The 68,802-nt window shown below is 50.1% G+C and overlaps 4 protein-coding genes and 1 long non-coding RNA gene across 5 annotated transcripts; 3 read left to right on the top strand and 2 right to left on the bottom strand.

The window, feature by feature from the left end:
• Positions 1-362: 362 nt before the first annotated feature.
• Positions 363-1,863, bottom strand: LOC107542676 (uncharacterized). The gene is made up of 3 exons (XR_001603741.2): positions 1,745-1,863; positions 1,189-1,310; positions 363-609 (listed from the first exon to the last, which is right to left on the bottom strand). It is a non-coding gene; the product is annotated as an uncharacterized LOC107542676 (long non-coding RNA).
• A 24,368-nt stretch (positions 1,864-26,231) lies between these two features.
• Positions 26,232-31,028, bottom strand: PSMB9 (proteasome 20S subunit beta 9). Its single transcript, XM_016220101.2, has 6 exons — positions 30,969-31,028; positions 29,164-29,231; positions 28,313-28,444; positions 27,568-27,697; positions 27,182-27,323; positions 26,232-26,619 (listed from the first exon to the last, which is right to left on the bottom strand). Exons 1-6 carry the CDS (start codon positions 31,026-31,028, stop codon positions 26,492-26,494), a joined length of 660 nt encoding a protein of 219 aa, XP_016075587.2. The 3' UTR covers positions 26,232-26,491.
• Positions 31,029-31,582: 554 nt separating this feature from the next.
• On the top strand, positions 31,583-39,108 carry TAP1 (transporter 1, ATP binding cassette subfamily B member). The gene is made up of 11 exons (XM_016220098.2): positions 31,583-32,190; positions 32,747-32,861; positions 32,996-33,126; positions 34,048-34,253; positions 34,656-34,853; positions 35,661-35,789; positions 35,956-36,144; positions 36,735-36,908; positions 37,157-37,319; positions 37,644-37,780; positions 38,517-39,108. The coding sequence occupies exons 1-11, from the start codon at positions 31,599-31,601 to the stop codon at positions 38,727-38,729; spliced, it is 2,247 nt and encodes a 748-aa protein (XP_016075584.2). The 5' UTR covers positions 31,583-31,598; the 3' UTR covers positions 38,730-39,108.
• A 1,146-nt stretch (positions 39,109-40,254) lies between these two features.
• PSMB8 (proteasome 20S subunit beta 8) lies at positions 40,255-43,101 on the top strand. The gene is made up of 6 exons (XM_016220105.2): positions 40,255-40,401; positions 41,064-41,211; positions 41,370-41,481; positions 41,921-42,050; positions 42,574-42,778; positions 43,006-43,101. The coding sequence occupies exons 1-6, from the start codon at positions 40,255-40,257 to the stop codon at positions 43,092-43,094; spliced, it is 831 nt and encodes a 276-aa protein (XP_016075591.2). The 3' UTR covers positions 43,095-43,101.
• Positions 43,102-45,737: 2,636 nt separating this feature from the next.
• Positions 45,738-58,648, top strand: TAP2 (transporter 2, ATP binding cassette subfamily B member). Its single transcript, XM_087817086.1, has 12 exons — positions 45,738-45,804; positions 46,133-46,632; positions 46,706-46,820; positions 48,630-48,760; positions 48,934-49,139; positions 55,560-55,757; positions 55,881-56,009; positions 57,060-57,248; positions 57,383-57,556; positions 57,705-57,864; positions 58,111-58,247; positions 58,472-58,648. The coding sequence occupies exons 2-12, from the start codon at positions 46,140-46,142 to the stop codon at positions 58,646-58,648; spliced, it is 2,109 nt and encodes a 702-aa protein (XP_087673212.1). The 5' UTR covers positions 45,738-45,804; positions 46,133-46,139.
• The last annotated feature ends 10,154 nt before the right edge of the window (positions 58,649-68,802 follow it).

The raw sequence follows: 68,802 nt of genomic DNA, 5'->3' as shown, positions 1-68,802 counted from the left end.
TGAATCAAGATTTCTGGGTACAAAAATATTGTATTAGGATGTACCCAGGGTTGAGGACTTAAAATTCCAGCCTAAGGAAGAAGTTGTTTGTGGATTTTAAAATTTAATTATGGGCCCTGGCTGGCTCAGTGGTTAGAGCATCGGCCTACGGGCTGGCTCAGTGGTTAGAGCATCGGCCCACGCGGAAGGGTAGAGAGTTCAAGGCCTGGTCAAGGGCACGTACCTGGTTGCAGGCTGGATCCCCGGCCCTGTTCGGGGAGGGTTCAAGAAGCACCCATTGGTGCGTCTCTCTCACATAGGTATTTCTCCCTCTCCTCCCACCCCCTCCCTCCCTTCCACTCCATTTAAAATCAATGGAAAAAATATCCTCAGGTGAGGATTAACAGAACAACAACAAAATTTAATTATGGGTGTCAAAAAATATGGTATTTAGATTCCAGTGATTACAAGTTTTCTTCACACATGTTAGCTGTTAATGTGTACAATGTGCTGGGAATCAGTCCTTGCAAATACTGGAATCCATGCTGAGGATTTCCGGTGAAGCTTTCACAATTCTCTTACGAGAGACAGGAAGGGAGGCCCCTGAAACAGTCTTCCCTGCACACACACCTGGAGAAGAGACACCGGTGTCAGCAGAGACACGAGGAAGGACACACTAAGGGACAGACGCATTCTGGAGGGACTACCCCACACCCCAAGTCACCAAACCCAAAAGCTCCCTTCAGCTCAGTTCTTTAATTTTCAGCAGTTCTTCCCATAGCAAAGAACCAATGTTTCCTGTCCCTCATGTTTGAACCTCTCCCCTTATTTACTTGAAGATGAGGTTATTACCCTCTTCTGCTGCCTGTGAAGAGAAACTGACCCTTCGAGGCCAGGGTAGAAGGGGGGGGTTGTGAGGTCCTTGAGTAAATCATTAGTCTTATACTGAAAGTGGTAGAAACATTTTGAAGCTAGACCCAGGCAGAATCTGGAGACGGGGAAAGAGGCATAAGGGCCTGGCATTAGATGCCTGCACTCCTAGGAGCCTGTCCTGGAGCAGTGGCTTTGTGCCAATGAACCCAGCATCTGGGGAGGACCCCAAGTTCCTCTGACTCCAGATTTGCTCCTCAAATAGGCCTGGGGTAGATATCCCCTTGCTAACCAGTCACACTGTTGCGTAGCACCATCTCCACACACATGCACACCCACCTGGAGCTTTTCTGCTTGTTTGTTCTTAATCAAGGCTGCGACCTGGTTTCCTCCCATGGAATCACTGCTGAAAAATTTGGGAAATGCAGGAAGGGAGTTCTTGGAGTGGATCTCTCGGAGTTCTTGGAGATAAGGGAACCATTTCTCAAGTACCTGGGTGACCTGGCCACTCTCCAGGCTCCTGGCTCAGGTTCCTGGCCCCCATGAGTAAGCAGGGGACATCCCAATGCACACCAGGCACAGGGAGCTCAGCCCACAGGGCAGGCCGTCCCGGCAGAAGCCTGACCTTGGGCACTAGGACTCCTGAAAACCTGAACCGCTGATTCTGCAGTTCTCCATCTTCACTGCTTCTCAGACTGACCGCCAGGCTCTTGCCTCAAGCCCTCTGACCCAAGCAAGAGCTCACTGGACTGTGCGGGCCCCTGGGCTGTGGCTCTTGGCCACCCTTGGCTGAGACTGGCCTGCCTGACGGTCACCCCCTCCGTCCTCTGTGGCTCGCCTGTGAGTCACCATCCTGCCCCTAGCGCAGAGGTGGGCTGCTGTGCACCTCACCTACCTGGAGTGGGAAACCCACAAGTCGAGCTGGAAGGCTGGTTTCCTCACTCCCGTCCTAACCGGGGTTTCACCTGTACCAGCCGGAGCAGCAAGAAGGGCGGGCCCGGCTTGTCCGTGATGACTGCAAGCAGGCAGGACGGTGGCTGCGGGGAGGGCAGGAGGCGGCCTACGATTCTCTCTAGGCTGGCACCCCGGTCCCCCTTCAGGCGCCCTGGATGGCTCCCGACTTCCCTGGTCCGAGGAGATCCCCTCCCCCGTGCCACGCTCCACGCCAACCCCGTCTCAGGCTGCGGGATGCGCTGCGAGGCCGCCCAGGGGGTGGCGTCTGAGACAGAAACGCGCTGCTGCACAAACCGAGGCCGCCTCAGGTTAAAGGGAACCAGTTACACACGCGGACACACGCGGCGAGAGCTGAAGGGATAAACGCACTGCCCGAAGTAACCTGGGGCCCTCCCGCAAGGACCCGGATTCCTTGAAAGGTTCCGCCAGAGCGAGGGCACCGCGTACGCCTCCCAGTGCAGGCACCGTCCCTCCCTCGTGGGGCTGAGGCCGTGTCGCACTCTGCCCCACCTCGCCGGGCCCCGCGGGGAGCGGGGGAGTCTGCAGGCCCGCAGCGCTGCCTCACTGCCCGCGCCGGGGGCCCCGGGGGGCACGATGACCGTCCCAGATGTCGCCCTGCAGCGGCGCCTCCTGCGCGTCCCTCGGGAACTTGCAGAGCGTCGGATGCCTCCTCCTCCAGGCAGGCGCTCCGGCACTGCGCAGCAGGCGTCTCCCCCTGAGCCTGGGGGTTAGAGCCGCAGTGTCCACTTCTGTCCCGGTCTCCAGGCCCGGGTGCGGGCACTTCGGCGAGGACCGTGGGAGAGGCAAGACTCACCGTGCACGGTCCCCCGCGGGGTTGCAGCGCGGAAAGCGGGGTTCGGGGAATCGGTCCCCCAGGGCGCACCCCTGGCGCCCGGGCCCCGCCCAGCTCAGGCCCCGAGGCTATGATTGGCCCGGCTGCACGCCAATCAGGGCTCGGCGCGGTGGGGGCGGGGAAACGCCGCCCGCCCTCCGGCGTGAACCCGCGTCCGGTTGCCCTCCGCGCTCCCGGGCAGGAGCCGGCTCCCCAAGTCCCTCGGGCGGCGCCGCGGGGACCTGCGACTTCAGTCCTCGGGCGCCGCCCAGGTTTCCCAGGCCTGGCCCGCGGTCCCCGCGCCCGGGGCTGTGGCCCTGCCCCCGCCTCTCCCCCTCGGGACTCAGCCCCCGGCCGCGACCCAGAAACACCCGGACTGAGCGTTCCCGCGGCTCCACCGCACCCTGGGCGACGCGGGCCCGGCTTCTGGACCGCCCGCCCCGCCGCCCCCGCCCCCGCCGCCGCCGCGGGAGGGCTGTCAGCTGGCAGGGAGCTCGGGAGGGACGGGCGGGCGTCAGGGGGCGGGCAGAGCGGGGAGGGGGCGGGCTGGGTGCCGGGGCGGCGGGGCGGGTGGGCGCCCGGTGTCCCCTCCCGGGCAGCCCCCCTCCGGGCAGCCCCGGCGGCCACTCCCCTCCCCGGCGGCCGCGGGAGGAGCCGGAGGGGTTTCCAGCGGCGCGGGCGGGTTCCCGTGGCCGCGGCGCGGATCGGGGACTTAGCATCACGCCCCCTGCAGCCGGCGCGGTGAATGCGAGCCTCGATAACCCTGGAATCTTCCCCGCCGGCAGGGGGCAGGGACTCACCTGCCCCCAACAGAACAACCGGAAGGTGCGGGCGGCGTGGGTGTGGACTGTGGGGTCGTGGGGCGCCCCAGCACCGACGAGCTTGCCAGTCCGCTTCCAAACCCCATCCTGGAAGATTTTATACATATTAGTGGACTGGACATATATACACTGTTTATGGCTAAAGTAGATTTTATCTACCACTGCATCATATACGGTATAGCAACATATAAAAGGTACGTAGCACTATTTTATATGCACATAGTGGAATGGAATAGAAAAGAATAGAATGGAAAATACCATTTTTTATAAATATACATATTTTTAACTTTTAACTTTGAAAAACGGAGTCCTCTCCCGGAACTGAACTCCGAGCAGCCCGGGGCCGCCTCGAGCCCCGCCCCCCCCAGCCCCTGGCGGGGGGGGGGGCTAGGCCCGTCTGATAGGCGCCCCGAGTCCGCGACCGTCCCCGGGAAGCGGGAGGCCATGGAAACGGCTTTGCTCTTCCCGAAACCGCTGCGGGTCGGGGCCCCGCACGGCGGTGAACGCGCTCGCCAGTCGGTGGAATCCATTTCGGTCATCATCCGGGGGAAGGACCGAGCTGGCGCTGAACGTCTGGCCGCCGAGGAAACGCGCGCCTGGCTGCTGCTCCCGCGCCGCCCGGACGCGGGGGAAAGCAACTCCAGCCCCGGGAGCTCTGCAGGGAGATAGGGCCCCTCGCATGATGAGCCTCGTGTAGCCTTTACACGGAAAACGTGACAAAGACACTACCACACGGGAAAAAAGTGCCAGCCACACTCACGACAGATGTGAAAGGCCTGGCGCGGTTCACACGCGCTTTCAGGGAAATAAGTGCCCACTGGGAGGCGCCCTGACTGCCTGGGGAAGCTGAAGACGGCCCGGGGCGGCTCCTTCCCAGAAACGGCGGGGAGAAAACACAGGCGGGGTGGGCAGACTGGGCTTACAGCTGTGCGATGGGAAACGGGTTTATTCTTGTATTATTTATTAATCGCTGTATTAGTGTATTACAGCTGTGAACCTACTTTTGCCCCTCCCTCTATAACTGGAAGAGAGGAAAATATACACAGCTTCCTTATTTTTTCTTAATATGTTTTTATTGATTTCAGAGACAGGAAGGGAGAGGAAGAGGGAGAGAGAAACACCAGTGACGAGTCATTGATAGGCTGCCTCCTGCTGGCCCCCTGCTGGGGACCGAGCCCCAGCCCCGGCCTGCGCCCTGGGGAATCCAGCGGCAATCTCCTGGATCCTGGGTCAGGCTCCACCTGTCCCTGTGGCGCGCCAGGCGAGCACAAAGAATCATTTCAAATCAGACGAAATTATTACTCGATCAACTCAGAAAAGTAAATGATAGAACATATGCTGGAATAACAACTCTTACATGCCGGTGGTTCTCAAAACATGGTCTCTAGACCAGCACCTCTAACCCCTGGGAACGTATTAAAAATGCAAATTCTCAGGTCTGACCCTAGACCGGCTGAATCAGAAACTGGATGTGGGGCCCAGGGGGCTGCATTTTAACAACCCTGCAGGGGATTCTGATCCACTCAAGTTCCTCTGTTCTGATTCAACTGCTGCCCCCAAATCAACAACAAAGTGAAATCCTGTAATTGTCTTACTTTCTAACAGCTCTGGATTTCCAGTACAAATAATTCTAGAACAAAGTTTTGGTCTAGCTAAGGAAAGATCACAGAAGCAGGCAGGCTCGGAGGCTCATCTTACTTGACTTTTTAAAGTTAAAAAAATTATTTTACTGTGGGCTCATTTTTAGGCTCAGCTGCTCTCTTCTTGGCTCACTCATCCAACAGTCTCTCACACTTTGTTTAATAAAAATTTGGTAGAGCCATTTTATTCTATGTGTGAGAAAAGAGAAGTGCAAATGATTATTTTCTGGTAAAATTTACAAGTAATTTTACCTCCCTGTAGATGGAGATGTTAACATTGTCACCAGAACATTAAATTACTAAGGAAAATGAGTGATCAAAATTACAGATGTTGCCCTGGCTGGCGTGGCTCAGTGGTTAGAGTGTTGGCCTGCACACCTGAGGGTCTCTGGTTCGATTCCAGTCAAGGGCATGTACCTGAGTTGCAGGTGTGATCACTGCCCCCTGTTTGGGGTGAGTGGGGGAGGCAACCAATTGGTGTGTCGCAGTCACATGGATGTTCCCCCCCCTCCTTCCCTCCCCTCCCACTCTCTCTGAAAATCAATGGGAGAAATATCCTCCCTCCTCAGTGAGGATCAAAAAAAAAAAAAAAATTACAGATGTTTTACAGGTTAAGCATCATTTCAAAAGGTCTTGTCTAAGGACTTGGAAGTCTAGGGGTTTGACAGATTCCCCTTGTTAGTAATTTTTGCAAAGACAGATTTATGTTAAAAAATACGTTATTGCTCTCCCCGGCTTTGGGGGCAAAAAAGAACATTTTTTTCTCTTATCTGGCTGAGAATTTTGTCACCAGCATTACAAGGCTAAGAATTAAAATTCCATTACTGGCATTGAATTAAAAAGAGACCCTTTTAGAAAGTCAAATTTTATAATGTGAAATGGAAAATGGCGTAGCACGATTTGTTAGGCAGGGAATGGGAGACTTAACAATAGCCAAAAAAGAAAAAGAAAAAAAAAAAGCAAGAATGGAAAGGAGAAAGAAAAAAGTCAGAAGGCTAAGGAAGGAAGAAAGCAAGCTTTCACTGCTCAAGGGCGATATGATTGCAGAGAAAACACAAAAGACTGAGGCAAGAATAAGGGTTTAGCAAGGTGGCTGGATAAATAGCAAAACCCCAATTGCATCGCTCTATCAAAATAAGTAGGAAATGTGATAGGATAATCCCATTTAACAGCAAATTTACAGTAATCGGTAGTAAGACCAAATAAAAGACATGCAAGATCTTTCTAAATTGACTTTATTGGGGTTACATTGGTTAATAAGATTACATAGGTTTCAAGTGTACAATTCTATATACCTCACCTGTATATTATATTGTGTGTTCACCATCGAAAGTCTAGTCTCCTCTGTCACCACTTATCCCCCGTTTACCCCCTTCTATCTGTCCCCACCCCTCTTTCCCTCTGGTAATCACCAGTCTGTTCTCTGTATCTATGAGTCTGTTTCTATTTTGTTTGTTTATTTTGTTCATTATTCCACATATGAGTGAAATAATTTGGTACTTGTCTTTCTCTGACTGGCTTACTTCACTTAGCATATTCACTAGGTCCATTCATGCTGTCGATAAAGGTAAGATTTCCTTCTTTTTTACAGCCAAGTAGTAATCCCTTGTATAAGTGTCCCACAGCTGTTTTATCCATTCCTCTCCTGATGGGCATTTGGGTGGCTATTGTAAATAACGCTGAAGTGAACAGAAGGGTGCATATATTCTTTCAGGCTTCTTCGGACGTATTCCCAGAAGTGGAATCACTGGGTCATAAGGCAGCTCCATTTTTAATTTTTTGAGGACCCTCCATACTGTTTTCCACAGTGGCTACACCAGTCTGCATTCCCACCAGCAGTGCATGAGGGTTCCCTTTTCTCCACACCCTCAATAACTTGTCATTTGTTGATTTGTTGATGGAGCCATTCTGACTATCAGGTGTGAGGTGATATCTCATTGTGGTTTTAATTTGCATCTCTCTGATGATTAGTGATGTTGAGCAACTTTTCATATGTCTATTGGGCATCTGTGTGTCCTCTTTGGAGAAATGTCTATCCAAGTCCTTTGCCCAGTTTTTATTTGGATAGTTTGTTTTTTGGGCGTTGAGTTTTATAAGTTCTTTATAAATTTTGGATATTAAGCCCTTATCAGATGGATCAATGTCCTCCCATTCAGTGGGTTGTCTTCATTTTGTTGATGGTTTCCTTTGCTATGCAAAACTTTTTTAGTTTGATGTAGTCCCATTTGTTTACTTTTTCTTTTGTTTCCCTTGCCCAAGGCAATATATCAGAAAAAAAATACTGCTATGAGAAATGTACGAGATTTTACTGCCTATGTTTTCTTCTAGGAATTTTATGGTTTTGAGTCTAACAATTAAGTCTTTAATCCATTTTTAGTTTATTCTTGTGTATAGTTTAAGAAGGTGGTTTAGTTTCATTTTTAGCATGTTATTTGTTCAGTTTTCCCAGCACAGTTTATCGATGAGACTGTCTTTAATTCATCGTTTGTTCTCAGCTCCTTTGTCTAATACTTATTGACCATAAAGGCATGGGTTTTTTCCCTGGGCTCTCTATTCTGTTCCATTGATCTGTGTGTCTGTTTTTATGCCATTACCAGGCTGTTTTTATTACTATAGCCTTGTCTTATAGTTTGATATCAGGTAGCATGATACATCCAACTTTGTTCTTCTTTCTCAAGATTGTTGTGGCTACTCGAGGTCTTTTGTGGTTCCATATAAATTTTTGGAATATTTGTTCTAGTTCTATGAAATATGCCATTGGTATTTTGATAGGAATTGTGTTGAATCTATAGATTGCTTTGGGTACTAGGGATATTTTAATGATGTTAGTTCTTCCTATCCATGAGCATGGTATATGCTTCCACTTATTTGTATCTTCCTCAGTTTCTTTCTTTAGTATTTTATAATTTTCCAAGGACAGGTCTTTTTCCTCTTTGGTTAAATTTATTCAGTAAATTTAACCGGTTAAATAAATACAGTAGGTCCCATATTTATTTTTTGACATGGAAGATCTTAATGGGGAAAATTAAAAACTTTGAAAGGCATTGCCAGAGTCCTGTATAAAAATGGGGAGATATATGATAATCATGGTTAGGAAACATCAATGTTACGAAAGTGTCAGTCTTCCGCAATATGATCTATAGGTTCAATACAATTCCTAGAAAACTCTCTACAGGGTGTTTATGGAATTTAGACAAACTGATTCTAAAATGAAGTGAAGTGATACAAGGTTAAGGAGAGGCAAGATTCAACTGAAGATGAAGAGGAAGTTGGAGGGCTTCCCAAAAATATAAGAAGAGAGTATAGTGCCACTGTAGTTAAGACCGTTCACTTTGGATGGTGGTAGGATGTGTGGAAAGCTGGACCAGTAGAATAGGATGGTAAGACATCAGCAGGCCCCCTTGCATGTGAAGAGTGGATATTAAAGACCAGTGGGCAAAAGGTGTCCTAGTCAATAAATGACACTGGAATAATTGTATATACATTCATCATACATGAAAATAAATTCCAAATGAACTAAGGACTAAAATGTTGAAGATAAAACTTTCAAATGAAAATGTAAAAGAAATAACTATGACTTCAAGAAAGGAAATAATGATTAAACAAGACACAAATTTAAAAAGAAATCTGGCCACATCAGAAGCTTTTATGGAAGTACACTCTGAAGAAAGCAAGCCAAGAAGCCACAGACCAGACTTATTTGCATCACACATAATTTACATAGGATATATCCAGAGTATTTCAGAATAATCTAGGAGAAAAATGGTCAAAAGATGTGAATAGGCATTTCACAAAAAAGGAAATATAAATGGCCAGTAAGTATATAAAAATTATGCACACCTACAGTAGTTACCAGAGAATTGTGAGTTAGAACTGCCTTTAAAATCTCACATTAAAAATTTTTTTAAAAAAATATATCTTTATTGATTTCAGAGAGAGGAAAGGAGAGGGAGAGAGAGAGAGAAACATCAGTGATGAGAGAGTCATTGATTGGCTGCCTCCTGCACGCCCCCAACTGGGGATCGAGCCCGCAACCTGGGCATGTGCCCTGACCGGGAATCGAACCCTGATCGCCTGGATCCTAGGTCAGCGCTCAACTGCTGAGCCACGCCCGGCCGGGCTGAAATCTCACATTTTAAAATCACTGGACAGCCACGAAACAAAATGTCTAGCATTCTCAAGTTTACTTGGCCAGGGGCTCCGGGTGCTAAAGTGGGAGAAAGAGCAGAGAAACAAGTTATCAAATTTGAAAATAAACAGTAAGTAAGAGAAAAGCTGTGGGGATTGAAAGGAAATGACTAAACAATTAAAAGTGACCTGAAGAGAGAGACTTTTGGACTTAGAAAAGGCCTGGTTTGCCCTTGAGTCACGGGGGAGTGGTGACTGCATTGTTCAAATGCCAGGATTTCCAGCACAATTCCGGTGAGGCAGGAGCCTGCTTGTGCCTCGCTGGGAATTGGCACTAGTTAGAATCAAAGAATTAAATAAGGCCCAGCTTGGGGGGGGGGGGGGGGTGAGCAGCAAGGATCATGACCCAGGGTCTAACAGAACCCACTGAAGGGTTAAACTGTGGTCTAGTCCTGGCAGATTTTAGATCCCAAGGGAAATAAATAGGAGTCATCAGGGAAGCCCCAGGCATAGGGAGGTGAACCTGGCACCCACTTCAAAGGGTGGCTGCAAGATGATACAGGTGGTTATTAGAAACCAGATCTGACTTCTAGGGAAAAGAAAGCCTATCACGGGCGAGAGTGCCCCGGTCTTAGGCGCACTGGCCAGATCAGCGCTGGGCCAACCTGGGGACGGGACAGAGGAAAAGGAATGGGCAAGGCCACTGGGCAGAGACCACGGTCATTGAGCAGACTGGTCAGACATGGGGGAGGTTAGGTGAGGATGCCGCAGTCCCCTTGGGGCTGCTCCTCCCTCAGAATATGGATGCCTCCTTTTACCCCCGGAGACAGGGAGGGGACTGCGTGCTGATCGGAGTATATTGCTACATTTCACGTTGCCTAAGGAAAAGGTATATATTTTTTTGTCAATGTGTGTACCTGTAGCCCTCGGACCATGGAGGACACCGACTGCTCCGTTTCAGGGAGTGGCACATCTCAGGCCACTGTGCAGGATGTGGGAGAACTGAACCAGAAAAGCCTTGCTCGAAAGAGCATACAGCATGTCATCTGGCACTTATGAAAAATTAAACCTTGGTAAATAATAAATTAAATTTAAAAAATAAATTAAACCTAGGTAATAAATATTTGTCACTGAAGGGGCTATAGCATTTGCCCTGGGCTTAACGACTATTTCCTCTGCCCTTCAGGTTCAGGCTGATACTGTGATTCTCTACCACCACCTAGTGGAGATTCATTCATTGTTTTCAAAAGTCCTACGTCTTATTTAAAAAACCCCACATAAACACCTGCATTCATTCTTGTTATGAAAGGTTCGAGCTGCGCGGAACAGGGTAGGGTGCAGGTCCCCGCCTCCCCGCCGCGCCCCGCTCCGCGCGCTTCCCAGAGGCAGCTCGCAGGTCCGCTAGGACGCTTCCTGCGCGCTCAGCTGCGCAGGTTTCTGGCAGCGGCAGTTCTGAGTTTTCCGCGGACGATTTGTCCTTCTAATACCGAAGCAGACAAGGCATCTTCCCCTCGTGCCATGGGAGATCACAGCAAACCAGCGCTGATCCAAAGAGTAAGCTCTTGAATTTAAAATTTACCTTGGAGCCCACGGTAGACGCAGGACGGAAGAAGGGCCCACATTGGCAAACACCCGAGGCCGGCGCTTATGCCACAAGCGGCAGGTTTGGGAAGGACTCGTGATGAAGCCAGTTTGGGAGTGGACGCGGAACCACGCGCGGAGGAGAGTGTCGGGAGTGGGGGGCCGCACGGAGTCGTGTTCACGTCGAGGTGGTCAGCGCTCCCCCAGCTCAGGACCAGAGGAGGCGTATAGTCTCTCTTGTTACAAATTTGAACAGAGCAAAACGATTCCTGACGGTTTCTAAACTGCCTTTGCCTGATAGTCAGTGGCACGGACCGTGGTCCACGCGGGAGCGCGGAAGCCGTGGGCGCGGAGCGCGGAGCGGGCGCAGGGCGGGCGCGCGGGGCCACGCGGGGAAGCGCCCAGAAGCCCGCCGGGCGCCTTCGCGTGCTTCCTCCAGAAGCGGCTCTGAGACGAGGGCGAGGGAAGGCGGCTTATTTCCCAGGTGCGGGCCCTTCAGCAGCGGGTGGGGCAGTTCGCGGAGGAGGGCTGCTGGCACGGGGCGCAGGCCCACGGAAACGCCGGGAGGGCTGGGCACCCGGCCTGTTACCCCGCCAGGAGCGCGGAGCTGCGTCCCGGCCTGTGGGTGCCCTGTCCTTCCAGCTGCGGCCAGGGCCCCGCGGCCTGCGTGGCTCTTGGGACAGCCTTCAGGAAAGAGCTGCGAGTGCTGCTGTGGGGGCCTGGCCAGGGTGCCTCAGGGAAGGCCCAGGGTGCCTCAGGGAAGGCCAGGGGCCAGGGGCATGGCCACCGCTGGTCTGTCCCCGGCTGGAAAACCCCTAGACGGGCTTGGGCCCCTGATCTCTAAGATCCGTAATATTTGCCCTCCAAGTGGAAGGGTTTTCTATTGCCGTTTTCTTTCCTTGTGCCCAGGCCTTCGGCAGACTTACTGAACGTTAGTCTTGCCCAGCAGCCCTCAGGTATGAAGGACCAGGCCCGGGTGCAAATCCGGGAGGCAGTGCTGGTTTGCCAGGGCCGCCTTGACAGGCTCCACAGGAGGGGCCTCAACAGCAGGAACTGGTTTCCGCACAGTTCTGGAGGCTGGAAGTCAGAAAGCCAGGTGTCATCAGGGTTGGTGTCTTCTGAGCCTCTCTCCTTGGCTTGTGTCTTCACATGGCTTCCCCTTGTGTTTGCCTGTGTCCTGATCTCTCCTTATAATGACCCGTCTCATCGGATTAGGGCCCATCCTCGTTTTAACTGAATTACCTTTTTAAAGACACGACCTCCCAATACAGTCACATGCTGGGATATGAGGGGTTAGGACATGTGAATTTTGGAGGGGTAAGGGGTACAGTTCAGCTCAAAACTAAGGACAATAGGGCAAAGGGAAAATCCTCCATCTCCCTTTTCCCTCCTGAAGGCCCGGGTGAGTGAGAGCAAATTGGATCCCGGGGTTTTGGCAGTAACTTAGGAGCTCTCCCCCTCCACAGGAACAGTGAGCAACAGCAGAACTGAGAACTGGTCTAGAACTGGGTCATGCAAGAGCTGGGCTGAACTTTCCCAGGTTTATTTCCAAACAGAATTTGAGATATAATTTTGGTTCACTTTCTGCTCATGCATTTCCTAAAAATATTTTGAAAAAACTATAAACATTGAAAGGTTAACGCGAGTGGTGCACAGGCAGGCTAAATAGCCATCTCAGATGGTGAATAAAGGAAAATTTAATTTATTTAAGGAGACAGGGATGGGGCTGTCCAAAGGGAAGGCTACACAGCACTGAGTCACAGGCTATTGGGCCCATGACGGCAGCAAAAGCCTATTGGGGACAGTGAAACAAGGAAGGTGCGCAGAAGAAGTAACAGGAGAGCCCAGGCTGGGCTGTATGGGGGACCCTGGAGACAGGTTGGGGGGGGTAAGCCCGGGATGAGCTGCCACTGCCTATTGCTCCCCTGGTGGCAAGTCTCATGGGGTCCCCTCTAGAGGGATGGAGATGGTGCTGGGTCCTTTGTCCTGAGTGTATTTCTCTCTTTCTTGCGGGTGGGAATCTTGGGGGAGGTCTCAGGGAGGGTCTCAATAGAATATTCATCAGCTTCCCAGGTGTGTATTTCAGAGTCTCAGTCTCCACGGATTGCTCGGTGCCAGGGCAGGGGGTCGTTAGTCAATGTAGCTGGTCCTGAGGGGGCCAAGCTGCCACTTGTCTGGTTTTGCTGCTTTTCTGGGCCTGGAGCTGAAATACAGCTGAGACCTAGATGTTATCTTTAGGAAGGAGATGCTCAGGGGGTCTAAGCTGCATGACCAGCGATATGCTGGGGGAGGAGAGGTTCCCCTGGGGACGAGGTTCTTGTTTTCCCAGTTTTGCCCTTGGGAGGCACCGGGGCTTTCTGCCCTGGTGAGTCTCTGTACCTGGGTTTTTCTTCCTGGGTTTCTGTACCTAGCCCATCTAACAAACATCTTTATACATATTTTTAAAAATTAACCCTTTTATCTCGAGACGGTTGTAAATTCACGTGCAGTTGTAAGAAATACTGTGGACAGAAGCCCTTACTCTGCTCGGTTTCCCCCAGTGTTAGTGCCCTGTGGGACTGAGCGCAGTGAAGCCACAGCGGGGCGGCGACACTGAGGCAGCCCAGATACACACCATTTTCTTCATGGCCAGTAGCCTTCATCTGCCCTTTATGGTTTCCTCACCTTCCTCCCCCTCCCACCACCTGCCTAACTGCAGGCAGCCGCTGATCTTTCCTGCATTTCTACGCCTTTATCATTTCATGCTGTAATATGAATGGACTCATACAGTGTATCGCTCCTCCAGGCACCACTCCGACAGGGGCAGGAGGCGAGTGTCCTTACTTCCAGACTCCAGGTTCCCCATCAGCCTTCACTGACACCCCCGAGGGGTCCTTGTGCCCGGAGTGGGAATTCTGCCCCCCCCCCCCCGCCAGACAACCAATCGATGTGTCTCTCTCACATGGCCTCTCTCTCTCCCCCTCCCTCCCCTCCACTCTTTCTAAAATATCCTTGGTGAAGATTAACAACAACAAAACAAAACAAAACAGAAAAAAGAAGAAGAAGAAAAGAAATAATAATCCTTAGAGACAAAGAGAAAAATTACAGCGTCACTAAGTGGCTTTTACAGTCTTGTCTATATTTACTTTCTTTTGGAGAGACAGGAAGGGAGAGGGAGAGAGAGAAACATCAATAGGTTGCCTCCTGTGCCCTGCTTGGGAACCAAACCTGCAACCTTTGGGTGCATGGGGTGACAACCGACTAAGCCGCACTGGCCGGGGCTATATTTACTTTTTGCAAAACTCAAATTGAGGTGATAAATTCAATGTGTCATATACATTAATGTATTGTATTAATATGGTTAGTTACATTTTAAAACTGACGTTGAAAGCTTTAAATAACACTGTCTACTAACTATATGCACATTTCTGTATATTTAAAACACACACAGAATGATGAATTAAAATTAAGTAAAAAGAGGGCTTATAGTTCATGATTGGTCTTGGAATAGTCATTGTACTCTTAAAAAGAGGTAGAAAAAGTTTCCTCCCTTTAGTGTAATCGGCCCAGCTGGCAGAAATTTCCATTCTCATCAGACCTCTTTCACTCACTGTCCTGATAACTTTGAGTGCTTTGTGCTGATATTATCATGCTCTTAAACCAGTTTTAAAACAGGAAACAAAAACCCTTTGCTTCTAAGAGACCAAAAACTTCCTTTAATCATTATGTTACCTTCTTTATATTTATTTTAAAATGTTTTGTCACTCTGGTTATTGGGGTAGCAATTGTCCACTCTCAGGTACCTGTGCACTTACGTTAATTAAGTGACCAGTTTCCTCTGAAAGTTCTTTTTTATTATTGCCTTCCTGAAATCCGGACCCTGAATTCGGAATATTAAACTATCATGCTATTGTTTACTCCGAAAAACCTTTAATTTTTTCCACTAGGTAGTCACTACTCACTTGACCACTAGATAGCACCAAAGGCTTAGCCTTTCACCTTGTAAAAATTATAAATGGAGCCGCCTTTAAAATGGAGCCAGAGCCGCCATCGCCCTGCATGTCTTGTGCCTCAAACCTTTGGGTGTTAAAACAGGGCAAAGCAACCTTTGCACTGCACCTAAGCAACCTTGTTTCCCAAAGAAATGTTTGCAGAGGTAATAAGAAATAGATATTATGACCAGACTGAGTGGGACTGAACTTAAAAACATTATTTAGAATTAATGTCACTATGTAGCTTAATTGCACCAATAGGAATGCCTTCCTTCTATGGATGTAATCTTCTATGAATGTAATCATTCCCCGTGACTTTCTCATAAATACCATTCCCTTTGTCTCCTAATCGGAACACTGCTTGGGCTTCTGCCTGAATCACTGCTTCCCGAATAGCTGTTCTTACTGATCTCAGCTAACATGCTTGCTGCCTCTCACTTTGAAAGGCCTTTAGTTTTAGGTTAACCTTATAAAATGAAGGGGGCTAGAAATAATTAGGTGCATTTAGCATGCTTGATATATTTTAAATTAATTCTGTACTATCAAAAGAGCTACTCTGTGTATCAGACCTACAATGTGGAAAAAGCTGACAAATAGAAAAAAACTTCCCTTTATTAATTTTGTTCAGGTAAAAATATGTTTCAGGAAAGGTAAGAGCATGCTCTTGCTCATATTCCAAGTTGGGCACTAGTACCCTCGTTTTCAAGTAGATTTTGTTTCTGGGTTCAGGACACCCAGCTGGCAGGAACTGGCCGGGACGCTGACCCCGCCGCAGGGGCGGTGAGAGGACTGCGCGCAGCTGCGGGCGCCCCCCGCCTGGAGCCCGCGCTTGCCTTCGGCATCGCCTGTGGCAGCCCGGGGTGTGGAAGACCCCACTCTGTGCTCATATTGCTGGTTGCCGGGATTGATTAAACTGTGCCATCCGGTTTTGTTCCAAGCAGGCGCTTTCTGCTTTTCTCTCCCGCCTGCCTGAAGGCCTCTGCCATAAGCTATCATCAAAAATTGGGTCTCCTGAGAGAAGCAACAGAAAAGGACAGTCTCAGAAGCCCAGTGGAAGTGGCTGCCCGGTGATTGCGGAGGCCGGACTGAGACCAAACTCCGCGGTGAGCGCTGGGACTCACCGGACTTTCAGGAAGGAGCAGAGGATTTCTGTTAGGCCAAGCTCAGTGGGGCAAGAAACAAGACTAGATCCAACTGTCACCCAATATTTCATCATGACTGTTTGTTTTAGAATATTGTTTTAAATGTTTTATTTTCTGCTGAGCATATGAGAGAGCTAATTTTCTTCTTGACTTGTCTACTTGTAACCCTCAACTTTAGCCTATGCTTGTGGAAATTGAAACCAAATGTTCTTTGAATGGTGTCTTTTTTCCAATGGAACTTCAGAGTTCAGGAAAAAATGTCCCATAGTAAATCTTAATATAGATTACAGAGTATAAATATCAGGAAAAGTTACAGATGCTGATGACCCTATTCGTTGGGATTCTGAGAAATGCTTCTACAGTTTAAAAATAAAGTTTTTATTGATTTCAGAAAGACGAAGGGAGAGAAAGACAGAAACATCAGTGATGAGAGAGAGTCATTGATCGGCTGCCTCTTGCACACCTCCACCTGGGGATCGAGCCTGAAACCCGGGCGTGTGCCCTGACGGAATTGAACCGTGACCTCCTGGTTCATGGGTTGATGCTCAACCACTGAGCTACACCAGCCAGGCTACAGTGTTTTAAGCTAAGAAAATCTCAGTTATCCTTTGTTAAAGGCCATTAAGTGAAGTTTTGCTTTTTATAACTGCCACACATCTACAAACAACAAACATTTTTGTAGACAGCGTCACTGGTAGAATGTATGATGATTCTATAGAAAATTGGATATATAGTTCTTTCCCTCAAATACTCTGCAAGGTGCTTTTAGGGTTGCCTTAGGTTTCATGGTGATGTGCTGATGGGCAAGGGTTCAGCAGTCCCATTTCCAAGTTGGGACCATGATCATGCCGGAAACGTCACAGAGGAAAATGTCATTCATTTGGGGACGGCACACCAGTATTTAAGAGAAAAGACCGCAGCTCATCCATGGAAATGAGGCCGCAGGGTCCTAGCACCCTGGTTCACGGTTGAGTCCCCACCTGACAGCTGGGAAAGGATGCCTCTTGCGGGCATCTCAGAGCAAACGGGGTTTCACCCACGGGTATAGGCACTGCAAGCAAAGCTCTGTGGAGGTGTCAGGGGAGGGTTCTCAGAGTAAATGAGCTGATGAGTGGCAATAAAAATATTTCTGGTTATGATAGAAGTGATTAAAAATATGACCTTATGGGCTAACTCCTTCCAGACAGATGTGAACGCTCTCGCCTTAATATCATAAGACCTTGTTTTGATAACTACACAGCAAGGAGGCCTTTATGTCTTTATCCTGAAACAGGCCAAATAAAAGAGGCTGCAATTAATGATACTGAAATAGAACATTTCTGAAATAATCTTCTTTGGTCAATTCTGTACCTTAGGGGCAGGAACTGTGTAGGAAAAACGTTTCTAAAATTATAAACAAGGCAGAACGTGCTTGATTATTAATACCACACTTGGCCATTTCCTCACAATCCTGCCAGATCAAAACCTGGGTGTGCAGGGATCATCAAGGGACTAAAGAGCACCCGGGCCTGCATTGCTGCCTTTTTCCTGCTCAGGAAGATAGGCCAAGGTTAGCTTTCATTGCCCTGCAGCACAGTAAGCGGTTTGAACCCCTAAGGCAGCAGTTTTTCCTGGCTACAGACATTGTTTTGCAAATACTCTTTGAATCAAGTCTCTTGTATTCATCCTTAATTGGTTTGATAAAACTTTGAAAAGTCTAACAAGTAAATTTCTCTCCAAATTAGACTTTTAGAGTGGAAATGCTGGACAACAGATGGGTGGCTCATTAGGACAGATGAAGGTCTGATAAAGGGGTCGCTGCCCCCCACCCCCCTCCAGCCTTCCACAGGCTGCCGTTGGCGCCACTGGTAGCTGGCAGGACGGGACTTGACTGCAACCAGGACCCGGTGCACCTCCTAAGCCACTTCTGCTCCACAAACTTCACTTTTTTGACCACTGCTTCCCCAAAAGCCAGTTGCTTCTTGGTCAGCGTTCTCAGGGAGATGAATGTGGATGAATCCCCGTTTCCTCCTGTTGCTCAGTTTTGGATTGAATCTCAGGTGGATGAATTTGATGGGACTTAGGGCTGGTATCTGTGTCTTCGCTTCCAAGAAGCCTAGGGGAAGTGAGCTTTCTGAACTCTGCCGTGGGGAGGCAAGACTCGTAATGTAGGGGACTTTCTACAGTATTTTAAAGTTCAAATCTGATGGGCCGCCAGGACACAGCAGTGTGCGCACAGGGAAGGGGAGGCGCTGTGCGGGGTGGCTGCTGCGAGCACGTGGTGGCTCGGGCTGTGTCAGTGCTGGTAAAGCCCTGTTAACCCAAGCCCACAAGAAATAAGGGAATGACTGCTTTTGTTTTAAGCCACGAAGTTTAGGGGTGGTTTGCTACACAGCAATGTGTATTTTTATGTGTGTCTGGCATCTTTGCTCAATATTATTTCTATAAGATTTATCCATGTTGTTGCATTATCAGCAGTTGGTTAAAATGAATTGCTTATGTCGTGTCCTATGGTATGAATGCACATCTTATTTATCCCTTTACCATTGAGGAACTATTTTGTTAAACCATTTCACAGTGACCTATGAAATTACACCTGAAATAGTTTGCCACCTGTGTTAAGAACAGGGACGTTTCTCCTATATAAGCACAATGCCATCATCACACCAAGACACTTACAATTGATTCAATATTATAAAATATTCATAATTGGGCATTATTGGGACAATTGGGGAAATATGAATCCCAGTTATCCCAATATTGTCCAATTATAAATATTTGTTATTTTAAGCTGCTAAATTTCGGTATCATTTGTTACATGGCAGTAGCTAACTGACGCACTGGGTCTGCTTCTTCCACAAAGGTGTTCAGGGGATTTGGTGGTTCACAGTGCTCAGACTTCTCTGTCTCTCTTCATATGTCCCCATTTTATATCTCAGGGTTCAAACCACCCCAACTGGTGGCCTTACCTTCGCACAAGAGATTACCACTTCTACAACTTTGCAACCTTCATCATCTACCCTTACCCTGGGCGTGGCCCTCATCCCTATCTGTGCTGGGTTACAGGGGAAAGGTATCCTTTAAAACTCTATAGTGGCTTTTCAAAATTTTTCATTCTTGTCTTGAGTTTGGATGAAAAGCTTTTGCATTAGTCTTTTTCTCTGTATGCTCCCTAGGGTTGTCTAAAGCAGCTAGCCTATGGAGGTAGTGACAGAAACCTCAACTGACTCACCCAGCATTTGTCTGGTCCCTGTCCTAAGCTAAAAAACCTTGTTGCATGTGACCTTGGATGTGAGGTCAGTCAGACTCCAGTGATTGTTCATCTGCCCTAACTGGTTCGTGCTGAGTCTACTTCCTTCCTCAACACTCCTGCCACATTTAATCTGGTTTCACCTTGAGCCATGGGATGGCTGATTTTGTGTCGGCTTGGCTAGGCTATGGTACCACATATTTGGGTACTAGTCTAGATGTTGCTGTTTAAGTATTTTTCAGGTGAGATTAACATTTAAATCACTAAGTTTTGAGTAAACTGATTTACCCTCCATAATGTAGGTGGGCCTTCCAATCAGTTGAAGGCCTTCAGAGAGAAAGAATGAGGTCCTCCAAGGAAGAGGGAATTCAGCCTCCAGACTGCCTTCCAACTCCAGCTACAACACTAACTCTGCCCTGGGCCTCAACCTGCCCTGCAGATTTTGAACTAGCCAGACCCACAATTGCATGAGCCAATTCCTTAAAGGAAAGCTCTTTATATTTACATCTTATTGCTTCTGTTTCTCTAAAGGACCTTGACCAATACACTTCCTACAAAAGTTTATTTCCCAGAGAAACCCAGTTTTTTTCCATGTCAACACAGGTTAGAAATAAATTGAATTGCCTGGCCAGCATGGCTCAGTGATTGAGCATTGACCTAGGATCCAGGAGATCGTGGTTCGATTCCTGGTCAGGGCACATGCCAGGGTGGTGGGCTCGATCCCCATGGGGGATATGCAGGAGGCAGCTGATCAATGGCTCTCTCTTATCATTGATGTTTCTATCTCTCTCTCTCCCTCTCCCTTCCTCTCTCTGAAATCAATAAAGACATTATATATATATATACATATATATATACATATATATGTATATATATATATATTTTTTAAAGAAATAAACTGAATCTCCACATCATCTCCGAGTTTCGGAGAGCATGTGCTGTGTTACATATAATTGTACTACACATAGGACTCTGTCATAAGCATTGTTGGGTAAAGATGAATATTGTTAAACCAATTTCCAGTGCTTCTGAATAAGCCTAATGGAGTTAAAACATTTTTATTCTTACAGTGTGTGCCCATAACCAGCAAAGTTCAGAATTGGGTAAGGAGGACCAACAATAATCTGTGAATTCTCATTTGTTTTATAAAATAGAACATGTTAACTAGATTCTAAAAGATTTAGAATAAAAATTATTCATTGGAGAGAGGAGCTGCAAATGTAGAGAAATTCTTAAGTATTCTGCTTCTTTCCTACCCTCTCTAAATCCTGGTCTTCAATCAAAGATTTAATTTTCCTGTTTATATATCGGATGGGAAGAATATGGAATTACTTATTTGTAATGAAAATATAGAAGAAATTGCTCTCAGAGCTATGATTTTCTTTGAGTCATTGGCTTTTTAAAAATTTTAGATGCAAGTGGCAGAATTAATTATATCCTTCAGTTCATGGCATATGGACACCATTGGTCCATACCAAATTTCCTGTGCTTGTTGTTATTTATTCATTTTTATCCCCATTTCCCCCCTCCAGCTTTCTTTCCCTCACTGAAGACAACCCTTCTAATGTGTTTTGTATATTTCCTTTTGCTATATTTATTTTCTTACAAAATGTGTGTTTTGTGTGTTTATGTTTTATTTAAAGTGTGTGGCTTTGTGCTAAAGAGCTCATTCTGTGACTTATATTTCCCCTCTACCTGGTGTTTTAAAGACCCACCTGTTACTGGGTGTGCATTTAATGTACTTCTTTTAACCTCCTCACAGTCCTCCAGGGTGAGCACTCACATTTCCCACTGTCCCTCCCGTAGACAGAGGGTTGGCCTCTCTCTGCCACCACAATAACTGGCAGAGGGTGTGTTCGTACAGGTCTCCTCGCCGACCCGCAGGAGGCAGGACCGGGTGTATTCGCAGCGGTGGAACTGTTGCATCACGACATGTTTTGCACTGAATTTGATTAAACAGCACAAAATTCTCTCCAGAAGGGTGCCCCTGTTTGTTCTCACCAGCAGAGCAGGGCCTTCCTTACCCCTGTGTTCTCACCATTTGGCATCATCTAACTCCTTAATGCTTCCAGTCTAATAGGTATAAAGTAATGTGTAAATCTGTTTTCCTGTGGTTATTGTTGAATTTGATTATCTCTTCAAATGCTCTGTACCTTTTTTGTTCCCTCTTCTGCAAAGCCTATGCCTGTCCTTTATGCATTTTTCTCTAGGGGTTTCTGCTTTTCCTGTTATTGATTTGCAGTTCAGTGTGTACTGTGGATATTATCCCTGGTTGGTTTTAGACAATGCAAACATCCTCTCCCATTCTCTCATTTGTCTATAAGAGTTGTCCATGGTCTTCGTTTAGAAAAACGTCTTTAGCCCTGGCTGGAGTATCGTTACGTACACAAAAAGGTTGCAGGTTCGATTCCTGGTCAGGGCGCATGCCTAGGTTGTGGGTAGGGGAGGCGACCAATTGATGTCTCTCTCTTTCGGTCTCTCTCCCTTCCCCTCTCTCTAAAATCAATAAACACACACCCTTGGGTGAGGATTTTTAAAAAAGTCTTTTTTTAAAAAAAAAAATCTTTATTGATTTCAGAGAGAGAAAGGGAGAGGAGAGAGACAGAAACATCAGTGATGAGAGGGTCATTGATCAGCTGCCTCCTGCACAAACCCCAACTGACTGACTGGCCTTTGAACTGCAACCTAGGTATGTACCCTGACCGTCAGTCAAACCGGCTACCTTTTGGTGCATGGCATGATGCTCCAGCCAACTGGGCCACACTGGCCAGGGCTGGGCATTTTTATTTATTAAATTAATTAATTAATTAATTAATTAATTATTTTTAATCCTTACCTGAGGATATTTTTTTCCATTGCTTTTTCAGAGGGAGTGGAAGGGAGAGAGAAGAGAGAGAAACATTGATGTGAGAGACAGATGGATCGATTGCCTCCTGCATGTGTCCTGACCGGGGCAGGGGACTGAGCCTGCAACCAAGGTATGTGCCCTTGGCCAGAATTGAACCTGGGACCCTTTAGTCCATGGGCTGACACTCTAACCGCTGAGCCAAACCAGCTAGGGGAGGGCTGTGCATTTTTTTTTTTTAAAGTTATTTTCATCAGAGGCCTTTGGCAATATTTTCTATTTCTTCAATATTTATTGGCATAGTCAAATTTTGTATTTTTTCTTGCTAATTTTGGTAGCTTAAATTTTTCTAGGAATTTATCTCATAGAGGTTTTCAAATTTATTAGCATATACTCATTCATAAAACCCTTAATCTTCATGTCTCTCTTATATCTGTAGCTGTTCCCTCCTCTTCATTCTGAATTCTGTTTACTCATTCCTTTCGCCCCTTTGTTCATGATCAGTCTGAATATCTCACAGGTAGTTTTTTAAAGAAGCAAGTTTGGGTTTTGTGAATCTTTACTACATAGTTTTGTTCTCTATTAAATTGCTTTCTATTCTTGTGTTTATAATTTCCTTCTTATTTCTTTAGGTTTGCTCAAATGCCTTTTTTCCAGAGTTTTTAGGAGAATTTTTATGTTATTTATTTTTAACTTTTCTTGTTTTAATAAATGCACCTGAAGCTATACAATTCTTTCTGAATACTGTTTTAACTGTGTTTAACTGTTACATATCAAAAAATTTACCACCTTTTTCTAAATTATTTAATTTCCTTTATTACTGCTTTTTAAATCCATTAATTTATCAGTTTTTTCTTAGTTTGCAAACCATGAGAACTTTCGGTATCATTACAGTCTGGCCATAGAGCATAGATAGTGTCAAAGATATTAATACTTTGGAGTTTAATGGTGTTTTCTTTATGGCATAGTGTATACTCTATTTCAGTAAATGTTCTATGACTTGAAAATGTTTGTTTTTTTATGGCTTTTCATTTATTAATGAATCTCGCACCTACTTTCATTTCCTTCTTTGGTTTCACTACCCTGTAGCTCAGCCAGGTGGCTCCTACCCATGAACGGCGGCTGAGTGCCCGGTAGGCTGGCTCTCTGGGGAAGCTCTGACTGTTAGCAGCGCTGGATTCTGTGGCATAGACGCTTCTGCGCGGCCAAGGTCCAGCTGCCTCTTAACGCCCGCCTCTCAAAACTCCCGGACGTTACGAGCTGCTCGTGTCGGACGGCTCCGGAACGCCTCTCTTTCTCCTTGAGACATCCATGTTGTAATTGCTCTTTCCCCTTGGCTTCACTTAATTTTTTTTAGTAATAATACTTTTGATAAAATTAACTTGTTAACATCATATTTACTACATCAACCCTCCCCTTCTTGGTTTCTCTGCATTTTGTGCAATGCCACTGTGACTATTTACGGGTCCCTTTGGCTTTAGTTGTTTCTAAATTTTATTTTCTCTTTGCTCCAATTTCTTCTTCTCTTTCTTCTTTTTAAATTGTGTCTGTCCCTGTAAGCTGCTATAAGCCTTTTTTGGAATAAGAGGCATAAGGAAGGACATGATTTTGGGCCAATAAAGAAAAGTATAGCTTTCTAATTTTAAAAGGTTAAGTCTTTATTGTGCTGTTTCAGGCGTGTCACAGGCCTGCGCAGTTCAGGGGTGACCAGTGCTCATGAGATTCACGTCTAGAATGAGGGAGTCCCCATCTCTGCCTCTCAGTTGGGAGGTTTCCTACACTCTCCCACACAGGAGTCCCCTTCCTCGGTTCTTCAGGCCAGAACCTGGGGCAGCTCCTGGCTCTCACTGAGGCCTGAGGCCCGAGGCCTGACTTCAGGGCAAAGCCATGAGAGGAAAAGAAAGACAACTGAAACCACAGGGGAGGTTGCCTCTCTATGTTCTGACTCCTTCAGAGTCCTTTAGTGATTGCCTTTCTCTACTCTCCAGTTTCTAGTTGTGATCAGCAGGCGAGGTAGGCTCTTCAACGATTATTTTAAACTTCAAAATAAATATCATGGTAGAGAGAACTCAAGGCTCTAGTAATTTTAGATCCACCCCCCAAGGGCATAGGGCTGTTTTTAGGGTACTTCGAATTTGTATTTTAACCTGAGATCCAGAAAGAAAAGCAGACAGACGCTCCCTGGGGAGCCTACGAGGGTTTCTCTTAATATCTCTCTCCACTGCTCACTTATTAGCAAACTGGCACTGAATGTCAAAGCTGTAAGCCACCGTGGGAGTCACTCAACACCTTCATCTGACAGGAGAGGAAATGAGGGCTCCCAGTGGGAAATAATGTGTCCTGTCCCTCAGGAAGCTAACGGCAAAGATAGGACCAGGACTGGCTTAACAGTCACTTAGGCATCTGGTACAGGGCCCTAAGTGGCAACTAATGTTGGTTAATTATTGCAGATTTCCAGGAGGAGGTGCTCTATGAAGCGTGAGATAATGGAAAGCTCGATGTAGTGGCAGAGGAAGGGCACATGGTAAAACTAAATCCCAGATTTCAGCTTTTTTTTTTTTTTTTTTTATGTTTTTATTGATTTTTAGGGAGAGGAAGGGAGAGGGATAGAGAGAGAGAAACATCGATGAGAGAGAAACATCATCGATCAGCTGCCTCCTCCACGCTCTCCACTGGGGATCGAGCCCACAGCCCACAACCCACAACCTGGGCATGTGCCCTGACCGGAATCCAACTAGTGACCTGTCAGTTCCTGGGTCGAAGCTCAACCACTGAGCCACACCAGCCAGGCCAGCTTTCAGCTTTTTAACTTGCTGTGACTTTGGTCAAGTGACTTACTCTTTCTAAGCCTCCATCTGTACTTAAACAGAAGTAGGAGTAGTACCTAGTGTGAACCCTGGACACCTACTAAGAAGGACTCCTGGTGGCTAACTGGGCTCAAATTTAAAGTAAGGAGAGGAACATCTGTAATGCTTTCAACAATAAAGATTAATTTAAAAAAAAAAAGCAATGCCTAGCAGCCATTTCTGCACAGCTCCTCACACAAACTGCACTTCAGGGAGAGGCCTGCATTGAACTGCCCGCCTGCACTGTGTCTGCCCGCTGGCAGGCCTTATAAAGGAGCTCCTGGACTCCTATTTCAACCAAGAGGACTGAGGCTTCCCCCATCCAATTGGAGCTGCCCAGCTCCAACCGATCAGAGTGGCTCTATTCTGACTAATCAGGACAGTGTCTTTTGGACTATTCAAACTTTGAGGATTTGGAGTCCTCATTTTTTATGAAGATGGACCAATTAGGAACCAGGGGCTGGGACTTCTGTCCATATAGGCCAGCTCCCCTTTTCACTGAAGACTGAAGACTGTGTTTCCCCAGAGCATATTGGTGTAGAGTGGAGCAGAAAAGAAAAGACCAGACCAGAGTTGGGCTGAGCTGAGCTGGGCTGGGCTGGGCTGCGCTGGGCTGGGCTGGGCTGCCCACCTGGCCCCAAGGCAGCCTCACAGCTGTGCTGCATATCAACTGAGCTGTTCCACAGCTGGGCTGTTTCACAGCTGTGCTGTACCATCATTGAGCTGTTTGCACTGAATAAAGTTTCCTTTTTCACCACATCCCAAATTGGGAATTCTTGTTAGCACTGAATTGGTGCCAATAGCCATCGACCATTGGTTGACACTATGCAGTTTTTTTTTGTTCGGATTCTAAGAGATGAAGTTCATGAGCATTTAGAGAATGCCTGGTTTAATAAATATAGCTTTTTTTTTTAGTTATTATTCTTTGAAATTCACAAGTGCCCCCGTTGAAATGCTTTAAAAAATGTTAACATTTATCATGTATTGACCTCTAGTGCAAATGAAAGCATTATAAAAGGCATTCTTTTACAGGCGAGTTTGCTGGTGCTCTTAGCGAACTTGCATGTCACTGTCTTAGCTGTCAGTCTTAGCCAGCGATTTTCAACCTTTTTCATCTCATGGCACACAAACTAACTACTAAAATCCTGCTGCACACCAAAAAATATATTACATTTTCCTCCACCTGACAGAAAAAAAAAAAAAGGTATAATTTTTATTCATTCACACTGGACAGCCATTGTTGTGTTGGCTGTTGTCACTTTTTTAACTTGACAATTTGAGGGAGAAGGGGTCATGTCTTACACATTCTCATGGCTCACTGCTGTGCCGCCTCACACTGGTTGAAAATCGTGCCTTAAAGAGATGAGTCCCGACTCAACTTCCACCCTCATCCCTGGGGAGTCAGAATGAATTATTGTTTCTAGTATTTCAGAATCACTCAGTACGTGATGATCTGTGATGCACACTCCCCACCCTCCTTCCCTGTTTTAGACTTTGGGGCGAAAGGATAAAAAGGGTATGCTGACGCCTGGGAGGGAGGAGGAAGGCGCCCTCCCCTAAGCTTCACCTCTCTCAGCACCACGTCCCATTGACCATGCCGGGTCTGGCCTCAGAGAGTTTATTACAAAATAAGGAGGAATGTCTGAGGAAGATTCACTCGTCATAGAATTTGGGCAGCTCATTGCCCAAGATCACTCGATGGTCCACACCAGCAGCTGTAATAGTGACCAGGTAGATGACACCCCCACTCGAGCCGTCCCGGCTCATGGCCAGAGCGATAGCTGCAGAGGGTTCAAGTTGGAGAGAGAGAGGGAGAGAGAGAATCACTTACCTTCAAAAACCATTTCCTTCCCCTCCTGTCCATAAGCCTGCTACCACCTTCCAACCTCAAAGCCCATCTCCTAGAGGGGCATAGTTAGTGATGTGCTAATAAACCAACTTAAAAGTAGAAAACCTTTATATGGAACATCTCCAAATGTACATGGTCTCAATACTCCTGCCATGATTCATTTTAAGTTATAAATAGCTTAACCAGCAACTCCCAAATCCTTGAATATTTAACAGTTGGCGCTCAGGAGCTAGCCCCGAGCCAGCACCAGGCACCACTGGTTCTTACTGTAGCCACATTTCTTAGTTTTCTGTACTCAGAACAGTCCTGGTTTATGCCTTTTGTCCTGAAGTCCCATCTAGTTTAGCATTTGTCCTGCCCCCTTTCACTCTCAAAAATGTCCCAGTTTGGGCATTAAACTAAATGGTCACCCACGTAGTCCACTTTCTGTTCCCCCTCTTCACAACCTTCCCATGTTAAAAGCCCTCCCAGCACCTTTGCACTTGGCTAATTACCCTCCGTGGTGAAGCGCCTGCACTCCTCAGGGGACATGCCCGGTTTATACGCTGCGTCCACATAACCGTAGATGTAGGTGCTGCCAGAGCCACCAATGGCAAAGGGCTGTCGAGTCAGCATTCCCCCCATTGTTCCATACACCTGGGGGAGGCATCCTCAAGTCAGACTAGAGAAGCACCCATCCTCTACTTGCCACCCAGACAAGCAGGTGGTCTCCACGCTCTGCAGTGAAGCCCCGTATCCCCTGTCCCTGTTGGTGGAGACTGTCCTATGCTTTCAGGGGCAGTGTCTTTGGAACTCACTGCTAGAAGGACATAGGACCACTAACTCCACCTTGAGGGGACCAGGGAACACCAAGGGAGGGAGTGCATTGGGAGAGACTCACCTGGCCCCCTTCACGATGGTCCCAGCCGGCTACCATGAGATGTGCAGACAGTTCCTCCCGATATTTATAGCTAATATTTCTCACCACGTTTGCAGCAGCCAGAACGAGGGGAGGTTCTTCCAGTTCCATCCTGAAGGAAACGTTAGGAGGGAGGGGTCCATATAATCTCCTGAAGCTGTACCCTCCTTTGCCCTTACCATTATCCCTGCCAAGTGACGCTTGCAACCTGTAGCTCCAATAGGTCAAACTGCAGCTCCCCTCCCAAGTGCACAAGGAAGCCAAGTCTCACACCTCCCATGGGTAAGAAGATTTCAGTTGCAAGCAATCATGCCCTCCTTTACTCTGTCCCTCCCGCCACTCCCCAGTGCTATAACTCTGGGCTGCAAGAGCCCTGCCTTTGTTGGTAAAAGCAGATAAGCCTTACTTCGGCCCAACGACCTTGGCTCCCCATAGGATATGTGGGCAACATCATTTTCTTCCTCGTTATTTATATTAGGATAGTGATTTGCAGTTCTCAAACTGCCTTCATTTGATTCTCAAAACAACCATCTGGTGAGGTAGGGTAGGTGCTACTATCTCCGATTTACAGATGTGCAAACCAGCTTGGAGAGATTCAAGTGCTGGGTAAAAGCTAATAAAAGCAGGAGTCAAAACCAGGTTTTTTGTTTTCCACTGCAGTGCTCCTGGGACAGGGCACTGTATGGGGGTTCACTGGTTGTAGCGTGAGGACCCCAAAGCTTCCTACCCATGGAGCTCCAGCTGGTAGGCAGCCATGTCGGCCACGGCCTGGGCATCAGCAGCCGAACCAGAGAGGGCACAGTAGATGCGATGGTGTAAGGGGGACAGCTTGTCAAACACGCGGTTCACCACAGCCTCTCTGTGGGGAAGAAGTCAGCAGTCATCAGCACTAGAGTTGCAGGAGTTCTTGAGGTTAATCGTCCAGTGTTTCTCAAACTTATTTGACAAGAGAACAGCTATGGACTGCATGAAATTTAATGCTTGGATTAAAGCAGGAAGCAAAAATCACCTCAGCTAAATGAAACACTGCAAGTAATCCAAATTAGACTTATTTTCAGGTTTAGATTTTATAATAAAATTAAAAAAATACTAAGCTAAGAATGATGTTACTCATCAATTTTTCTTTGCTATTAACCATTTTGAAGAAGTTATGTGTTCTATGGGACATAAAGCAATATTGACCTGGTCCCATACATTCATTCTGCCTGTGAGGAAACTGGCCAGGAGGAGAAGACAAAATTAGTTTAATATGTGATAGATGAGAAAGGAGGATGCCTGCTTGACAGACCCGTCTTTTCTACCTCTAAATATAGATGGAAGGAGGCCTCTCAAATCTCTAGCCACACCCCCTTTTCAGACCCTGCTCCTTGCAGGAAAGGCAAGGAACACCCAGGCCCCGGTCCTCCATGAATTCAGAGACACAAGTGCCCACCCAATACCTAATTACAGTGACCTTTCTGAAAGCCAGCTCCATTTCTGCAAAGCTCCGGTTCACCAGAGCTTCACGAGTGGGTAAGAAAATTGCGCCTTGGGGGCCACTGGCTCCCTTCCAAAGCATATACCTCCACTGGTACTTACCCTGCGGACACCCTGGAATCAGAGCCCATCACAACGCCCCCATCAAACTCTACTGCCATGATGGTTGTCTGCAGAGAGAGGGGGAATGTCAGCACAGGAAGAGCCTCGACCCTCTCGCATCAGAGGAGAGGAAACATTCCCAGAGACGGGCAGGGGCTGGCTCAAGGTCACACAGAAATTCAGGCCAGCGCTGACTCCCAGAAGGGGAGTTTTCTCCATCTTTCCATTTTTCTCTACTGTCTCTCCTGGCTGCAAGAGGATGCCACAGCTTGGCCATGGTACAACACGGGGGACTGCAGCGGAAGCCCAGCCTTCTGTGTGGAGCCCTTTTCACTTCGGGAGAGGAGGGAGATGAGGCTCTGAGAGGCAGGCGTTTGGCTCAGGGGGCCCTTCCAAGCACCAGCGAGACAGCCCCACAAGGGAACTGCAGGCTCCATCACATGTGCTCATGTGTGCAGGTGTGGTACAGACCTGACACAGCAAGTTACCCCGACCTTGGAAAACAAGCTCAGGTCCTTTTTGAGCCCAGAATCCTCCACCCGACACCTCCTTAATCAGAAGCGAGCTCTTTCACAGGGAAGCATTGAGGGGGGCCGTGGTCAGCAGGGCCACTCTCAAGGAAGGAGGAAAGCTGCAAGGAACACAAGACGGGTTAAAAGAGAGGTTTCATTTAAGGATTTCTGATCAAGAGGTAAGGAGATATCTTAGGAGTCAGGAGGAGAGATCTGTACCAAGCGAGGACTTGACTGGAGAGCTTGAGCTGACCTTTCCAGGTCAGGAAAAGAAATCAAGGAAGAGTGAAGAGCTTAAGGCTACACTTTTTCTACTTCTGTTGAGCTTGGAAAAGCCTTAAAGATCCCTGGTTCAAATGAGAAACTGAGTCGTAGGGAAAGTGAGTGACTTCTCCGAGGTCACACAGCTATTAGCACACTGGAGACTAAAGTCCAGGTCTAACTGCCATCCCCTCTTCAGCTTCCACCTCCTGCCTTTTGGGGCTGGTGTGGCAGCGAGGGGAGATTTCCTAGCTTTAAGAGGTTTTACTGCTCCTTCTCACGGCCCTGGCCCCGGGGATGCGGCCTGGGCGCCTTTCTGCACACTGATTACCACGAATCAGGGCCAGAGGACGGCGGCAACCGCATCCTCAAGTTACTCCTCCGTAACAAAGTGCCCCCAGCCCAGGGGGGTGCAGTGGCCTGGGACCCGAAGCCGGCCAGTCTTGGGCTGCCTTACCCCCGGGGCAAAGTCCCCCAGCACGTGCCTGGGAGCGGGCAGGGACGGGGGCCGGCAGCCCGCGCCCTGGGCCAAGCTGGGGAGGGGCACGGCCGGGCACATGCGACCCGCTGTCAGTGCGTGCCATGGTTACCAGGTGCCAATTCCTGGAAAGTCTGAGTGATGAGCTGGCCCTCCTCAATCAGTGCACGTTCTCCTCTCCCAAATGCTGTCCTATTTCACCCAGGGCACCATTTCCCCAACTCTGCGCCCTTCCCAAACCCGTCCTTGATTTAACCAGCCCCCCTCTCTAGCCCAGAGTGAAAGCGAAAGCTCTTTAGAGCAGCTTCCCCTTGCGCTTCCAGCTAAGAGCCGAAGCACCCCCTTTTCCACCAGCCTCGCGGGCGCAGCCCCTTCACGGGCCCTAGACAGTCCCCTTCAGAATGGAAACGCTGTGTATCCACCGCGGGGACGGGCACTGGGCACACGCCACCTCCCCACTCTTGGTCTCCGCATTCACTTTGGTGCTTCCAGAGCCCCCCAAGGCGCTCCACCACCTCCCCCCTTCTGCTAACCCTCAAGCCCAGGCCCATTACCCCAGTGTGGACTTCTCCGGCCCGGGGCAAGTCCCCGGTGGGTGGTCCCGCTCGCAGCATCCCGGCGCCGCGCTCCCAGCTGCCGCCCGCGCCGAGTTCCGACTCCGGACCTCGCTGCGCGCAGCCTGCAGTCCCGCCCCTTCGCCGCGCCCGCCAGGGGGCGCCCGTGTCCTCCTTGCTGGCCTCGCGCCAGGCGCCAACCTGTGCGGGCCGGTTCTGCCCGGAGACAGGTGACCAAGAGCCCCGCCCCGAGGCGGGCCGCGGAGTCCCGACCAATGGATCCCAGCGGGAGGAGGCGCGGGAGGAGGAGGGCGGGGTGCGCGTGGCGGAGAAGGTGGAGCCTGAGGGCGGCTCCTCGGAACCCGAGCTCTTGGCTTCCACGCCTCTCCGCAGAAGGCCCGCCCGCGCAGGTTGGAGGTGGGCGGGCGGAGCGAGCCGCGGCGCTTTCGGTTCCTCTTTCCCTGAAACCGCTCGCTTCTGGGCAGCGCGGCCAGGCTCGGCGGGCCCGGGATTTTCCGGAGCCCCGCCCCGCCCGGCCCGGCCCCGCTCGGGGCAGCCGCCCGCCCCGCGCTCGGGCGCCGACGGGGACGCGCTCGGAGCTCCCGGCCCGGACAGCCAGAGGCCCAGGCCATGGCCGGCTCGGGGCCCCCCGCTCCCCGCGGGAGCCTCCGCCTGCCGTGCGCTTCCCCGGCGTGGCTGGGGCCGGCGCTGCTGCTGCTGGCCGACGGGGCGCTGCTGCGGCCGGCGCTGCCCCGGGTGGCGGCCCTGCTGGTGCCCGCCGCGCTGCCGCTGCTCCGGGTCTGGGTGGCGGGCCTGGGCCGCTGCGCCGGGCTCTGGCTGGGCGCCCGTGCGGTGCGCAGGGCGGCGGCGGGCGCCAAGGGGGCAGGCGCCCGGGGAGGGCTGGCCGCGCTGGAGCCGCTGGCGGCGGCGCTGGGCTTGGCCCTGCCCGGACTCGCCCTGTTCCGGGAGCTGCGCTCGGGGGGCCGCCCCCGGGACGCCGACAGCACCGGGCTGCTGCGCTGGGGCAGCCGCCCCGACGCCTTCGCGCTCAGCTACGCGGCGGCCCTGGCCGCGGCCGCCCTGTGGCACAAGCTCCGCGGCCTTTGGGTGCGGGGAGGCGGCGGGGGCTCCGCGGACGCGGTCCGTCGGCTCCTAGGCTGCCTGGGCTCGGAGATCCGCCGCCTCCCGCTCATTCTGGTCCTGTTGGTCCTCTCCTGTCTCGGTGAGTGGTCGGGGTCCGGACGGACGCCGGGGACGGGGCAGAGGTCAAGAGGCGTGGTCAGTGAGACGGGCTAGCGGGTCAGCGCAGGCCACCCAGCCCCGGCCTTAAGGGGACCCCCCCCCCGCCCCGGGCATCTTACCCCGTGACCTCTGGGCCTCCCTCCCAGGGCAGCGCCTCGGGGTCTGGCGGGGCCACGGGGCTGGATTCCAGGGCGGCCCGTCAGCTGCGGGGCTGTGCTGTCCCTGTGCCGCCCTCCAGGGGGGCGAGGGCTGGGGGGCGAGGGGTGGGGGGGCGAGGGCTGGGGGGGGCGAGGGCTGGGGGGGCGAGGGGTGGGGGAGGCGAGGGGTGGGGGGGCGAGGGCTGGGGGGGCGAGGGCTGGGGGGGGCGGGCTGGGGGAGGCGAGGGCTGGGGGAGGCGAGGGCTGGGGGGGCGAGGGCTGGGGGGGAGGGCTGGGGGAGGCGAGGGCTGGGGGGGCGAGGGCTGGGGGGCGAGGGCTGGGGGACGGCTGCCCCCCTTACACGCGGGATCTGTGACCCACACCTCGCTCCCTCCCCAGGGGAGATGGCCATTCCATTCTTCACCGGCCGCCTCACTGACTGGATTCTACAAGATGGGACGGCCACTGCCTTCACGGCGAACATAACCCTCATGTCCATTCTCACCATAGCCAGGTCTGGGGGCCCAAGCCGGGAGGCTGAGAATCGGGGACCCTGAAAAAGAGGGAGCTGGAAGTTGGGGCTGCCACCCAAAGTGCACTTCTGCGGGGACCTGGCCTCTGTTCCCTGACCCCCCTGCCTCTCTCTAGTGCAGTGCTGGAGTTCCTGGCCGATGGGGTCTACAACAGCACCATGGGCCGCGTGCACAGCCGCCTGCAGGGCGAGGTGTTTCGGGCTGTCCTGCGCCAGGAAACAGAGTTTTTCCAACAGAACCAAACAGGTTTCCCATGAAACCCCTTCACCATACATCCACATGCTAGTTATAACCCCGTATGTCCCCTTTACTTATAACCTTGGTCTCTCTCACATAGACATTGTCATTTCTTATTCTGGTGTACCTCCAGAGCAAAATATTGAACTCTTTACCTTAAGGAAAACCCAGTTTTCCACCCAAGGCTTTTACATAAATTTATCCCTCTATGAGTATTTAGATAGAATTGCAAACCTGGAACTTTTGAGCTCACAGTGTCCAAGTGCCTCGTTTTACAGAGAAGGAAACTGAGGCCTAGACCCTAAATGCTGAAACCTGCATGGTCACAAATGGATAGTGATGAACTGGGAGACAGAACCCATCTCTTGATTTCAAATCCAGTGCTTGGTAGAAATCTAATGGGGGTGCAGAAAACCAAAATCCTTAGCATTAAGGAGAAATAGTCTTTCCCCCTAGTAACAGCAGGAGGCTTAATAAGTGGAAAGGAAGAATGAACCGCAGAGACCATGGAGTCTTGCTCAGTTCACATGCTAGAAGTCATGACCACCACAGTCTCCTGGGCCCCTTTCTAGCAGAACCCTCCGTTTCTCTCCAGCTCTGTTACATGACCAGCTTAAGCTGTCCCTGCCTATGTGTGTAGAATGGGGTATACAAGTCCTTTAAGGAACAGAAATCTGCCAGAGAAGTGGGAATTTACATGGGTGTCAGTTTCTTTATAGTTAAATGAAAGCTTTTGGCCAGACTTTTCTGCTCTAACACACTCCCTGCCTTCAGATCCCAGAACTTCCCTATATCTCTCACCTTATTTTCCCCAGCATCCTTAGAACACCATGTTGACACCCCTCCCTCTGGCACCCTGGCCCACTGCTAGTCCCTCCTATCCCTCTGACACTCTCATTCACTCCACTTTCTCTTCCCAACCTCTGGCAGGTGCCATCACATCTCGGGTAACAGAGGACACGTCCACCCTGAGTGAGTCTCTGAGTGAGAAGCTGAACCTGTTGCTGTGGTACCTGGTGCGGGGGCTGTGTCTCTTGGGGCTCATGCTCTGGGGGTCACTGTCCCTCACCCTGGTCACTCTGGTCGCCCTGCCTCTGCTTTTCCTTCTGCCTAAGAAGCTTGGAAAACGGTACCAGGTATGTCCAGGGAGTTGCTTCACCCTACACAGACCCTCATCTCCCACTTTGGTGGACTCAGTTCCTCAGCGATTCTCCATCTTCATGGACTTCCTGTCCCTATAGTCCATGTTCCCAGACTCTGTGGGAGTGTTGATCTTCCTTTCTCTGTGCCTTCTCTTCTAACTCCCGCCCGCAATCTGTCTTTAAGAACACGGCCACCATCTCAAGAGCATGACCCCTACCACCCTCCTGAGCCATTTTCTCCTCTGATCTCTTTGGCATCCAGGGCATAGAGCTGTGTCCTCTTCTGTCCTGTCTGTCTGTCCCTTCTCACCTTTCATCTCCAACCTGGTAACTCAGGTACTAGTGTCTCTATGGTTTGCCAACCTTGTGTGACATCTCTTGTCTGTGTCTCCGCAGGCGCTAGCAGCACAGGTGCAGGAATCTCTGGCGAAGTCCAGCCAGGTGGCCATTGAGGCTTTGTCAGCCATTCCTACGGTCCGGAGCTTTGCCAATGAGGAGGGCGAGGCCCAGAAGTTTAGGCAAAAACAGCAGGAAATGAAGACACTCAACCAGAAAGAGGCCCTGGCCTATGCAGTCAACCTCTGGACCACCAGTGTGAGCACCTGGAGATGAATGCCCATTCCCTTGTCCCCGAGATGCCTTGGCTCTACTCCCTTTCCCTTGACCCTGCTCCACAGTCCTCCACTGGGCAATGGTTGGTTCATCCTAGCAATCTGAGGCTCAGTCACCCCACTCCGTGCTCCTGACCCACTCCCTCTTTTTAGGCTAGATGGCTTCCTTTCACTGTGATACACAAAACATACCTAACCCCCCTTTTAGGAAGATGCCACGTCTTCCAGCCCTAGGACCTTCCTTTGCTTTACAGGGGGTGCTCAGGGAGCCATACATTCCTGTGCCTAGGCCCACCTCATGTGTGGATGTGCTAGTGAGAACCACGAGAGTAGCAGAAGCCAAGGTGGGGGGGCATCTGTGATGCAATTGAAGACAACTAGCCCAGCAATGACAAGTTCCTGGCTTGGTGATGTCATTTACTAGCTCTGTGACCATGGCCTCGTAACTTACCTTCTCTGAGACGGTTTCCCCATTTTAAAAAATGAGAGTGATATAACCTTGTTCATAGGGCTCTTGATATGAATGTTAGATTATGTTACATTCATGAAAGCCTTTTGTAAAGAGCAAAATGCTCCCCAGACAAGGTGATAATGGTGATGGTGATGACTTCTAGCATGAACTGAGTGAGACTCCATGGTCTCTGTGGTTCCTTCTTCCTTTCCACTTATTGAGCCTCCTGCTGTGACTAGGGGGAAGGGGACTTTCTTTCTCCTTAATGCTGAGGATTCTGGTTCTTTGCACCCTGTTAGATTTCTACAGCAATCCCTTTTCTCTGTGGTCTCCCCACAGATCTCAGGGATGCTGCTGAAGGTGGGAATCCTATATATCGGTGGGCAGCTGGTAACAAGTGGGGCTGTGAGCAGTGGGAACCTCGTCACATTTGTCCTCTACCAGATCCAGTTCACCGCAGCTGTTGAGGTGAGGTCCTTCCAGTTTCACTCCCAGTACCCCTCCTTCCCCATGCCCTTGCCATCCATGTCGCTTTCCTTCCGTTCTTTACCCATCTCACATCTCACATCACACAACCCTGGAAGCAGACTAGGAGCCCCCCCCCCCCCCCTCACCATTCATATCTCCCTTCCAGGTACTGCTCTCCACCTACCCCAATGTGCAGAAGGCTGTGGGCTCCTCAGAGAAAATATTTGAGTATCTGGACCGGATCCCTTGCTGCCCAGCCAGTGGTGTGTTGACTCCTTCGAACTTGGAGGGCCTTGTTCAGTTCCAAGACGTCTCCTTCGCCTACCCCAACCGCCCAGATGTCCCAGTGCTGCAGGTACAACCTCCCAGTCCTTGCATTCCACCACCATACTCTCAACTCTTCCATCCTAAATTGTCTTCCTCACTTCAGCCTGCTTAACACCAGGTAGAGATAGAGCCTTCCTAACCCCTCAAAGGCAAAAGTGAGCACCATCTGTTCCATAAAACTGCCCCAAACTGAAGAACCAGTTTGGATTTCCAAGAAGAATGGGAGAGGAGGCTCTCAGGGAGGAATCCCTCACATCCCAAGGAATTGCTAAGGAAATCTGTGCCCCCGCCTCCCAGCTTTCCTCTTTCTTTCCCTTTGTGCTTTTGAAGGTGATTTTTTTCTGTGTTCTCATGGTATCTGATACCAAGTATGTAGCATAGAGGTGCCGAGTCTTTCTTTCTGTCTTTGCCTCACCTTCCATTTCTACTCCTCTGGGAGTTATCACCCCCAAGGAGCAGAGGTCTCTGCATGTGGGAGGGGAGGCGTGACTATATCTCCCCATTTTTCTCGTTTCTTCCCTGGGGTAAGACATCGTGCTATGTAATGAGACAGTGACAGCCTCAGGGTTAGTGGCCTCAGTTGGCCTCTTACCGTGTGATTGATGCTCTGGCCTCCAGGGGCTGACGTTCACCCTGCGGCCCGGCGAGGTGATGGCGCTGGTGGGGCCCAACGGGTCCGGGAAGAGCACGGTGGCGGCCCTGCTGCAGAATCTGTACCAGCCCACAGCGGGGAAGCTGCTGCTGGATGGGGAGCCCCTTCCCCAGTATGAGCACCGCTACCTGCACCGGCAGGTGAGCAAGAAGGTGGCCTGGTGGAGGGTGCGGAGCACCAAGTAAGAAGAATATTCTCACTGAGCACTCACTGAACATGCTGAAGAAGGGTTGGGGAATGATGGGAGACCCTGGGTAGAGACGGGGAATGGCCAGGAGAGAGGGTGTGTAACTTTGTGATATGATATCTTGAATAGTTTGAGTCTTTAATCTTTGTATAACCATCCGGTATTTCTTGTTCCATGACTCTCTGTCATGTTGTGTCCCAGATAGCTGCAGTGGGACAAGAGCCACAGCTGTTTGGAAGAAGTTTCCGAGAAAATATTGCCTATGGCCTGATCCAGAAGCCAACTCTGGAGGAGATCACAGCTGCTGCAGTGGAGTCTGGAGCCCATAGTTTCATCTCTGAACTCCCGCAGGGCTATGACACAGGTGCTCTGTCCATTCATGTCACCACCCAGACAGCCGTGCCTTCCTGGAACCCCAGTAGTCTTGCCTCTGCTCATCAGTTCCTCTCGCCCCACTGACGTCAGTTTGAAGTTTTAAGATCTTGTTCCTCTGGCTCCTTCATCCTTACATCTTCAGAACTCCTCCACCTTTCCAGAACCTTTCCTGTCCGGCTGCATCCACTATTCCTTGTTCCATGAGTCTTTGTCATATTTTGTCCTGGGTGACTGCAGTCCCTGGTGTGTGCATGTGTGCCTGTGTGCTCGTGGGTTCACATGTGGTTACCCAGCTGTCACCTTGTCTCTGCAGAGGTAGGTGAAGCTGGGAGCCAGCTATCAGGGGGTCAGCGACAGGCAGTGGCCTTGGCTCGAGCGCTGATCCGGAAACCACGTGTACTCATCCTGGACGATGCTACCAGTGCCCTGGATGCAAACAGCCAGTTACGGGTGAGACAGTCTTCTTAATGCCTGTGTCCCACCCATCTTCCCTCCCTCCCTCATCCTGTGTTAGTTATACTAGCACTGTAATTACCCAAACTGGTCCTTGCGATTCTCAGCTCCTGTTAGCTTCTCCTCAAGATGCCTAGAAACACTTACAAGAGTACTGACATTCTCTGAATCTCTGAAGCCAGACATAAGGAAAAGACCACCCTAATACCAATATTAATATTAATTGAACTTATACTATTGCCAGGCATGCGACTAGACCCATTGAAGGTACGTCTCCTAATCATCGTGAGTGCTAGGGAGCTGGCCGCTGCTGTCCTCTTTCTGTGGATGGTGAAGTGGAGGCTGAGAGGTCGAATAACCTGCTCGGTGTCATTCATCTGTTGAGTAGCAGAGCCTGGACCCAAATTCAAGTCTGCCTGGCCTGACTTGAATGCTCATGTCTTTACCCCTAAGTTGTACTTCTTTAAAACAGAATATAAAGCATTCTTTATATTTCAGTCCTTAGGTAGAGAGACTATTTGATATCCTTTGCTTTTTTCTTACTGGTTTCACCTTAGGACTCTGACTTTCATTCCACTGTTGCTCCCTCATGTAAACAGTCCTGAACAAATCAAAGGTTTCAGAGAGAAGCAACACGTGGCCACGATCCTGGCGAGGCCTGTGGGCTCTGGCAACACAGATGCCTCTCTGGGCTGGGCGCGGTCCCCAGCTCTGACAGTCTGTCTGTCCTCAGGTGGAGCGTCTCCTGTATGAGAGCCCCGGGCGCTGCTCTCGGTCTGTGCTGCTCATCACCCAGTGTCTCGGCTCCGTGGAGCAGGCTGACCACATCCTCTTTCTGGAAGGAGGCACCATCTCTGAGGCAGGGACCCACCAGCAGCTCATGGAGAACAGGGGACGCTACTGGGCCATGGTGCAGGCTCCTGATGGGCTGGGTGCCCCGGAATGAGACTTCTCATCGCCCTCACTTCTCTCTTCTCTTTAGTGGAGAATTTGGGAACAAAGGTCTTACTGGAGCTGCAGAGTAGTCAGGGCTGACATCCTCAAGTGTAACCCCCTAGGTGATACTTGAAATTCTGCCATGTACATTACCCCCTCTCCAAGCTCCTCTTGAAAAATGCAGGTTTCCTGGAAGAAAACCTGGTTTACAACTGGTGTAACTGGGTTTATAGCCAGGGTCTCTGTGCATTGCACTCTAAAAATGAGAAATATTTAGAATATAAAGAAAGGAAAGATCAGCTACTTTCCAATCGGAGCAAAGGCGTTTATAGGCATAAATGCCCTGTGTGGATTCTTGATATTTATAATAAAATCAGTGTTGTGTACTATGGTTTCTCGCGTTTTCGGTGCACCAAATGGCTCGCTGACTTTTCAGTGCAGTTTTCAGGAGCCCGGTGTCCTCTCTCCTTTAGCATCCCCGTGTTTCACAGCCCTAGGTGCGCCTTCTTTCCCCTAAAGTGTCCTATTCCCTTTGGTTGCACCGCCACCTCCCCGTTCCCCGCTCCCCCCCATGTCCTCCCCCAAGGACGGGCCAGCCTGGGCTACGAGGGCTCCTAGGCACTGGCTGCTCTGCTGGAGGGCGAGCGCCTGCGGGAAGCGCAGGGGCTCGAGCGAGGCGCTCAGACTTCCCCACCTCGCGGCCAGGCCAGGCCCTTTCCCGTGGGCCCGCCTGGGAAATCCGCGTGGCGGGGCGGCTGGTGGCTGCCTTCCAATCAGAGAGGGCCGTGGCTTGTGACGCCGCAGTTGCTGGGCGTATTAGGCCGACACAGGTTGCAAACCGGCGGGGTTAGAGCGGAGCTCGGCGCGGCTCAGTCCGGGAGAAGCAGGCCGGCGGGCGCGGGCGGGGAGGGCAGTTCCTGTGGGTGGCTGCGGGCTGGGCGACCGTTGCACCCCGGGAGGCCCTACGAAGGCCCACGTGGGCAGATTCAGAGACTTCGCCCTCTCCTTGGTGCCCCCGCCCCCACACGCTGCGGGTATATTCTGTTGCCCCCAAACCTGTCCTCAAGACGCAGTGCCCCACCTACTCCGACACCCCTCACTTCTACGAAATGATGCTCCTGTGCACGCCCCTCCCCTCCCCCGACGTGAAGCTGCCCCCAGGCCCTTGCGGACTTCCAGCTTTCGGGTCGAGGCTGCGCCTTTAGAGATGCGACCCGCCCCGCCCCGGACCGGTCCAGAGGACGCCCCGGCCTGGCGGCGTCTCCCCGTAATCTCATCGCCAAGGGGGCTTTCGGGGGCGCCCATCTCTTTCTCCCTTCCTTCTGACAGCCTGTCGCCCGCCGTTTCCCCAGCTCCCGGACGGTGGGCGGGGAAGCCTGTCCGGACGGGATGCACCGGGTGCCCAGACACGCGCTGGCTTCTCGGAACAGGCAGGGGGATGTGGAAAATATCCCGGGTCCCTCCCCTTGAGGCTGCGGGCTTTCGCTTTCACTTCCTTCTGCGAGAGCGGGCAGGTCTCGGGGCGCCGGGCGATCATGGCGCTGCTGGAGGTGTGCGGAGCCCCCCGAGGGCGCACCGGGGACTGGGCTTTCCCCCGCTCGGGAGGCCGGCATTGCTCGGACCCGGGACACTACAGTTTCTCCACGCGATCTCCGGAGCTCGCCCTCCCCCGAGGGGTGCAGGTTGGCGCTGGAAGAGAACGGGGAGGCGGGGGGAGGGCGCGGGGAACGGAGGGTCCCGGAGCGGGCCGCAGGCGGGGAAGCGCGGAGGGGCCGTCCCGAGTCGTGCGGAGCCCCGCCCGGGGACCGAGCCGGGAGGAGGCGTCGCGGCTCACAGCCTGGGGGCTCAGAAGCGCAGGGTAGGACGGAGTGGGAGCGGGGTGGGGGCGCCCCTCGGGAGGCGGAGCGCGTTCCCGCCCGCCGTCCCGCACCCGCGGGCCGGAGCCCTTCCCGCGGCGGCACCGGGCGCGGCGGCTGCGCAGGGTCTTGGGGGACCTATAAAGGAGGGCGGTTGCCCCCCCCCCCCCCCCCCCCCGCCCCGTGTGTCTTGGATGAAATCACTTAGACTAGATTTTGGGCCTCTTTTGTAAAATGCGGATACGAGTGATACACGTGTTTTGTGAGGGTTAAATGACCTGTTACTGAGACAACGTGGAAGTCACCCTTGACGCTGCGGGTTGCGGGGGCACCCGTTTCCTTTCCGCGCGCTGGGAAGCGGGAAGGGCTGGCGTCGCGGGCCTGCGCTTCCCGCCCGAGCCTCGGCGCGCTCGCCAGGGGCTCTCCACGGGCCTCCGCCAGCCCCGCCCGGAGGCCTCACGGCCCTCTCTGCCCTTCCCCCGGACTAGCCCCCCGAGTTCCTCCAGGCCCTGGGTGGCAGCGGAGAGAGGCGCGTTCAGATTGAGCTGGCTCATGGCACGACCACGCTGGCCTTCAAGTTCCAGCACGGGGTGATCGTGGCCGTGGACTCTCGGGCCTCGGCTGGGAGTTACATCGGTGAGTCCCGTTCCTGCAGCCAGCTCGGGGAGCTGCGCCCTGCTCTCCGCGGGACCCCAGCCTCTGCACAGAGCCCCAGCTGATGCTGACCTAGGACACTGGGGAGAGCTGGGGAGGGGGGGCCATTCCTCTTCTCTCAAGGCGCCATCTTCTCCCAGCCACCTTAAAGATGAACAAGGTGATCGAGATCAACCCTTACCTGCTTGGCACCATGTCTGGCTGTGCGGCCGACTGTCAGTACTGGGAGCGCCTGCTGGCCAAGGAGTGCAGGTGGGCCAGGCCTCTCCCCTCCCCGCTAAGCAGCCGGTCAGCTCTGGGCGCTGGGTTCTCCAGATCACGGCTCCTCACCCGCCCCCCTGAACTAATGCAGCATCCTGGCGCTAAAGGAGTATTTCACAAAATAGCCTTTTGGTGATGACCTTCCCCCAAATCTCAGTTCTGTTCCTGTCAATAAGCCAGATAATTTGTCAATTACTTAAGCACTGGTACCATCAATCCTGGTGGGATAGCATCATTGTTACTGTTTTAAAAAGGTGGCTTAGATACTTTAAATTTCAAACCTCTCCCTGATCCTTAGGTCCTACAAAACCATTCCCTTCAAATGCTTATCTCTTTAATCACTTCCTGCCCACCCCTCTCTCTGGGCCCCTCAGAGAGCCAGCCGGCGGCCGCCTCTAAGCTCTCCCCCCACCGCCCTGTCCTCACCCAGACTGTACTACCTGCGGAATGGGGAGCGGATCTCGGTGTCAGCGGCCTCCAAACTGCTCTCCAACATGATGTGCCAGTACCGGGGCATGGGCCTCTCCATGGGCAGCATGATCTGCGGCTGGGACAAGAAGGTGGGTGCTCCTTCTCTCTGTCCCCCACTGCTGACGAGAGATCAGCTCCCCACCGCACACTTCCACTCCCTCCCTGACAAGACACGCGGGCAGTTCCTTCATATCCACGGTCACTTCTGGGTCCAGATGTGGACCGTTGTTTCATAAGCTTGTCCTTTTTTTAAGAGAGAGAGAGGAAGGGAGAAAGATAGAGAGATAGAAACATCAACGAGAGAGAAACATCACAATTGGCAGCCTCCTGCACGTGCCCCGACTGGGAATCGGACCTCAGTCTCCTGGATCCTAGGCCGATGTCCCGCGGCTGAGCCAGGCCCAGTCAGGAAAAAGAGCTGATTTCACGTTTGTTCCTCCCCTCTCTAAAGCTCTATGATTGTTACTAAAGTAACAGTCTCAGATATTCCAAGCTCAAATATTCGTGTGGTAAATTCTTATTCTTTTGTCCAATTTTTATGGGTCACACAAAACTGTGTGTGACCAAGAACTGCCTCTCCATTCTAACCTGGGCCCTGCTTGCGTCCATTAGGGTCCTGGACTCTACTATGTGGATGAGAATGGGACTCGGCTCTCAGGAAGCATGTTCTCCACCGGTAGTGGGCAAAGCTTTGCCTATGGGATCATGGATAGTGGCTACCGGCCCAGTCTTAGCGTTGAAGAGGCCTATGACCTGGGCCGCAGGGCTATTGTCCATGCCACCCACCGAGACAGCTATTCTGGAGGCTTCGTCAATAGTAAGAGACCAGCACTCCCACTCGGCAGCCCTGGGCCGGGAAGGGGGATTTGGCGTTGGGGCACTGGGGGAGGCACAGTGGCGGGGAGGAGGTTTTCAGAGGCAGCCGAGGGGTGCTGACGTCCCAGTAACGGCTGTGGTGTGCGCTGTCCCGGCCTTCACCATAATCTCGTTAATGGGACTTGCCCAAGTGAAGGGGACTCCATGTTCTTTCTCGTTTGCCCACAGTGTACCACATGAAGGAAGACGGTTGGGTGAAAGTGGAAAGCACGGACGTCAGTGACCTGATGCACCAGTACCGGGAGGGCACTCAGTAACTGGCCGCAGCTGGGCAGGCTCCTCCAGGAAAGCCCGCCGCTCAGGGACCTGAGCCAGCTTACCCAGCAGGAGAAAGGGGGCTCACTCTGAGCCCAGAGATAGGGAACCGGCGGCCAGCGGGGTTGGGGCAGACTTTATTCTTTGTATGTTCTCCATTTCAGGGACCATTCCCCCCACCTCAGCCACCCGGGTACAATAAAGGAAACGGTTATAAAGCCTCTGCTTTGTGGCTGAGCGGGCTTGGGGCTGTGGGGACTGGGGGAGGGGAGACAGGAAATAAAGAAGAGCTTTTCCTGAGAAGACAGATCAAATGCCCACCTAAGAAACAGCCTCACCAAATATTTCTCCTGGATGTTCTTTCTGAAACCGGACACAAGGGGTCCAAGGCTGCCTGTCACCACTTGAGCCAAATTTAGCAGAGACAGGGTTGAATCGTCTGTGAGCGTTTATTCCAATAACGCCGGCAGTATGGGAGACAGCCGGCCAGCCTGGAAACTCTGCTCTGTTACACGCCAGTGAGGGAGAGGATGACTCTGCAGCTGCAGCTGCAAGTGTGACAGAGAAGGGGAGGGGCAGGGCTGCAGTCGGGCCTTCAGGAGCTCGAAGTCCAGTAACCAGGTGGCTAATCCTCGGTGATGTTACAAACGGCTCAGCCCGTTCCTGGGCCGGAGAATGGTCACCATTCCTGAGGCCGACTCCCAGAGGGGGTCAGGGTCCGGGCACAGCAGCCAAATCAAAGCGAGCCCTGTCCTTGGTCTGTTCTCAAAATGTATTTCTTTTCTGAGTGATGGGCCCACCGAGGCATCTTATCTTTTTATAGCCTGGTTTCAGCCTCCAGTTTCCCCGGGCCTGTGAAAAACCTCTTATCTACAGTTAGTAAGGTGAATACTTATTAAACACCTGTGGCTCTATTCTTGCTACATGTCCTTCCCCCTATCACTTCCACACACATCTCTCCAGGACCTCGGGAAGCCTGATTTTTGTTACCTGTGGATACATATTTGCAATTTAATTTAGGTTAGGGCACCTAGAGCAACTGAGTTTGAACTTACAGTGTTAGATGGAAAAGCTTCCACCTTGAATGCATGTGGTAACTGTAAACACGGTACTGCCGACCTGAAATTGGGTATTGGAGACGCCGGGTATTGAATGTGAAGACGGACGTTAGGGGCTCAGTTTCATGATGTGTAAGGCTCCATTGCAGGATGACAGGGCCATGACTGAAGAGAAAGAGACAGGAAGACGCCTCAAGTGGGGGCTATGAGGGAAAAGTAAGGAGGTCAGGAAAACGAGAAGACATGCTGAAGTCTTCTGGCTCATGCTGGAAGTGCAGGAAAGAATATGGACAGTGCCACCACTCAAAGGACATCGCTGAAGGAAAAACTTGAAAGCAGGACGCAGCTGAGCATGAAGCTTTCTTCATTAGGGCAAGATGCTTAAAATCCCAGAACGCACGGGGTTGGAGAAATTTTAGTAATCCTCCACTTTATTTTATTTTATTTTATTTTATTTTTTAAAATATATCTTTATTGATTTCAGAGAGAGGAAAGGAGAGGGAGAGAGAGAGATAGAAACATCAGTGATGAGAAAGTCATTGATCCGCTGCAGCCCGCAACCCAGGCATGTGCCCTGACAGGGAATCGAACCCCGATCGCCTGGATCCTAGGTCGATGCTTAACCGCTGAGCCACGCCTGGCCGGGCGAGTAATCCTCCACTGTAAATTTCTCCCCTCCCCCATTGCTTTCAGTTTGAAGTGGCTCATTGGTAGCCGTACCAGGAACGGTTCAAAAGGGTGCCGGGGAAACCCAGTCATCACCTCTGAGGATACGTTGAGCTTGGGAGGTAGTTTCAACCGGAAGAGCCGTTCCTGAAACCAGCCAGCGTGCCTGCCCCATGGGAGGCTCTGGGCCAGGCAGGACCTGGAGCACCCATCGCTGTTCCAGCCGGTGTTAGACCGGGAAACCAAGTCCATCCCTCAGGTGCGGAAGCTGCCCAACATAATTTGGGGCACGCATTTGGAGGCATCTGAACACGTGCCCTGCTCCAGGCGCAGTGCTGAGGCCAAATAAAGGGTCAGGGCCTCTTCAGCCCAGAATCTGTAAGTGGAAACCCACTCGGCCCCCGTGAGAGTGCCTGCTGCCTTCTGTTTAGGAGACCCCATGTTTCTCCCTCGGAACTTGGCTGTTTTTACCCCAAGACCCTAAAACTGGAGCTTGGGCGGGGGAAGAGGGCACTTCTCAAAACAGTTGCAGAGCTTGAGGTAGTAAGACCTCCACGTAAGACAACCCAGTGGTTCTCCAATTACAAAGCATCCCAATTCTTGACATAGCTTTATTCTACTTAGTGACAATTTTTAGAAATTGCGGTTTTCCATTAGAGTAACGGTTGCTACGGGCGAGAGGCTCGCTGGGGCAGGTGCTGGCGCGGCGTCTGCGGTGTCGAGCTCCCCCTGCTGGCCGCGCTGCGCAGAGCCCGGCCCGAGGGGAAGCGAAAGCGAAAGCGGCGGCCGGCACTCCCTCGCCTGGGATTGTTTTCCGCCGGCGGAAGGGCGGCCCGGCGGGGGCTGCGGGAGCCGGTTTCGGAGCTCGGTCCCCAGCATCTCACTCAGTGCCCAGCATCTCACGGGAGGACCTCGGGAGCTGCAGGCCCGAAGCTGCCGCCAGCGAGTCCGTGCGGCAGGAACGCTTCCCCGCTCGCCAGCACCCCGGGTCCGGCTTCCTGCCCCCCCCCCTCCGGGCCCCAGGGGTGCAGGGGTCGGGCACGACCGCCCGGCCTGCGGACCCCGACGCGGCGGGTGGGGAGGGGTGAGGGAGGGTTCACGGGATGTTTAAGGGTGAAGCCCTGAAGGCCAGGCTCCCAGCCTGGTGCGGGCGCCTTGCTTCCGTCGGGGGAGGGATGCACCGAGGGGCGCGGGAACCCGGAGCTTCGGGATCGGGTCAGAGACGGCGAGAAGCGCGGGCCCGTCCGGGGAGTGGGGTGGGAGGGGAGGAACGAGGGTGGGACCCCGCCGCTCTAATGCCCGCCTTCCGCCCGCAGCCACGCCATGCGGCCCCCTGACCCGAGACCCTGGGCCGCCCTGCTGCTGGCGGACGCGGCTCTGCTCTGGCTGCTCCGGGGGACCCTGGGGGCGCTGCTGCCGCGAGGGCTCCCGGGCCTGTGGCTGGAGGGCGCCCTGCGCCTCGGAGGGCTGTGGTGGCTGCTGAAGCTGGGAGCCCTGCGGGGCGTCGCTGGGGCGCTGCTGCCCGCGCTCTGCCTGGCGACGCCCGTGTACCTGTCGCTGGGGGCCCTGGGCCCAGACGCCGCCAGCGCGCCCCCCGCCAGGGCGGCCGCGGCCCCGTGGAGCTGGCTGCTGCTGGGGGACGCGGCCGCCGCGCTGGGCTGGGCCGTCTGGGCCGCGCTGCGCCCCGCGGGGGCCGGCGGCGGGGAGCCCGCGCCCGAGCGCGGCCGCGCGCTCGTGTGGCGCCTGCTGCAGCTCTCCAGGCCCGACCTGCCGGCGCTCGCCGCCGCCTTCTTTTTCCTGGTGCTCGCGGTGCTGGGTGAGTGGGCGACGCCTGGAGCGGGGGGGAGGCCCGGCACCCGCGCCTCGGTAACCCCCCTGCCTGCCTTCAGGTGAGACGTTCATCCCTTACTACTCCGGTCGCGTGATCGACATCCTGGGTGGTGACTTTGACCCCGACGCCTTCGCCAGCGCCATCCTTTTCATGTGCCTTTTCTCCGTCGGGAGGTGGGTGATGGCGAGCCCCGCGCGCTGGCCCCAGACCTTCACCGGCCCCTCCCATTCCTAACTCTGTTTTCAGATACTTTTGTGCACGAAGCACAAAACCCTTAAGCGAAAACCCGCTTGTGTTTATTTGCTCGCCTTTCTATTAGCCCATTCACCCCTTCGCCCGCCGGCCCTGCCCGCCGGCCGCACGGTCCGGCCGCGCCAGGCTGGCGCCCCGCGGGGTGCCCCCGCGCCCGCCGCGTCGCCTCCAGGGTTATCCTCTGCTCAGCGCGCGCATGGTCCTCCCCCGGACACCCCATTGTCACCCTGGAGATCTCACCCTGCCCCTTACACTTTTCTTTCCAGCATCTCTACTCTTTTCCACTTGCTTTGCTTTTCCCTCTTTCCTTAGACACACCCAGGAAGCTGCTGTCAATTAACCAACTGGGGCTGGGACCAGGGTGCTCCAGGGAGGCGCCAGGGTGCTCGCCTCGAGGAGCTGCGCGCTCTCCTCGCCCTAGTGCCCGACGGCGCCTTTTGTGGTCCTGCTTCATTCAGAATGGCCCAGAAACCACTTCTTCATTATGTCTTTATTCCATTTTTGCTACTTTTTTTTTTTTTCTGAAACCAATTACTCAAATGTTTTTTAAAAATCAAACTTTAAAAAAAATCAGTCCTCAATTCTCTTTGCTTCTCTGTAGCACTTGGCATTCGAATCATCTCTTATTGACCCCTTTCTCCCTTCCCACTTCCCAACCCACTCTCCCTGCTCGGGAGACTTTCCTCCTCCGGACCCTTAAATGTGGACTTTTCTCCTGACTCAGTTCTTTGATCTTTGATCTTAAGAACATTTTCCTGGTGAGCTAACTCAGGTCATCTGGCTCCACCATCCACAGCTCCGGGCTCAGCTCCAGTCCTGTTGCCTCCTAGACGTTCACACTGGACGTCCCGCTCTCACCCCACGTTCCTCACACCCAGGGCTCCGGGCACCTCACACTCCCTCCTGGTCCTCTTGGGACTGGCTCCCTCTTCTTTTCCCCCTCTGACACCATCAGTCTCTTGGGCTCCAGGCATCATCACCAGGAGTGTTGATGCTTTTCTCAGGGTCACGCCCCACACTCAGTGTTTCTCCCGTGGCTCTTCTCTCCGTTCTCACCAGAGTCCAAACCCTCATGTTCTGTCACCGACTGTCCCCTTCAAACCTGGTGACTAGATTTGTATGAGGAACCCATATTTTGTAAAATACCTGTTTCCATGCTTTCACATTTTCCCTTCATGTTTTATTGTAAAAATAGGGTTAGTCTAAGAGGCGTTGTCCAACTCCGGGGACGAGAGGATGGGGAACAGCGCGACCAGGCCGCGGAGCTTGGGAGGCAGGGTCCCCACAGAGAAGCAGCCAGGACTATGAAGGAGGACTTTGGGGGTGGGGAGAAAAGAGACCAAGGACCAAGACGGCAGGGAAGCCCGGAAGGATAGCTCGGGGAGGCCAGGTGGGCCACAGCCCATCTCTGTGTCGGTATCTTTTCACTGCTGTTGTAGCCTTCCCTGCGTCTAGCACAGAGTGAGCTCCATAAATGCAGGTGTATCTGTACGGGTTGGGATTTTGTTCTGGGTATAGCTCATTGTGACCGTTTTTTCTTTCTCTGTTTATTTCTGCCCCTTTGCCACCCCCCCCATCCCTCTCTTGTTTGTTTCTCTCCTGCCCTCACCGTGTATTTCCCCCAACTTTGCATTACTTTTCACTCTCTGCTTTCTCCTTTGTTTCCCCCCCTTCATCCCCTCCCTCTGTCTCTGTCCTGTTCACCCTCCTGTCCCCTCCCCACCCCACAGCTCACTGTCTGCAGGCTGCCGGGGAGGCTGCTTCGTCTTCACTATGTCCAGAGTCAACTTGCGGATCCGGGAGCAGCTCTTTGCCTCTCTTCTTCGCCAGGACCTTGGTTTCTTCCAGGAGACTAAGACAGGTGGGGCCCAGAGTCCAGGTGCGGGCTTCCCCTCAACCCGCAGGCAGCCTGTCCCCTGGCGTGCAAGTGAAGGAGGCTGCTCAGAGGAGGGGCCTGTGTCAGAGGGAAGGTCAGGAGGGAGTTTCTGGGGTCTCCATTGCCCGCGGGGTCCTCACCTGCTCTGTCCTGCCCAGGGGAGCTGAATTCCCGGCTGAACTCGGATACCAAGCTGATGAGTTCCTGGCTTCCTTTAAATGCCAATTTGCTCCTGCGGAGCCTGGTGAAAGTGGTGGGACTGTACAGCTTCATGCTCAGCCTGTCGCCCCGACTCACCCTGCTGTCCCTGCTCGAGGTGCCTCTCACGATAGCGGCTGAAAAGGTGTACAATGCCCGCCATCAGGTATATGTGGCTGTTGCGGAGCCCTGGGAAGGATCAGTCCTAGAGGTCCTGTCCTCTCAGCCCTTAGAGCAGCAGTTCTGACAGGCTTCAGAAGGTCCATGGCCCTGGGACTGTGTGTGTGTGTGTGTGTGTGTGTGTGTGTGTGAGAGAGAGAGACAGACAGACAGACAGAGAGACAGACAGGGAAGGAGGGAGGAAAGGAGAGAGGGAAGTCACATTTTTCTGGGGCGAGGATAATTTTCATCAGATTCTCAAAGGAGTCTGCACATAATTTCCCCATAAAAGACGAACACTGCCATCTTGGAGGCTGTAGGTAGTGCTCCCCTTATAACCAGCAGGAGTGTAGAGAGAAAGTAGAATGTGCAGCCGGGAAGACCTGAGTCTGCATGTTAGTCTCACCTACTCACTCTTTTTATTTTATTTATTATTTTTTATTATATTTTTTTATGTTTCAATTTATGTTTATTGTTGAAAATGTTACAAATGTCCTCCTTTTCCCCCCATTGATCTCCTCCACCCTGTACCACATCCCCCTCCAGGCCTTCATCACTCTATTGTCTGTGTCTGTGGCTTATACATATGTGCATATAAGGTCTTAGGTTAATTTCTCCCCACCCATCCACCCGCCCCTGCCTTCCCTCTGAGATCCCTCAGTCTGTTCCACGCTTCTATGTCTCTAGATCTGTTTTGTTCATTAGTTAATTTTGTTCATTAGATTCCACATCTGAGTAAGATCATGGGATACTTGTCTTTCTCTGACTGGCTTATTTCGCTTAGCATAATGCTCTCCAGGTCCCACCATGCTGTCCCAAAAGGCAAAGAATCCTTCGTTTTTACAGCTGCATAGTATTCCATGGCATAAATGTCCGAGAAGATGCTAGATATGATTTCAGTCTTCTTGAACTTGTGGAGACTTGTTTTGTGTCCTAATATGTTGTCTATCTTTGAGAATATCCCATGTGCATTTGTTTTTTTTTTTTTGTGTGTGTGGTTTTAAAAAATATATCTTTATTGATTTCAGAGAGAGGAAAGGAGAGAGAGAGAGATAGAAACATCAATGATGAGAGAGTCATTGATCTGCTGCCTCCTGACTGGGGATCGGGCCCACAACCCAGGCATGTGCCCTGCCCGGGAATCGAACCCCAATCGCCTGGATCTTAGGTCAACACTGAACCGCTGAGCCATGCCTGGCTGGGCGAGAATATCACATGAGCATTTGAAGAGAATGTATATTCTGCAGCTTTGGAGTGAAATGTTCTGTAAATGTCAATTAAGTCCATTGTATTTAGTGTGTCATTTAGAGTCACTGTTTCCTTGTTGATTTTTTGTCTGGAAGATCTATCCAGTGAAGTCAGTGCTCTGTTAAAGTCCCCTACTGTGACTGTATTGCTGTTGATCTCTCTTTTAAAGTCCTCTAGAAGTTTTTTTCTTTCTTTCTTTCTCCCCCCCCCCCCCCAGCCTGTGTGAGTCTTTTGTTCTGAGGTGAGTCTCTTGTAGACAGCATATATTTGGGACTTGTTTTCTTATCCATTCAGCTACTTATGTCTTTTGATTGGAGCATTGAATCCATTTATGTTTAAGGTTATTATTGATAGGTACTTATCTATTGCCATTTTATTTCTTTCTGCCTATGCTTCTTGTTCTGTCTATTTCAACTTCTAATTACAGAAGTCCCTTCAACATTTTTTTCAGTGCTGGTTTGGTTGTGATAAACTCCTTTAGCCTTTTTTGGTCTGAAAAGCTCTTTATTTCACCATCTATTTTGAATGATAGCCTTGCTGGGTAGAGTAGTCTTGGTTTCAAATCCTTGCTTTTCATTTCCTTGAATACTTCATGCCATTCCCTTTTGGCCTATAGAGTATCTGATAAGAAATCAGCTGACAGCCTTGTGGGAGCTCCCTTGTAGGTAACAAGTTGCTTTTCTCTTGCTGCCTTTAAGATTCTCTCTTTGTCTTGAATTTTGGCATTTTAATTATGAGGCGTCTGGGTGTGGGCCTCTTTGGGTTCTTCTTGCTTGGGACTCTCTGTGCCTCCTGAACTTGTGTGACTTTTTCCTTCACCAGGTTAGGGAAGTTTACTGCCATTATTTCTTCAAATAGATTCTCTAACCCTTGCTTACTTTTGACCTCTTCTGGCACTCCTATGATGCGAATATTGTTACATTTAATGTTGTCCCACAGCTCCCTTAAATTGTCCTCCTGTTTTTTAAATTGTTTTTTCTTTTTGGTTCTCTGATTGAGTTATTTTTTTCTACCCTGTCTTCTAATTTGCTGTTCCAATCCTCAGCTTCCCCTAATCTGCTGTTTATTCCTTCCAATGTATTTTTTAATTTCTATTATGTCATCTGAATTGCCTTCATAGTTTCCATATCTTTTCTCATGCTGTTGAGCATCCTTATGATCAGTATTCTGAACTCTATATCTGATAGATTACTTATCTCCATTTCATTTCGTTCTTCTTCTGGAGAATTCTTTTGTTCTTTCATTTGGGGTTTGTTTTTTTTTGTCTCCCCATTTTGGCTGCCTGTTTGGATTTGTTTCTGTGCGTTAGGTAGATCTGCTAGGACTCCCAGTCTTTTGGATGGTCTCTGGTGCAGGCCAGTGTCAGACGCTGTTTGTGACTGGCCTTGATTACCCTGTTTGAAGCTTTCCACATTCCACAGCTTGTGATTTCCTCTACTGGGGCTGGGTGCACTTGGAAAGGAGCAAGATGCACACCAAGGTCTGCTTTTCCAAGCCCTGGGTCCAGAAGCAGATCAGGCAAATACTGAAAGCACCCAGAGATTGCTTGGTATTCAGTTTCTTAATGAATTTCAGGCTGTAGAAACTCCACAGGGTGGGTCAAGAGGTTTTTCAACAGGGCAGGGCAATTGCTTCTCCCCCCAGGCAAAAGCTTGGATGGTAAAGGTCTTCTTGAGAAAGATGTCCCCTGCCATATGGGGGAATAACTCAGCATAAGGATCCAAATGGCTGCCCTCTGAGCTCTATCCCGAGCCAGCAACTCTGGACTCTCCTCACACAGGTCTAGTCCACTCTGCTCTCCTTTCTCCAGACCCAAGGTGAGTGGCTGCATATGAAACTTGGTGCATTGGCCCTTTAAGAGGGGACCTGCATTTCTAGCTATCTCTTCCTGGCAGACTGAAACCCTGCTGCTATTCAAAGCCAATTGTTATGTGGGCACCTTTTCCAGTTCTGGTGCTCTGGGTGGGGGAGCCCAGCTTGGGGTTTAGATCCCAAAGTTCTCAGTGGGAAACCGCCACAACTGAGATATCTCTCCTGACCTTCAGCTGCTGCCTGGGGGAGCCCAGCCAGCCCTATCGCGCCTCTGCACTTCCTGCCAGTCTCCATGCTGTCTCCGCTTTTTCTCCTTGGTTATGAGGGTGCTCTCCAGCTAGTCGTCAGTTGATTATTCAGGTTTTTCTATATTTTAGTTGTAATTCCAGTGTGGTTCTGGAGAGTGTCAGTGTAGCTTCCACTCAATGTGCCACCATCCTGGAATCCCTTCTCTTTCTTTTAAAAAAAATTATGGTAAAATATGCATAACATAAAATTTGCTATTTTGAACAATTTAAAAATGTGCCATTTTAGTGGCCTTACATACATTCATGTTGTTGTACAACTGTAACTGGAAAAGGGACCTGGCCCTGAGAAGTGTGTGGGTTCAGCAGGAGTCTAGGTGACTATGAGGGAACATTTATTAAAGCTGGGGACAGTGAGGACATAAAACAAAAAAGGGCTTAGCATAGAAGAGGCAACAGGACCCTAGGCTCACCGGGAAGTCAGAGAAAAGAGGCCTTGGGAGTTAGCTGCTGATGCCCATTGCTCTCCTGGTTGCAAGTATCATGGGGTCCTTTAGGGTTTAGAAGATGCATGCCTGTGGGGGAAGAAGTGGGGAAAGAAGTGAGGGAAGGGAGGAGGGGGGGCTGCTCCCCAGAAAGAGAGCTCACACTGGGTTCTTTGTCTTGAAGCTTTTATCTTTTTCTTTCAGGTGGGAATCATAGGGGAGGTATCAGGGGAGGGTTTTAGCAGAATATTCATGATTTTCTACGTGTGCTCCTCCAGGGCCATGGTCTCCACTGATTGGTCAGCACCAGGGCAGGGGGTCATTGATCACTGCAGCTGGTCCTGGCTTTGCCTACCTGGTTTTGTTGCTTTTCTGGTCCTGGAGCTGAAATACAACTGAGGCTTAGATGCTATCTTTAGGCAGCAGATGCTTCTGTATCTGCTGTAAACTGCTCTGCCAGTTTATTCAGCTCTCTGTCTCAGTTTCTCCATTCTACTTTGTCCTAGCTGACTGGCCTGTCTCACAACCATCCCCACCATCCATCTGCAGAACTCTTTTCATCTTCCCAAACTGAAACTCTAACCCATTAAACAATAGATTCCTATTCCTCCCCTCCCCACCATGGCAACCACCATGCTACTTTCTGTATATGAATTTGATTACTTAGACATCCTATAAGTGGCTTCATACAGTATTTGTCTTTTTGTGGCTGGGTTCTTTCGTTTAGCATAATGTCCTCAGGGTTCAACCATGTGGTAGCATGTGTCAGAATTTCTCTTTTTTAGGGATGAATAATATTCCATCAATGCAGACAGCACATTTTGTTTATCCAGTCATCTGCTGATGGACCCTTGGGTTGCTCCACCTTTTGGCTACTGCGAATAATATTGCTATGAACATAAATGTACAAATATCTGTTTGTGTCCCTGCTTTCAATTCTTTTGGGCATATACCCAGGAGTAAGACTGCTGGATTGTATGTTGACTTTACTTTTGACGTTTTGAAGAGCCACCATGCTGTTTTCCATAGTGGCCACACCGTTTTAGGCTCCCACCTGCAGTGCACAGGGGTTTTGTTTCTCCACAGCCTTCTCCAGCACTTGTTATCTTCTGCGTTTGTTGTTTTTAATCTTCACCCAAGGGTATTTTTCCCATTGCCTTTTCAGAGAGAGTGGAGGGGAGAGAGAGAGAGAGAGAAACATTGATGTGAGAGAGACACATCGATTGGCTGCCTCCTGCTCCTGTGCCGACCGGGGTTGGGGATTGAGCCTGCAGCTGAGGTTCCTGCCCTTGGCCAGTATCGATCCTGGCATCCTTCAGTCCGTGGGCTGACTCTCTAACCACTGAGCCAAACTGGCTAGGGCTCTTCTGTGTTTTTAAAATTACATTCCTTGCACTTATTTATCTTATAACTGGAAGTTTGACAACCTACATCCAATTTCCCTGTGCTCCACGCCCACCTCTAGTAACAACAAACCTGATTTTCTTCTAGATTCCACTTATAAATGAGCTTATATAGTTTTTGCCTTTCTTTATCTGACTTATCTCACTTAGCATAATGCCATCAAGGTCCATATTGTCACAAAAGGCAGAATTTCCTTTTTTAATGGCTAATATTCGCATATATGTATTACCTAAAAAATAACCATCCTAATGATAGTAAGGTGATATCTTATTGTGGTTTTGATTTGCATTTCCCTAATGATTAGTCATGTTAAGCATCTTTTCATATACTTATTGGCCACTTTATTTATTTAAAAACATTTTTTAATTGATTTTAGAGAGAGGAAAGGAGAAGGAGAGAGAAATAGAAATATCAGCGATGAAAGAGTCATTGATTGGCTGCCTCCTGCATTCTCCCTACTGGGGATCGAGCCTGCAACCTGGGCATGTGCCCTGACCTCCTGGTTCATGGGTTGATGCTCAACCGCTGAGCCACACCAGCCAGGCTATTGGCCATTTTTATCTTTTTTGGAGAAATGTCTATGCAAGTTCTTTGCTCATTTTTAAACTGAGTTGTTTTTAAATTGTTGAGTTGTAAGAGTTCTTTGTATATCCTGTGTCTTATCCCTTTATCAGCAATCGGCAAATGTCCCCTCCCATTATGCGGGTTTCTTTTTCACTCTTGGTAGAGTCCTTTAATGCACAAAGTTTTCATTTTGGCGAAGTCCCATTTATGTTCTTCTTAGTTTGTTGCCTGTGGTTCTGGTGTCACGTCCAAGAAGCCATTGCCAAAGCAAGTGTCCCGAAGCTTTCCCTTCTGTTTTTTCTTCTAAGAGTTTTATCGTTTTAGCTCTTAGGTTCGGGTCTTCGGTCCACTTTAATTAAGTTACATCTCCACCTTCTGCTAAGTAGCTGTGGCTCCCGGGGGACTACCCCTCCTCTCTTGTTCAGACGCAGGGGGGGGTGCGAATGAGCTCAGATGAAGGGGTAAAACGGTGTGCATCTCCCACTTAACTAGCACCGAGAGCCCAGGGATAATTTGTTCCCTCCCCTCCTCACTCGCGCTGCTCCTTCTGGAAATAAACGTAAGGAAGAGGGAAGGAAGGCAGTTTGCTGCTGCGAGGCCGGCTGGGGAGCGCGCGGGGGCCGGAGCGTCTTCCGCCGAGTGAACCTCGCGCCTCCTGCCCGTGTCCAGGCCTTGCTTCTGGAGACCCAGGACGAGGTGGCGCAGGCGGGGCAGGTGGTGCGGGAGGCCGTCGGAGGGCTGCCGACCGTGCGCAGCTTTGGGGCTGAGGAGCACGAGGCCTGTCGCTACGAGGAGGCCCTGGAACGGTGCCGGAAGCTGCGGTGGCGGGGAAACCTGGAACGCGCCCTCTACCTGCTCTTCCGCAGGGTGAGAAGGGGCGTGGCTGGGGCGGGGAAAGCCGGGGAGACCCCCGGGTGGGTCCCCCTCGGCGGGGCGGGGCGGGGCCTGGGCGAGGGGAGGAGCCTGTCTCAGCCCCGCCCTCCCCCCCAGATGCTGCACCTGGTGATGCAGGTGCTGATGCTCAGCTGCGGGCTGCAGCAGATCCTGGCCGGGGCCCTCACCCGGGGCGGGCTGCTGTCCTTTCTGCTCTTCCAGGAAGACGTGGGTCACTACGTGCAGGTCAGTGGCCAGCCGCGCGTCCTCTTTGTCCCTGTTTTCCTCTCTAGCCTCTGGGCCTTGGGCTTTATTGGTTCCCCTTAAAAACACAAGACAAAACAGAATCCCAGCTCACTGTTAGGAAGGATTTAAAACACGCCAGGAAAGAGGAGCAGCTAAGGAGCCCGGGGCCTCGGCCTGCTCGCAGCCACCCGCTCAGCCAGGCTGGCTTCCTCTGCGCCCTGACCCTCCTCCCACCCACAGTGTTTTGAAGAAAATCCAAGACACAATTTTATCTGTAAATATTTCAGCTGTATTTATAAAGTATAAACAGAATCATAGCCACAAAGCCATGATCACACCTGGAAAGTTAACGATGATTCTTCAGATCCACCAAGTAGGTCAGTGGCCAGGCCTGCACTTGTCCCGCGTGTGCATCGCGTTCACCGCCCGGGTGTGTCTGCCGCCACCGGCCGCTGGCGCTCAGTGTGGATCCCGAGCTCACTGGGGGCGGAAAGCAGGTGGCTCTCCCACCCCTTCCTCTGTCAGCTGGACAGACTTCCCCTCTCCGCTGCTTGGTGCCCAGTCGCCAGTTTGACTAAAAAAGGCAAAGTGAGCATTTAGCTCTTTCCCTGCATTTTCCAGGTTTCAAACATAGTTACTTCATCTTGGGCTTCATTTTATAAATTTCCTAGACGTCTGTTAAACGTGTTTCGTGCATGGAGAACCGTGGGAGGCGCCTGGGGCCACTGAGGCGGGGTGGGCCCAGCGCCGGCCTTTAGGGGCGCCCTGTGTAGCGGGCAGGTGCGCCCTGCGGCCAGCCGCGCGAAGCAGTAGCTGAGTCCGCGCAGCAGTCCCGCCGGGAGGGCGTGGGCAGCTCCATCTTTTACGACGCGGTTGGAACAGGAGGGAACTGGTGCTGTTTTTAAATTCCACCCGAATCGCACCTTTAAGGAGGAGACTCTCCTCTGGATGCGGGAAGTGTCGCTGGGGGGGGGGGGGGGGGGGGGCAGCGGGAGGCTGGTCTCGGGGGGCCTGTGTTGGACGAGCTGACCCTGCACCCCTGTCTCCCAGACCCTGGTGTACATGTGCGGGGATATGCTGAGCAACGTGGGGGCGGCCGAGAAGGTTTTCAGCTACCTGGACAGACGGCCGAACCTGCCCCCGCCGGGGACCCTGGAGCCCGCCGCGCTGCGCGGGCTGGTGGAGTTCCAGGACGTGTCCTTTGCGTACCCCAGCCGCCCGGACCAGCCCGTGCTCAAGGTGCCCGGAGGGCCGCGCGGGCGCTGCGCCCCTCCCTGCCGCTCGGGTGTGACCGGGAGCTGACCTCACCTGGCACAGAGGAGAGGGGCTCCTGAGGGAGGAGAGGCCGCCCCTTACCTCCCCTGCTTTCCCAGGGGCTGACGTTCACGCTGCGGCCCGGCGAGGTGACGGCGCTGCTGGGGCCCAACGGGTCCGGGAAGAGCACGGTGGCGGCGCTGCTGCAGAATCTGTACCAGCCCACGGCGGGGAAGCTGCTGCTGGATGGGGAGCCCCTTCCCCAGTATGAGCACCGCTACCTGCACCGGCAGGTGAGCGGCAGGAGAGCGCGGGCCCGGGGGCAGCAGCGCGGGCAGGGAGCAGGGCCCCGCGTGGGGACGCGCGAGGGCCGCGGGGAGGAGGCAGGGAGGGCCTGGCCGGGCCGCCCACCCGCTCCGCCCCCGCCCCCGCCCCGCGCAGGTGGCTTTGGTGGGGCAGGAGCCGGTGCTGTTCTCGGGCTCCGTGCGGGACAACATCGCTTACGGGCTGCCGGGCTGCAGCGACGACCGGGTGATGGCGGCCGCCCACGCCGCCCAGGCGGCCGCGTTCATAGGCGCGATGGAGCGCGGACTGGACACAGGTACCTCCCGGCCCCGGGACCGCGGCTTATTCGCGGGCCCTGTGACCCGCGTTCATTGTTCCCTTGCTCTTGCCTCAGCCCCCACGGCCCCGCCCCGACGCCAGGAGCTCCGCGGGCAGCCCTGCGGGCGCCCCAGGCCCCCCTAGCTGTGCCAGCGGGAATGCCAGCCGCGCCTTGTCCCTGCTCGCGGGAGCGTGTTGTCGCGGTCACTTGCATCTGAGGAAGGGTGTTCCGTGGTTTCCTCAGATGTGGGGGAGAAGGGGAACCTGCTGGCCGTGGGGCAGAAGCAACGCCTGGCCATTGCCCGGGCCCTCGTGCGGGACCCACGCGTCCTGATCCTGGACGAAGCCACCAGTGCCCTGGACGTGGAGTGTGAGCAGGCGGTAAGTGGGGGCAGGGGCGCTGCGGGGGCGATCGGCCCAGCGGGGCGGGGTATCTGCGTCGTCTTGGCGGGGGTGGAATGGAGAGCGTGGTGGGTGGGGGTTCCTGCCTGCCCCACCCTCGAGCGGCCCCTGCCCCTGCCCCTCCCCGCCTGCCCGAGGAGCAGGGCAGTGGGGGCGGGGGTGCCCACGCGCGCCTCTTCCTGAGGCAGCCGACCCCCCTTCAGCTGCAGGACTGGCAGGCCCGCGGGGACCGGACGGTGCTGGTGATCGCCCACAGGCTGCAGACGGTGCAGAGGGCTGACCAGGTGCTGGTGCTGCGGCGGGGGCAGCTGCTGGACCGCGCCCAGCTCCTGGCGGGGCAGGACCTCTACTCGCGCCTGGCGCAGCGGCTGCTGGACTGAGGCGGGGGGGGGGGGGGGCCCTCGCGGCCGCTGCGCCCGGGCCTCCGCGACGGGGCCTCCGCGCCGCCTGGTCTGCGGGGAGAGGGGCTGCTGTGTGTCCGGGCCCTTCTCTCCTCCAAGGGCAGGGCGGGGCCTGGGGCTGAGCAGAGTGCAGTGTATAATAAATATATTTTAAAATATTTTGCTTATTGTATAAATAGCGCACGTTCATGTAGAGAAAAGTTTAACCTGTGTTTCACTCTCGCTAGGATTTTGCTGGCTCTCCTATTAGTCTTTTATCTGCTCTCCGCCAAATGGACACGGTCAGGAGGTTGCCTTTCTGTGTCTTTCCCCATTCCCAGGGTGTCTGATATTTTGGGAGCTAGGGTGTGGAGGGGCAGAGCACAGTTCCATAATTAACAGTGTAAATAAAAAATTGATGATAGCTTCTGTTTATAGCGTTGAATGTGAGTAGGAACTATGCTAAATGTTTTTCATTTAATACCATTTCAAGTCCTTATTCTCAGTCCTATGAGGTTGGTCACTATTATCCCCATTTTATAGACGGGGAAACTGAGTCTCAAAGAGATTAAACAATGTTCTCAAGCTTACACAGTGGTGGAGCTGGAGTTTGAATCCAGGCCTGTCCCCGGAGCCCACTCTAGGCCATACATCATAATAAGCTCTGTATCGCCCACCTGGCACAGGGCTCCTTCCATCGGAGACAAGGCTAGGTGCTGGATAAATGAGTAAGTCCAGTTCTTCCACTGTCCTCATTCTCAATTCTCCCCACATGGATCAACCAATGAAAATGCAGAGCTGTACACATTTCTGGTTACTGGGAGGGACTTACCTTTGAAGGTTCCTGTTCTAGGAAACACCAGCTTTCACATTCCCAGAAATAGCAGGTACTTCCCAGTGCTGGCAGTGAACTAGCCAGGGCTTCCTCTGTGGGGCTCTGTTCCGCCTGGAAACTAGGCAGCCGGGTTGGAGAGAAGCCTTTGCTTCATCCTGCTCCTGCCCTGTAGCTCCTTGGCTCTGTCTCTCAAATGCCATGTGGGTGAAATATGCCTTGGGAGAGACACAAGCCTGGCCTGGTCCCTTCCCCTGCCACCAAATGTCCTTCCTGCATTTATACAATGGGCATTATAGCTCCTGTATCTACCAACCTTATGGAAACTGTAGTCCTCATGAAAGAAGATGATCTGGTAACACTCTGTGACGTCCTCAGTACAACTGCACCCACAGACTCATCATAGTTTAAACCCAAAAAGGTGGCCTGAAACCACACCTCTCAGCAGGTAGATCTGGGAGGAAAAGTCTGGCATCGATGGCAGAACAGGAAGATGCAGCAGACCTTAGGATCTTAAGATGTCCCCAAAATGTATCTCAGGAGAAACTCTCAAGTACATCTTATGTCAGGGACAGAAGAATGTCCCCTGACAGTCGAAGTAGTTGGCTGACAGGTGTGGCCTATCTGGCAACCACAAGTGTTAGTAGTTCTGCTTGTCCCAGAGTCTGGTTCTGTTCATTCACCCTCCCATCCCAACACCGTTGATTTCCCTTCTCTTCTCACTGACCTTCAGTATCTTTCCCATCCAGTCATGTTTCACTCTTTACAAAGGAAGATATGAATGGAAAGGGGGGGCCTTAGGAAACTCATTTCTTTGGAGCCCAGAACAACCCCCACCTCATCTGCCCTGTTCAGCATTGAGTTTCAAGTTCCTTGTGCCCCAGCCAAGCGGAAAACAAAGAGCTCCCCTGTTTCCGGCACTCAGTGAGTGAAAGGAGCACCCACTTATTTGAGACTGATGCCATCTAGTGGTGCTAGGAAATCCTGCGTTTTCAACGGGGATTTTTATGGACTCATGAATTATAATAATTCAATAACAATAATAATAATTTGTTGAGTCCTTCCTGTATGCTACCGGTGTGCTAAGTGCCTGACAAATATTTTTATTTTATCTTCAGGGTAATTCTATGTGGCAGGTATTACTACCCCCAATTCTAGGAATAAGAGAATGGAGGTTTAGAAACATGTAGTGCCTTCCTGGGCCACAGAGCTAGGAAGAGGTGGACTCTGCCAACTTTACAACAAATCTCCTGAAGAGCATTGCTTCTACTTCTATACTTCCTATATCCACTTACCCTCCCACTATTCTTTTTGTTTTTTTTGATACAATGTATTTGAGTAGGTAATTTGTTAATGTGGTTTATAATTCAAAAGGCACAAAAGGTACCCAGAGGAAAGCCTCACTCCCATACTTCCTCACAGTTTGCCAATACCTCTGACAGGCTGTCCATGCTTGGAGCTTTATGTTTATGTTACCAAGAAATTTAATGTATACTTATGCATATATGTGTATGTATTCTTGCTTCCAATTTTCACAAATAACAACTCCCTAAATTCCTTGTTCTGAACTTTACTTTTTAAATATACAGGGTGGGGAAAAAAAATAGATTTACAGTTGTGAGTACACAAAACACAGAGTTTATTCTTGTATTACTATTTATTAATTATTGTACTATTTTATATATGAACAACTGTAAACCTACTTTTGCCCCACCACGAATATGGCCTTTTTATAGAAGTACCACCTTTCATTTTGCCTTTCTCCTCCTATTGATGGTAGTTACGCTATTGAAAGTCTTTCACTCTTATAAACAATGTCTTGCATGGACACTGTAATATACATATGCAACAAATTCACTAGGATAAAATCCGGAAGGGGGAGATGCTGAGTCCAGGCGTATTTATTAATATTGAGAGATATTGTAAAATTGCCTTTAAAACGATTGTCTTACAGTTCCATCAGTTTTTCTGTTTCCCCATATTCTCACCAACACCAAGTTTTGTTAAATTTTTAGATTTTGTCAGTCTTATGGATAAAAAGTGGTATCATATTGTAGCTGTCATTTGTTTTTCTTTTATTACCACTTAAGTAAGAACTCAGAAAGAAAAGTTGGCCATTACCAAAGCAGTAGAGGATTAAGTGGAAGCTACACTGACACTCTCCCAGGACCAAACTGGAATTACAACTAAAGTATAGAAAAACCATCCTGAACAATCAACTGAAGACTAGCTGGAGAGCACCCTCATAACCAAGGACCTGAAGTGGAGACCACATAGGGGCTGTAGGAAGTGAAGAGGTGTGAGAGGGCTGGCGGGGCTCCCACAGGCAGCAGCTGGAAATCTGGAGGGAGATCTCAGCTGTTGGGGGGGGGGGGTTCTCATGGAAAACTCTGATGTCTAAATCCCAACCTGGGTTTCTCAGCTCAAAGCACCAAAACTGAGAAAAGTGTCCACATTTTCTGGCTATGAAAAGCAGCGGGGTTTCTGTCTGCTACAGAGAGATGACCGGAAATTCAGGGACCCTCTTCAAGGGTCAATGCACAAAGTTTTGTGTGCAGCCACTCACCTTGGGCTCCAGCCAAGGGAGGCCAGAGTGGACTAGACCTGTGTGAGGAAAATCCAAGGATGCAGGCTCCGGAGATAGAGCTCAGAGGGCAGCTATCTGGATTCCTGTGCTGAGTCATTCCCCCATACTGCAGAGGACATCTTTCTCAGGGAGACCTTTACCATCCAGGAAGCTATTGCCAAGGGAGAAAGCAATTGCCTCACCCTGTTGGAAAACCTCTTACCCCGTCCTGTGGAGTTTAGGCCTTGCTGTGGTCTACAACTTGAAGTTCATTAACAGACAGAATAACAATCAGCCTCTGGTGCTTCCAGTCTTTGTCTGGTCTGCTTCTGAACTCAGGGCTTGGAAAAGCAGAACTTGGCTCACATCTTGGTCCTTCCTAAGTGCACCTAACCCCAGCAGAGGGAGCCACAAGCTTTGGTTTGCTGAAAGCTTCAAACAGGATACTCAAGGCCAGTCACAAACAGCGTCTGACACTGGCCTATGTCAGAGACTTCCCAAAAGACTAGGAGTCCTAGCAGATCTACCCAATACATGGAAACAAGCCCAAACAGGCAACCAAAATGGGGAGACAAAAAAACAAGCCCCAAATGAAAGAACAAGAGAATTCTCCAGAAGAAGAGCTAAATGAAATGGAGATAAACAATCTATCAGATATGGAGTTCAGAATACTGATCATAAGATTGCTCAACAGCATGAAAAAAGAAATGGAAACCATGAAGGAAACTAAGAATGACATAGTAGAAATAAAAAATACATTGGAAGGAATAAACAGCAGATTAGGAGAAGCTTGTCTGGTTGCATTTATATTTAAAATTGCAGTCCAGCCCTTGCTAGGTGGCTCAGTTGTTTGGAGGGTCGTCCTGTACACTGAAAGGTTGTGAGTTTGATTCCTGGTTGGGGTGCTTACAGGAAGCAACAGACCTCTCTCTCTCTCTCTCTGTTTCCCTCTCTCTCTCTCTCCTCCCTCTATCTCTCTCTTCCTCCCTCCTTTCCTTTATAATATCAATGAGCATGTTCTTGGGTGAAGATTATATCTATATATATATATATATATAGTCTAAGACCCAGGGAAATTATAGAGACAAAGATGATCACTGCATGGTGATAAGAAGTCATCAGAACATGATATTAAAATAACCAGTCTGGAACTAACAACAAAGTCACTAAATATGTAAGAAAATATAGACAGAATTATAAGAAGAAATTTACAAAAAAAAATACATTTCTCAATAATTATAGATGAATTGGAAATATGAGTAAGCTTTCTGATGGCCTTGTCTGTAATACCTGGGAGTCAAAAGCTATTCCTTAAAATTGATAAATCAAGTAGTTGCATTAGAACGTGTTTAGGAGTATGAAAGTAAACATAAATAAAATGGAAGAGGAGAGGATATAAGTTAATTTTATGATGTTCATAGAAAACTAATAAGAAACTACTCCCTAAAAAGAAGAAACTAATTCTATTATATAAAAATAAAATTATCACGACAATCCCAAAAGATACACCTTCCTAAATATCTAAAAAGCTTCAGTTTATAAAAACACAAATAAGGCACAGTGAAAGATTTTAAAAACAAAATACTCATGTACAAAGCATATTCAACAGAAAATAAACAATCTCTAATTTATACAACCAGTTTGTTATATAATCATTGTAAATGGGCTTACTTCATCTATAAAATAAAATTTTTTTTAGATTAGATTAAAAGAAAAACTCTGCTGTTTGCAATATACAAAAGACACACCTAAAATAAAGTGACCCAGGAAGGTTTGTTCACTTATTGAACATATAAAACGATGGGCAAAGTCATCAGAAGAGAATGCAGAGAGGAAGCAGAGGTCACAATGTTTTATTAAATAAAGTGGAAGTCAACCCCCCCAAAACTGAGTGAGACAAAGAAGGTACTTTATAATGTAAAGTGCAAGATTTATAATGAATAAGAGATGTATAAGTTCTAAATAGCATATAAACAACTCTCATAAAGCAGACAGTAAGGTAGCTACAAGGAAATATTCACAAAAATGCTCTAATTCACTTTTCAGGATTGAAAGATCAAGTAGACAAAAAATAAGTATGAATGCAGAAGATATTGTTAACAGAATAAAAATTAGATATGATAAATATGTATTAAAGTTCTTTATTGAAAATAGAAAACACAACTTTTCAAGTTCCAACAAAACATAATGAGCCTGGCTGGGTGTGGCTCAGTGGTTAGGGTCGACCTAAGATCCAGGCGATCAAGGTTCGATTCCTGGTCAGGGCACATGCCAGGGTTTTGGGCTCAATTCTCAGTTGGGGGCATGCAGGAGGCAGCCGATCAATGACTCTCTCATCATTGATGTTTCTATCTCTCCCTCCCTCTCCCTGAAATCAATAAAGATATATTTAAAAAAACAAACAAACAAACAAACAAAAAAACCCATAATGAAAATAGACCATATACTGTGGCACAAAAACCCTCAATAAGTTCCCAAAAGTAGGAATGATATAGATAATATTCTCTGGCCATAGTGGAACAAGCTAGATAATTATGAGAAAATCAGAAACAAAAAATGCTCTTCCACAAAGAAAATCAGAAAAGATAAGTGCTCTTTCACATAAACTTAAAGAAATGGTCTTTCTCTTGGGCCAGAGATAAAATTAAAAAAAATAAACTAAAAAATTTCTAGAAAAATGACAATTAAATATCACATTTCAAAGCTTTTGGGTTATAGCTAAAGCAGTACTCAAAGGGGAATTCATGGCCTTACTTATATTAACAAGAGGAAAGAATAAAAAACCAAGTGGATTAAAGGAAAAGAACAATAAAATCAATTAAATGAAAGTAGGAGTAGGTAACAAAAATAACAGCAGAAATTAAAGAGGTAGAAAACTAGGGTCTTGACCCTCAAGATGAGAGAATTCTCTAACAAAGGACTCACAGGGCAGAGAGGCTATATTGAATGAAGGACAGAAAATATGAAGGCCCAGAGGAATTTGGGAAATAAAAAGTAGACCAGAACAATTAGTATAGAGAAAGATTATATTTTGACATCCCAAGTTTGAGGCTACCTGCAGAGTTTGCTTATGGAGAAAGGAAGCCTGAATGTTGGGAGGTCAGGGATGGAGATATGAATATCAGAGATAACTATGCAGTAGCCATAGTTGAAACAGTGAACATCAGTGAGATTATCAAGTAAGAGAAGAAAAGGGCCAAGGAAGAACCTTGAAGAAGAACCGCGTTAAAAGTCCAAGTAGAGATTCCAAGATGGCAGCAGACTGAGTGGAAGCTACAATGACACTCTCCCAGGACCAAACTGGAATTACAACTAAAATATAGAAAAACTATCCTGAATAATCAACTGAAGACTAGCTGGAGAGAACTCTCATAACCAAGGACCTAAAAGAAAGACTGCATAGAGACTCTTAGGAAATGCAAAGGCATGAGAGGGATGGCTGGGTTCCCACAGGCAGCAGCTGGAGGTCCAAAGGGATATTTCAGTTGTGGGGGGTTCCCACTGAGAACTCTGGGGTCTAAACCCCAACCTGGGCTTCCCAGCCCAGGGCACCAGAACTGAGAAAGGTGCCCACATAACATGTGGCTGCAAAAGGCATCAGGGTTTCTGTCTGCCAGGGAGAGGCGGCTGGAAATGCAGGCTCCCTCTTAAAGAGCCAACACACAGTTTGGTGTACAGCCACCCATCTTGGGCTCTGGCAGAGGGAGGGCAGAGTGGACTAGAATGGTGTGAGGAGAACCTGGGGTTTCGGGCTCTGGAGATGAACCTCAGAGAGCAGCATATGGATTTCTGTGCTGAGTTATTACCCTATACTGCAGAGGACATTGTTCTCAGGCAAACCTTTCCCAGCCAGGCAGCTTTTGCCTTGGGGGGAAATCAATGACCCCACCCACTGGAAAACCTCTCGCCCCACCCTGTGGAGTTTATGCCTTGCTGTGGTCTTGAGGTTTATTAGGAGACTAAGGTCAATCAGCCTGCAGGCAGAGGCAGACCTTTGGGAACTTTAAGTCTTTGCCTGATCTGCTTCTGGACACAGGCCTTGGAAAAGCAGACTTTGGTGTGCATATTGGTCCTGTCCAAATGCACCTAACCCCAGCAGAGGGAACAAAAAGCCAGCCCAGTAGAGGGAACCATAAACAGTGGGCTGCTGATAGCTTCAAACAGGGTTCTCAAGGCCAGTTACAAACAACGTCTGACATTGACTGGCACCAGAGACCTCCAAAAAGGCTGAGAGTACTAGCAGATCAACCTAATACATGGAAACAAGCCCAAATAGCCAGCCAAAATGGGGAGACAAAAAAAGAAGCCCCAAATGAAAGAACAAGAGAAATCTCCAGAAAAAGAGCTAAATGAAATGGATATAAGCAATCTGTCAGATATAGAGTTCAAAATAAAGGTTATAAAGATGCTCAACAGCATGAAAAAATATATGGAAACTATGAAGGATGACATACTAGAAATAAAGAATGCATTGGAAGGAATAAACAGCAGATTAGAGGAAGCTGAGGATAAGATCAGTGAATTAGAAGACAGGGTAGAAAAAATCAATCAGAGATCCAAAAAGAAAAAACAATTGAAAAACAGAAGGGAAGTTTAAGGCACTGTGGGACAACATCAACATAACAATATTTGCATTATAGGAGTGCCAGAAGGGGAAGAGAATAAGCAAGGGATAGAGAATTTGTTTGAAGAAATAATGGCAGAAAGCTTTCCTAACCTGGTGAAGGAAAAAGTCACACAAGTTCAGGAGGCACAGAGAGTCCCAAGCAAGAAGAACCCAAAGAGGCCCACACCCAGACACATAATAATTAAAATGCCAAAATTCAAGACAAAGAGAAAATCTTAAAGGCAGCAAAAGAAAATCAAGTTGTTACCTACAAAGGAGCTCCCACAAGGCTGACAGCTAATTTCTCATCAGAAACTCTAGGTCAGAAGGGAATGGCATGAAGTATGTAAGGTAATGAAAAGCAAGGATCTGAAACCAAGAAAACTCTATCCAGCAAGGCTATCATTCAAAATAGATGGTGAAATAAAGAACTTACCAGACCAAAAAGGGCTAAAGGAGTTTATCACCATCAAACCAGCACTGCAAGAAATGTTAAAGGGACTGCTGTAATTAGAAGCAGAAATAGAGAGAGAAACACAGGCACAAAGAAATAAAATGGCAATAGATAAGTACCTATCAATAATAACCTTAAACGTAAATGGATTAAATGCTCCAATCAAAAGACATAGGGTAGCTGAATGGATAAGAGAACAAGTCCCAAATATATGCTGTCTATAAAAGACTCACCTCAGAACAAAAGACTCACATAGGATGAGAGTGAAGGGATGGAAAAAAATTTTCCCTACAAATGGAAATGAGAAAAACCTAGGGTAGCAATACTCATACCTGACAAAATAGACTTCAAAATGAAGGCCATTACAAGAGACAAGAAAGGTCAGCACATAATACTAAAGGGATTAATCCAACAAGAGGGTATAACCCTGATAAATATATATGCACCCAATATAGGAGCACCTAAATATATAAAAACAATCTGGAGGACTTTAAGGGAGAGATTGACAACAATACAATCATAGTAAGGGATTTTAATGCACCATTGAATTCACTGGATAGGTCTTCCAGACAAAAAAATCAACAAGCAAACAGTGACCCTAAATGACACACTAGATCAGATGGACTTAACTGACATTTACAGAGCATTCTGCTCCCAAAGCTGCAGAATATACATTCTTCTCAAATGCACATGGGACATTCTCAAAGATAGACCACATGTTAGGACACAAAACAAGTCTCTACAAGTACAAGAAGATTGAAACCATATCAGGCATTTTCTTGGACCACAATGGCATGAAATTAGAAATCAACTACCTTAAAAACACTAAAAAACATTCAAACACATGGAGGCTAAATAGCATGTTATTAAAGAATGAATGGGCTACCAAAGAGATCAAGGAAGAAATACAGAACTTCCTGGAAACAAATGAAAATGAACACACAATACCCCAAAATCTATGGGACACAATGAAAGTAGTCCTGAGAGACAAGTTCATAGCACTACAGGCCTACCTCAAAAAAAAGGAAAAACTTCTAATAAACTAACCCTACAACTTATAGACTTAGAAAGAGAACAACAACAAAAAAGCCCAGAGTAAGTAGAAGGAAGGAAATAATAAAGATCAAAGAAGAAATAAATGACATAGAGACTTAAAAAACAACACAAAAGATCAATGAAACCAAGAGCTGGTTCTTTGAAAATATAAACAAAATTAATGAGCCTTTAGCCAGACTCACTAAGAGACAAAGAGAGAGGACCCTAATTAATAAAATCAGAAATGAAAGAGGTGATATAACAACTGACCCAACAGAAATACAAAGGATTGTATGAAAATACTATGAACAACTATACACCACCAAGCTGGACAACCTGGATAAAATGTACAAATTCCTAGAAAAATACAACCTTCCAAAAGTCAGTCCAGAAGTGTCAGAAAACCTGAATAGGCTGATAACTGCTGATGAAGTTGAAGCAGTAATCAAAACATTCCCAGCACACAAAAGCCCTGGTCCAGATGGCTTCACAGGGGAGTTTTCCCAAACATTCAAGAAGAACTAACACCCATCCTCCTCAAACTATTTCATAAAATCCAAGAGGAAGGAAAACTTCCAAACTCTTTTCACAAAGCCGGCATTAGTCTAATTCCAAAACCCAATAAAGACACTACAAAGAGTCTGGCTGGGCTTGGCTCAGA

This window comes from Miniopterus natalensis, chromosome 5 (genome assembly GCF_054644295.1).
Source record: "Miniopterus natalensis isolate mMinNat1 chromosome 5, mMinNat1.hap1, whole genome shotgun sequence".
Taxonomy (NCBI): Eukaryota; Metazoa; Chordata; class Mammalia; order Chiroptera; family Miniopteridae; genus Miniopterus; species Miniopterus natalensis.
The sequence above is the reverse complement of the archived record's forward strand: the minus strand, read 5'-3'. Positions and strand labels throughout refer to the sequence as shown.

Coding starts and splice junctions, on each gene's coding strand:
- TAP2 (XM_087817086.1), top strand. CDS start 46,140: ATGCGGCCCCCTGACCCGAGACCCTGGGCCGCCCTGCTGCTGGCGGAC. Junction 49,140..55,559: donor TGTACAATGCCCGCCATCAG/GTATATGTGGCT, acceptor GCCCGTGTCCAG/GCCTTGCTTCTGGAGACCCA. Junction 57,865..58,110: donor GGAGCGCGGACTGGACACAG/GTACCTCCCGGC, acceptor TGGTTTCCTCAG/ATGTGGGGGAGAAGGGGAAC.
- PSMB8 (XM_016220105.2), top strand. CDS start 40,255: ATGGCGCTGCTGGAGGTGTGCGGAGCCCCCCGAGGGCGCACCGGGGAC. Junction 41,482..41,920: donor CTGCTGGCCAAGGAGTGCAG/GTGGGCCAGGCC, acceptor GTCCTCACCCAG/ACTGTACTACCTGCGGAATG. Junction 42,779..43,005: donor TTCTGGAGGCTTCGTCAATA/GTAAGAGACCAG, acceptor GTTTGCCCACAG/TGTACCACATGAAGGAAGAC.
- PSMB9 (XM_016220101.2), bottom strand. CDS start 31,028: ATGCTGCGAGCGGGACCACCCACCGGGGACTTGCCCCGGGCCGGAGAA. Junction 29,232..30,968: donor CCGGAGAAGTCCACACTGGG/GTAATGGGCCTG, acceptor CTCTCTCTGCAG/ACAACCATCATGGCAGTAGA. Junction 28,445..29,163: donor GATTCCAGGGTGTCCGCAGG/GTAAGTACCAGT, acceptor TCTTCCCCACAG/AGAGGCTGTGGTGAACCGCG.
- TAP1 (XM_016220098.2), top strand. CDS start 31,599: ATGGCCGGCTCGGGGCCCCCCGCTCCCCGCGGGAGCCTCCGCCTGCCG. Junction 32,862..32,995: donor TCCATTCTCACCATAGCCAG/GTCTGGGGGCCC, acceptor GCCTCTCTCTAG/TGCAGTGCTGGAGTTCCTGG. Junction 35,790..35,955: donor AGTTCACCGCAGCTGTTGAG/GTGAGGTCCTTC, acceptor TCTCCCTTCCAG/GTACTGCTCTCCACCTACCC.